At 38.9% G+C, this 72,089-nt stretch overlaps 2 protein-coding genes, 2 non-coding genes and 1 pseudogene across 4 annotated transcripts; 3 read left to right on the forward strand and 2 right to left on the reverse strand.

Annotated features, from left to right (window-relative positions):
* Positions 1-4,952: 4,952 nt before the first annotated feature.
* Positions 4,953-18,270, reverse strand: LOC108835060 (uncharacterized; annotated as a pseudogene).
* A 1,695-nt stretch (positions 18,271-19,965) lies between these two features.
* On the forward strand, positions 19,966-24,034 carry LOC130505160 (uncharacterized). The gene is made up of 2 exons (XM_056999748.1): positions 19,966-20,435; positions 21,380-24,034. Exon 2 carries the CDS (start codon positions 21,380-21,382, stop codon positions 23,801-23,803), a length of 2,424 nt encoding a protein of 807 aa, XP_056855728.1. The 5' UTR covers positions 19,966-20,435; the 3' UTR covers positions 23,804-24,034.
* A 3,666-nt stretch (positions 24,035-27,700) lies between these two features.
* On the reverse strand, positions 27,701-28,381 carry LOC130505189 (uncharacterized; the record flags this gene model as incomplete). Its single annotated transcript, XM_056999788.1, has 1 exon — positions 27,701-28,381. A coding segment is annotated over one exon (681 nt), but the record flags the coding sequence as incomplete, so codon positions are not given.
* A 22,158-nt stretch (positions 28,382-50,539) lies between these two features.
* LOC130508836 (small nucleolar RNA R71) lies at positions 50,540-50,646 on the forward strand. Its single transcript, XR_008943020.1, has one exon. It is a non-coding gene; the product is annotated as a small nucleolar RNA R71 (small nucleolar RNA).
* A 7,927-nt stretch (positions 50,647-58,573) lies between these two features.
* LOC130508810 (small nucleolar RNA R71) lies at positions 58,574-58,680 on the forward strand. The gene has a single exon (XR_008942990.1). It is a non-coding gene; the product is annotated as a small nucleolar RNA R71 (small nucleolar RNA).
* The last annotated feature ends 13,409 nt before the right edge of the window (positions 58,681-72,089 follow it).

The raw sequence follows: 72,089 nt of genomic DNA on the forward strand, positions 1-72,089 counted from the left end.
AGCTTAGACACTAGCCCGACCGAGCTCACCAGACCCGTCTCGGCGAGGGCTTCGATTTGATATCTTGATCGTTTTCTGGGTCCTCACGGTTTGAGAGAACGGCCTCTTTGAAGTTCCAAGGCAGATTCCTTAAAATCTTGTTTCAAGATAACGATTCTTTAAAACAACGATTTCTTAATCAACGATTTAAGAAATCAACAATTTCTTAAAACAACGATTTCTTAATCAACGACTTAAGAAATCAATGATTTCTTAATCAACTACTTAAGAAATCAACGACTTAAGAAATCAACGATTTCTTAATCAACGACTTAAGAAATCAACGATTTAGGAAAGTAATGATTTCTTAAATAAACGGAACAATGTTATCAAAGGTCCAAACATCCGCAAACAAACATCCTAAGAGCATCGTAGCTTCGCAATGGTTTTGGATGCTTGGACAACGGATCTCAGTCCACGGCACAAACCCGATCGCAATGGCGATCGGGTCATGAACAAGAGCTCGGTTGCTATAGCGAACGGATCACGAGACCACGCTCGGTCGCTATAGCGACCGAGCTGAGGATAGATCTCGGTCGCTATAGCGATCGAGCATTCGTACATCGACTATCCGAATAGCTATTCTTCGCAACTAACCATTTCTTGATCTCTCGATCAAATGGAATCGTCCGTTTGGTTTACGATAAAACCGCGGAAACTTAACCTTATCAGAAAAATCGTAAAAAACGTCTCGAATTAAAAAGACGGTCCAAAGGGTCTTAAACTTGATTTGAGGTCCACTTACGATTTCTTAAAAACCCATAAACCTTATGACGGTTTATGCTTGGAGGATAAGCATCAGTTTCCGCGGATAAATGGAAGCTTTCCCCAGATAATCATGAAGATCGGAAAAATGGAATATTCTCATTTTTCGACTATGACGGCTTAAGGACAAAAGGGGGAAGCGTAAAGCGACCTTGGGGGGAGTATATAAGGAGCTCTAGGCGAGAGGCATAGAGGGCATCACTTTTTTCCAGAGCAACTTAGCACTTAGAGCATTTTAGGCAACTTTCCGTTTTTGTTTTTCGAGCTGCGACTCAATTAGGTTTAGCCACCTTCGGGTATTAGAACTAGGATCTCGCCGACAGCTCTCGTAGCCGAAGCACGTTATCCTGTTGTTACGCTCATACGCAGATTCGGAATAAAATCCTTCTTGCTCTTTTTACGATTTTTATTTTATTTTCCGTTATTGTCGTGTTCTGATTGTTTGACGTGTGTTTCTCAGAAATCCGGGACCTCAGGGAAATTAGGCTTTTCCTAGTTTCCTTATTTATACGAAATATTGACGGTGCGAATTTCGGTTCCCAAAATATTTATATATATAATAGATAATTTTTAATGAAAAATTAAAAATAAAATGTTATAAAATATTAAATATAATGATGAGATATTTGGTATTTGGTTTGAAAATAAATAAAATTAAATAAATAAACTATTTATAAAAAAATCAATAAGGATAAAACACAATAAAACCTACATGATTGGCCAACTGCATTTTTCATACCACTTTTCCTTGCTTTTTCAGATCAATAAATTTATGTATAATAATAATCTGCATGCTTATATTACTGATATTAAATAATCTGTATTTAAAAATTGAATGGGTAGCAAATGCATTATGTATAGCATATTAACTGATTTGTATTCTGCATTTGTTATGCATCCCCATTCAAAATCACCACTGATGGAGTTCATTATTGCAATAAACTCCGTCTGGTAATTTTTCTTATGGTTGGAGAAGTATTCGGCAGTAAAGACACTAATAGCTTTTTGGGAAGATCCATGGATCCCACTGATCTCTACAAGACCTCTTTCATTAAGATTACTCTTGTGTTTTGTTTGAGGACAAACAAAAGAGTAAGTCTTGGGGAGTTGATATACCATGGATTTTACCTATTTTAGCCATGGTATATAAGTGTTTTTGAATCTATTTACCTTGTTTTGGAGTTTTTAGGGTATTTACAGGTTCATGTATGTTTTGGAATATTTTTGAGATAAATATAAAATAAACTCGTAGCTGACCATCGAATCAGTCAAGAAATTGACATTCAGAGTCAATCATCGATCGACAAACGACCAAGGTCGTCGATGGACAGCGAAGCACGCAAGGCCCTACTTGGTTCCCTGCCGACTTATAGCCCAAGTCTCACTCAATTACAGAAACACCCATCGCTGACTTTAACCTAATATTTAAGTGTTCTGCCATTGTATTGGGTAACACACGCTTTCATACCTTCTTATTTTTCACAGCAAACATATCTAGGGTTTTTAATAGTTAGGAGAGAAGATCCAAGACTCATTCAAAACTTTGTGTTGGAACTCCAGTTTTTCTACCTTATTTTATATATGCAGTTTATTAAGATTATTTCTATGCTTTGCTTTACTATGTCTGAGTAATTTACTTGTTAGATTTAGGTTTTAAATAGGGTTATGAAGGATTAGCCAAACTATATAACTGCTAAGGTGATAGATATCCTTCAAGGAATGGATTACAATTCATGTGTTCCAGAGTAGCTAACTAGAACCTTGATTTTAGGATTGTGGACAACTACGACAGTAGGTTCTGCACCATAATATATTCCCTTGAACTAAGATTGGTAGAAACAAGCAACAACTTATTAAGTTAAGACTATTGAACATATCGAACAACTCGCTAACTCTTGCCTAGGAGAACATCAATCGACGTTCATACAATAGCATCAATCGGCGTTCGATCCATATCAAAAAGCGACAGCTGGGATATCAGACTTAGTCAATAGGATTGATTCACAACGGAAGCTGGAATACTTTCTCATAATAATTTGAGTTCTAGGATTGATAACCTAAGTATTCTATATCACTATAATCATGATTAGCTAAAACATTAGAATTAACACTTTTCATAATTGTTTACAACCTCAAACCAATCAACTAAACAACTACCTTGTTCGCCTAATATTTACTGTTTTCATAATTCACCTAGCTTAATCACCACTGATAATGATATATTGTGTACCTTCACTCCTTATGGATTCGATCACAAAGTATTACAACTGAAACTCTTATTTAAAAGAGTAAAGTCACTCGTTAAAATAATTTGAGTGATATCAGTCACGGAGTCGTCAGAGTTATCTCTTTCCAAAAAAACATGTTTATTGAGACGGGCTTTTTCCACATAAAAAAGAATCTTTTGTTACAATAGAAAAAAAAGTGACATGGATTATTCAAGAATCGAAGTCGATTTTCTTTAGAAAAAAAAAGATATCAATGATCTTCTCTGAAATGTTTTCACAAGATTCAACCAATTGTCTAGATCGTGGGATACGATTGAAAAATAGGAATCCGTGCTCGTCAGTGACAGAGTCGCCGGGGAAGACGCTGACAGAAAGAAAAGATACTTAGTTTATCGTTAGCGGAGTAGTCGGGGAAGATACCCGGTTCGTCGAGGTTCGTCGATGACGAGGTCAGCACGACTAGTGCGTAAATCTTCATAGGTTAGTGCGTTGACGTCCGCATGTCGTCGTCCGAGAAATGATCTTCTATTTTTCTGAAGAGACTTCTCTCAAAATTTCTCTCTATTTTTTTCTGTTTCTCTCTCTTATATTCTACCAAAAGGAGAAGTGAATGGGGATCAGTTTTTTCAAAAAAGCGAGTTCATATTTATATGTAAACATGTGACACTATTGATTTTGAGTTAGGCTTCTTCTTTATGCTTAATGGGCAAATGGTTATTTGGAAAGAGGTAAAATGGAGGTTGTAAACCCACCGTCAACACAAAGTACCACTTTATGAAACGTTATTTGTGAAATAGATGAAGACATTGTTACATGATTCTCACTCACAAACCTGACTTCGAGTATTATCGACAAATGAATTTAGGCATTCAGCTATATCAAATGGTTCAATAACAGCTTTCTCTATTGGCTATGATAAATTACGTATTTTGTTTAAGTTAATAAAAACACTAGGACTCTGGTCACTTCTAGAGTAGTCAATCAAACAAAATATCATTATCTTTCTCTCTTACTTTCTTTCTACGTATCATTATCATTGTGATCATCAAATCTTTGTTCTTAAAGATGGTATTTCTCCATTTGTGATTATCTTCTGTGTTTTGATTTGTTCTTCTTAGGATTCTAGGTGAGTTGAGTTTAGGATCCTTTTCTCTGGTTTCTCTGTTTCCTATATGCCATTGGTAGATATGTCCAGTCTCTGGTCATGGTTGCAACATTTTTTCAAACATAAACACACAACTTTCCAAGTGTTTAGTGGACGGGGCAGAAATAGATGATATGATCAAGTCAGCTTGATGAGGATCACCATGAACAAAAATGTATATTAAACTTCACTTTTAGTTTCAACGAAATATAATCATGTATTGTTTTGAGAAGAGAGGAACACTAACTCAGATAAGAAGATGTTTATAGACAAAACTTTGAATGAATAGTCGGGATCATTAAATATACTGGTCATCTCAGAGAAGGAGACCAGGAAGATTCATCACTGGTGGCGGCCTTCTACAAAAATAAAAAAGCCCTTTTCCTGTTTTCTGAACAACACAATTAAGTAGCCTAAAACAATATCCTAGACATAAAACTTTCGGTTTTAATTACCCAAAGAACGTGCAATAATCACGAAACTCTTTACAATGAGTCTCAGTTTTAATAAAACATTTCAGAAGTGTTAATGAAGAAAAAGATGAAATCAAAACGAGTAAAATAATCCTTGACAGACATAGCAAAAACATCCAAATTTTGTAAGAATCTAAACGAGCAAAACAGTCGCTTTCTTTTTCCCAAAAACAAAACAAAAGGGATGAGACTTAATATTACTGTACCTTCATACCGTACCTTTCTTTCCTTCCTTTCTGCAAGGAAATCATTCCGACAACGATGTGCAACATCACCATTACAACAACGATGTACCACGGCACATCATGCAACCACAGCCACCTCATGATCGACTTTCCAGTAGTTAGTGTCGTTGTACTCCTGCTGTTTTATCTCATCAGTGCTCTCCTTGCCCGGCGAGGCTGCGGCGCTGTTTCTCTTCATTGGACCTGCCTCTTCCACTATCCCTTCCTTCAAAGCTTGATCCATTGCTCTCTTGGTTCCTTCTTGCTCCACGCCCATATACTCAACGTCTTTGCCAAATAACGAAGGTACAGGCGGTGATATCGGGCTTATCTCGCCTTCCGAGGATAAGCCCGATATCACCATTTGATATAGCCAATAGAGAAAGCTGTTATTGAACCAGTTGACACACCTTAAAATATATAAATGTAGTTTGTTAAGCTTGTACCATTGAAATTCTTTAGTTCTGGTGGTGTAATCCCTTTGGATGACACCCCTAAAACCTGGGTTCAACACCTCTATTACACTCATTTTTACTTATTTTTTAGTCTGGATCCCAAGCTCATTTATTTTCTGACCCAGGTTTAAAATAATTCTGGGTCCGCCATTGCTCTCACATCAGGCATCTTCACGTCATCCTCATGAAAAGGATCTGCCACCTGTGCAGCGGATGAAGAAGAATCTCCACGTTCAACCATTTCGGGTGACGATTCACCTGAAACCACATCTTCCTCGATCTCGATATCTCCAGGTACGGTGGCTGCAACATCTGAGGTTGAAGCTGTGGCTACCAAAGGGTTCTTGCCTTCTGTAATCAAACAGTCTTCTTCATCATCTTCATCTTCATCTCCATTACCAGAAGTTTCATTCAAGCTTAAATCTTCCATTGCTTCCTCTGAACGAATGGCCCATGTTCATGTGTTGTCACCCAACTCATCTCCTTGGAACGTGAACCAGTTCGAGATTGTGAATAAATTGCTGCATCAAGTAAGGAAAAAAAAATTCATTGGGGCTAAAAGCTACAAAACCAAAGAATTAAGAAAACCAAACCCCACCATGTTGGTTTGTATAAATCAGATTTGGAAAATTACTTTTCCTGTTCATCACCAAGCCTTAGAGATGATATAACAACTTCAGTAGATTCGTCATCAAAGTGCACATCCTATAAAATATGTTACAGCGAAGAGTCATGACTATTGTCGACAGTGTTTTCTTTAAACAGAAGATTAAATATATTAATAACGAATACCTCTTCCTCTCTGTCATTGGAACAATTCTCCTGGAACCAGTAGAATGGGATTTAGATCCAGCCAACATTTTAACAAATACTAGCAAGAGAGATTAACAATGACCTCTCCAGCACCATTGTTATCTTTCATGTTGTATCTAAACTGGTTCAAGTTATTAGCTAAACCAGCAAAGTCATAATCCCTATCGTGAACTTCATCATCGTCACTGTCCCTAGTCCTATTGTGTAATGCAGTTGGTTGTATGCATGCGAAACAAGTAAAGTGATTGTTGTCAAGAAACAAAATCTGAACTAGCACGAGTAGACACTGTACTATCTATCCTACACTGTGCTATCTATCCTTAAACCCAAAGGTGTTAAGACCAAGTTTCCAATGATATCTTAATGTTTTTACTGAGACTGCAAGCCGAAGGTTTAAGGAAGAGAGCATACCCACAAACCCAGCGATAAACATTCTCAACTGCGTTTCGGTCATGCAATGTATTAGCTTCCCACTCGCCATTCGTTATGTTCCTAGCAACGGAAAATGTATGCGTCAGAAAATTGTATTTCTACCAAATAAACTGGAACTATTCGATGGGTCTTGCAGAAACACAAGAGTTGAGGTAAGACAATACCTCAATGTTGCAAGGGAAAATATAATTATAAAATGACTACTATATTATGGACACATTTTTATGGGTCTTGCAGAAAGAACTCAAGTAATTAACACTGGTTACCTCCCACGAGTACAGAAAACAGTGTGATTAGAATGGATGCAAGCAAAAAGATGTATTCAGTCGAACGATTAGCGTTACCAATTAGCACAATAATTTTACACAACTTAAATGGGTTATATGTAGAAAAAAAAGTATACTGCTTTCAACAGAAAATTCGCAATCATTGTTGCTGGAGTAACGAACCTCCAGTAAAGTCTTTATTAGGTTACTGTTAGTCGACAGCTGAACAAGTTTGTTGGAAATTCTTGAAATATGACTAATATTTCCCATCCGTGTAGCCTGATTTCCAGCATTAGGTATTGTTGGCTGCATGAAAACAAAATAAATACAGCCTACAAATCAGTAAAATATCTACTAGAAAAGTGGATATTATCTGAAAAAGGTATAACAATAACTATGTTTTCATCAATCTATTGTTCCACATCTTGTCTCCCAGACGAGAAAAATTGTCTATATACGCTCCATTGGCAAACTTGACCGCCATATATTTAAAATACTTATCACAGTAGTGAAACAGTCCATACCTGGTTATCACCAGAAAGGATTGGCTGTTTCTCTGTTTTAAGAATTTTCCCAATCAAATCACACTGGCGGAGAAGATGGTCAATAATATCGTCATTTTTGCTCTCCAAACACGATACTATTATACTGTACACCTGTGGTGCAGTGCATTATTATATGGGACCCTAGCATACAAAACATGGCATTTGAAAAGTTTGATTTAGCCAAGAAAAACATAAAGACATGTGAAGTACCAAACAAAACAAGAGTTTGTAATCAAGCCGCGAAATAGTATTTACTCGAAGAATAGATCAAGGACTCTTCTAATAGCTCCTGAGCTGACTAGTTCTTTTCCTGTAGCTTCACTTCGTGTTTTCAACAAGATAGAGATGAATTCCACGATCTAAGACAAGTAATCAGCAACACAAAAGTAGTCAGAAGAAAATAATTTGATGTGCCCATCCCTAAAGATGACTAAAACTAAAATTACACAATGAAACTTGGCCTTCAGGCGATGACTGCCAAGAGGTGGTCTCAGCTGTCCATACATTGTAGGTAACCTTTTCATCAGAGGTCGCGTTTAAAAGTTTGACAAAATCACCTAAACCAAAGATATAAGCCTCAAAGGGAGGTTCAAAGAAGACCTCCAAGCACAAAAAATAGTAAAGGAGCCAAATTCTATCAAATACGTTCAACAAGAATGAGAGCTCGAATCAATCAGGCAAGAAAGAACAAAACATATATCCAGAAACTACTAATAAGAACATGGAATGAAAGCGAATGAACAACCAAATAATAAAACAAAAATATTTTAATTCTTCTGCAAACATGTATTGTAACCTTAAACAACATAAGTGAACATATGTTAGGATGAACCAAAAAGATGGATTGGATTATATCCGTATAAAAGTGATATTAATGTTACGACGAAACAAAAATCAGCAGAAAAAAAAACACAAGAAACAAACTTGCAACACATGTACGGAACATAATGGTCATTTGTAGTTTGTATTACACTAACCAAGTCTAGGCAGAATGGTGGCAATTGTCTCCGAATTTACAGACATTGGAGACTCAAAGATCTCTTGGCCCCTGAATGAATACATAGAGGAAGAAGAGACTAGAGATCTTCTTGGGCTTAACAATGAAATGCACACCTAGAGTGTGGTGGACAAGGCTAGATTTCGACTGGGGATCTCCGAAAGCATGGCCGAATATCCTTGCAACAAAACTGCAAAAAAAAAAAGATCACTGAAATTATCTTGAAAATAAGTATGTTTCTTCATATTTAAGAGGATAAACTTTATGCAAACCTTGAACTGGAGAGCTTCGTAGCCAGAGGTGATGGTGCATTTTGTGCAACAGTGCACAAAGTTTCAGCAGCATTTGCATGAACTTCAAGAGAATTCTGATACAAACAGAAAATCAGAGAAAATATGTCAGAAACGTCATATCAAAACTTATCAAAATTAGAAAATACTTCTTGCTGTTTGACTGAAACAGTATCTACTACAGAGTGTTCTCTTTACTACATTTATAGATTCAGAATAAGGTAACCAATCACTGAACCAAGAAGACACAACATAGATGGCAAGCACAGGAGTCCAACTATCCTCTATATATCTTGTAAGGCACATGACCTGCTTGCTATATTTAAATCATTTACAGAAAAATAAAGTGGATAGAGAGACATATACAAAACAATGCTTACAGATGGGCTAACTTATCAACGACCATTTCAAGCAGATTACTATCAGCTAACCATTGCATCACATCCATGTGGTTGGGATAAACATGATCATCCACACCAACCAACCGAATTAGAACCTAGAGAAATCACATTAACATTAGCTAAAAAGTGATTAACAGATCAAATATAAAGATAAAGAGGAGAGGGGCGGTTTACCTCCATAATGGACGTAATCCCTATCAAATCAACCAGTTGCTGGAAAACATTATGATGGGCCTGTAGATGGTTTTGTAAAACATTAGTTACTATATTTATATTGACTGTAGAACAGACAATTCACCAAGTAACAAGTTCCGAAGAAAAGGTGCATCTCATATGTCAACTATTCAAAGATTGTCCGGATTCCAGCTTACTATGCTTTTTGCCACACAATCTAGTTTTCAACAAGAACTTCGTATGATTTCAGTGCTGTTCGCAAAAAAAAAATCATAAAACATCCAAATAAAACTCACTTTTACATAGTTCATCAGCGGGACAGTCTTCCTCAACATGGGCATATGACAACCTACATCCGAAAGAGAAAGAAGAGATACATTCTTCGTAAAGTAACAAACATATGGAGGGATATGATCTTATGAACTGACATTCTCAAAATCTATTATATTAAAACAGCAACATGACCTATTGATATAGGTTTGATCCAATTATTTTAATAAAATTATAAAAATATCTTATTGATCTTTTAAAAAATATATTTTATACAAATATGATTACGAAAAACACAAACATGATTGAATTTCTAAAATCTGTAAAACAAAATCTAGTAATTACTTAAAAGGGTACATTGAAAAAAAATACCTTGCTGAAATACCCAGCTAGCATTACGCTGTGGAAACGATTTGGTTCCAAAAAGGAGAAAAGTAGGTTCATTAGCTGCATCAGGAAGAATAAACAATTAAATGAGACCAGAGGAAATAAACATTATACTCATAATTTTGCATCCATCATAATAAGGAAGAAGAAAATAAGTACTATACCTCCTCCTCCTCCACTAAAATCTTAAGAATCACATCAATCTCACAAGTCAAGACTTCAGAGGAGATGAAAGGAAACCTAGTAGAGAAACATGATTTAACATCAATAGTACATCTGAATAAAGTTCAAAATAGTTCGAGAGAACTATTCCAAACATGGTTAATCAATCTTGGTTCAAAATAGTTCGCAAGCAGATTCTAGATCAAGTCAACAATAAACTGGGTAAAGTTCATTAGCAAAAGCAACAGACGTTCTCTTTAAAAAAATGCACATACTTGAAGGCATGCTTGCTATCAGCATCTTCTGGAGATTCTTCAACAATAAAACGTAATAATTGTTCCACTTGGGCTCTTTCCCGCAAACTGCAAAAGAGCATATAAAATAAAAGCATAAAAGGCCAGCATCCCAATCCTTGCTACTACTAAGAGAAACTAAAACTCCCACTGCATACCAGAGTGGTCCTGCAAATAAAAAACTCAAGGTAGTGTGAAGTGATTCTATCTATTTTTTGTGTGCAATATATGATGGCTTGTATATTCTCTTCAATCTTTTCAGGAAGGATACGTATATATATATATATATATATATATATATATATATATAGAGAGAGAGAGAGATATGTCATAGTACAAAGGAACATAGACATATTTTTATGAAAAAATTACACCATAGGTCACTTTTCCACTTGCTAATATCACTTTAAGTCACATGTTTATACTACGACACTTTTTCAAAACTATTAGTTGAGATCTATTTTTTTTAGTTCATGCTCAACCATCACGTGACCAACTTAACAAATAAATGGGCGGGATTCATTTATAACCATAGATTTATTGCAATTTTGGACGGTCCAGATCTAATGTTATAGATCATGACAAAACTGATATATCTCCTATACAGATCTAGTGTTATCCTGATCTTATTAAGCTCATCTCTTCTCCATTGTTGTCGTTTCTTTCTTTTTTTTTCCTAATCTCTGAAAACAATAGAAATCTATCATTAATCTACTGGTTTCACAGATTGGAAAAATCTAACGGGTGAGAGAGAGCACTTGACTTACAGAGAGGAAGGAAGAAGATGAGTTGTGATCAGTTCAAGATCGAGAACGAAGAAGTGTTACCGCAGACTCTGTTTATGCTATGGCTCTCACGAACACCGCAGCTGCTCTCAGGGTTACGCTCATGGTGAGTTCAAGTCTCTTCTCACTCTTCTTCATTTGAGGACGCCGCAATCGATAACATTCTCTCAATTGCCACCATCGTGTCTTCTTCTTCTGCAGCTGCGATGATCTGAGATGCCAAGAGACAGAAGAAGAAATGATCAAAAGGAGATGGATTCTCTACTGGGGAGGGAGTTTAAGAAACAGAGTGCTAAAGCTTGCAGATTTTGGTGTTCGGTGATTGTAAAGTTTTGATCTTGGCCCAATGTTAGTTTCTCTTTCATGTAATTGAGAGACTACCAATGTTTGTCACAAATTTTGAATTTACCCTTCTTGTAAAGTTTTGATCTTGAGTCAAGAAGCCTAATGTTTTGCTCTGTGAAGAATTGAGATATTGTGTAATATAACACCAAGTACATATGTACACCTAATCATGTGTACAACAAAATCGATACAAACAAATCGAACAAATCCATGTGTACAACCAAATTGAACACATCCATGTGTACATCTGATCTCGTTACAACTATATATATTTCATCTTTTCTTAATAGTACACAAAAAAACAACTATACATATCTCGTGTAAAACTATACATATGTCACTCAACAATATACAAATGAGCATAGTACAATGAGATGTAACATATCTAAATATGTTTTTTCCTTTAAATAGAAAGTGTACATATGTAAAGTGTACATGTGTATATCAATAAACAAACACATATACATGTCAAAACATTTATCTAATTTTGTATTCACATCACACATGTCATTGTACACTTCGCATTGGGTCTCGAACAAGCACCCTGCTTCTTCCTCTTCTTTCATGCCTTACGCGCTTTGTGATTGTAAAAAAGCTCTTTTGCATCACCCCTCCCCCACACTGACTTCTTGAACTTATGTTTTTCTTCAATATGCCCAACCTTATAGTCCACTCTCCTATCATATACCTGGTACGGCCCTGGAATGGTTGTCTTTCCCTGGATCACTTGAAGGGGGCGTGGGTGGATGAAAGGTGATGGAGGTGGTCTTCTCCTTTGAAATATGAGCTGCTCTAAAGATGTTTTGTTACTCCTGAGACACAGGTTCACCCTGCTTTGTGTCTAGGATGGATCACAGAAGGTTTAACTCTTCTCTAGTGTGATATAGAACAAGTTCACCACTTGTGAACAAAGGAGACAGTGTCGTCTCAAGACTGGTTTGCACCACAAGTAATTTTATTGATAAAAGAATGGCTGAATGATACATGGACGTGGTGCAGCTGTTTAAAAGTGAAAAACATAAAACCCTAAGCCTAAACCAATGTGGTTTAGGAAAACCAAAACCAAATCATAGTGCTAATTAATTTAAAACACAAAACGACTCCTAATGGTTTATAAAGCCCAAAACCTAGTTCTAATGAGTTTACATAAATAATAAAACCAAATAAACTTCGATACCATAATGGTCGTGCTTAATCATATTGGGCAAATCCTAAACCAAGCTGGCTTGTCCTTCCACTTTTGGGCCGATAAAGGCCTTTTTCGAACAAATCTTGCTTGGACTCGATCAATCTTGTTCCAGGTCCGACCAAGTTGCTTCTTATGCTCATTTGAATGATAAAGATCCTTATCATGTTCAATTTGCAGATCTGGTTATTCATCTTCCATTTCCAACTCATTTCTCGCCCATGTCGGTTTGAACAGTCCATTTCTCGATCACACTGAATCGCCCATTCCATTTCCTGTCCAACCAGCTTCCATTCATCCATTTCCTGGTCGATCAGGTTGCATACTAAACGTCCATGTTGGTCCATAATCATTCCCATCTTTATAAAAGCCTCATCAAGGCCCATAGCCTTCTCGCGGTCCAATATTTCATGAATAAGGCCAATAAGTTCTCCAATGAGCCCATTAATCTTTCCTATGACCCATTGCCTTTTAAGGACGTGCATTAGCTTCCAGGACATGAATTTGAAGCTGCTCCAGGTCGCATCATTCCCTCCTCCTTGAAAAATATTTGTCCTCAAATCTTGTTCTTTAAGGATGAATGTACAGTCCAATCTTAGGTGCTTTGTTTCTTCTTGGACCAGGGTGTTGGTAATGCTCTTGTGCACGTTTATCTCTCCTCCAGGCTCAAACACGGAGATTTTTAAAGCCTTCACACGTTCTAGATGCTTCACTGGACAGTGCTTCTTACAAGCAACAATATAGCAAGCAATTTATGTTCCTTGTTTAGCTCAGATCTCACAGCTTCTGATTGATCTTCTCTCCACTGATACCCAGCACAAACTTTGATCTTAAACTTCTGAGAATGTGATCTCAGCTTAGAAAAACCAGAAACTATCATTGGTTCTCTCTGTTGATGCAATAACCCTTCCAAGTCAAGCTTCAAAGCTGCTGCTATTTGGATCAGATTGTTGTTGATGCTTTTATGCAAACACAAGCTTCCTCCTGATTCAATAACAATCTGTTGCAATCCTTTGGGAAACCTCAGATGGTCAACAAACCTGAACTGAAAACATACCATAGGTCTGATCAGTAAATCACAAGTTAAAGTCTTAATACTTTCTCCTTGATCAACCAAAACAAGTTCCAAATCAGGAGCTGTAGATGACTTATCAAGAACTCCCTCTTCTTTATTTGTTTGATCAAGCATTTGATCACACATAACTGATAATATCTTCTCTTGTTTCAGATGGTTGTCCAGGTTATCTGCTTGACACATAGTGGTTGGTTCTGATTCAAAATCTTGTTCTCTCTCAACCTGTTCTGCTGCGGCTTCTTCTTTCCTCTCTGCTGGTTCATTATCGTAGCAACCTAGCTCATCAGCTCTTGATGCTGGACGTGGGACTGACTTCTGTTCACAGCAGTGAGTGATTTATCTATGATCTTCATGAAGTGTTCCTTGAGGACAAATCTTTTTAAAGGAGGAGGGAATGGTGCGACATGGATCAGCTTCAAACTCATTTTCTGGAAGCCAATCTATGTACCAGAAAGGAAATGGATCATAGCAAGACCTAGTGGGCGTATTGGAGAGCTTATTGGCCAGATTCATGAAGTATTGGACCGAGAGAAGTCTATCGGCTTTGATGATGCCTTTAAAGAGAAAGGAATGACTATGGACCAGTATGGAAGACTAGTATGCAATGTGATTGACCAGGAAATGGATGGGAGGAAGCTGGCTAGACAGGAAATGGAATGGGTGATCTGATATGATCATGAAATGCTTTGTTCCTTGAACTGTGGGCTTTGCAATTCATCAAGATATGAATCATGTAGCTGCAACTTTCTTTGTTCCTCCTAACCACAGTAAAACTTTGGCTCATCTCTGGATTTCCTAGCACATCATTTAGCTTCCCTAGCTTGGAATTGCATTCTTTCCAAGTCAGTTTGCCCATACCTCTTGGCTACAAACCTCTCCTTCATGATAGCCCTCATCTCATACCAAGAAGAAATCTGTAACTCTCCACACTGTTTCCTTTTGTTAGCCAGTTGATACCACCATTCAAGTGCATACCCATATAAGCCAGTAGTTGCTATATGAACCTGCTTCTCTGTTGTGTACCTATGTCAGTGAAAAACGAAATCCACATCCTTTTCCCATTCTAGATATATGTTTAGATCAAACTCTCCATAGAAGGATGGAGCCTTGATAACTTTTTCTCTTCTATGCAACAGCTCCCTTGTTGCTGGTTGTTTACCCTTCTCTTCCTGTTTTCTAAAAGAAAACATAGTAGATTGCTGGATAGTAGATGGAAGTCGTGACCTAGGTTAAGAAAATCAAACCCTAAACCTTCAAGAGGCTCTGATACCACTTGGTACAGCCCTGGAATGGCTGTCTCTCCCTGGATCACTTGAAGGGGGCGTGGGTGGATGAAAGGTGATGGAGGTGGTCTTCTCCTTAGAACTATGAGCTGCTCTATAGATGTTTTGCTATTCCTGAGACACAGGTTTACCCTTCTTGGTGTCTAGGATGAATCACAGAAGGTTTAACTCTTCTCTAGTGTGATATAGAACAAGTTCACCACTTGTGAACAAAGGAGACAGTGTCGTCTCAAGACTGGTTTGCACCAAAAGTAATTTTATTGATAAAATAATGGCTGAATGATACATGGACGTGGTGCAGCTGTTTAAAAATGAAAAACATAAAACCCTAAGCCTAAACCAATGTGGTTTAGGAAAACCAAAACCAAATCATAGTGCTAATTGATTTAAAACACAAAACCGACTCCTAATGGGTTTATAAAGCCCAAAACCTATTCCTAATGAGTTTACATAAATAATAAAACCAAATAAACTTAAAATAGACCATAATGGTCGTGCTTAATCATATTGGGCAAATCCTAAACCAAGCTGGCTTGTCCTTACACTTTTTGGGCCGATAAAGGCCTTTTTCGAACAAATCTTGCTTGGGCTCGATCAATCTTGTTCCAGGTCCGACCAAGTTGCTTCTTATGCTCATTTGAATGATAAAGATCCTTCTCATGTTCAATTTCCAGATCTGGTTATTCATCTTCCATTTCCAACTCATTTCTCGCCCATGTCGGTTTGAACAGTCCATTTCTCGATCACACTGAATCGCCCATTCCATTTCCTGTCCAACCAGCTTCCATTCATCCATTTCCTGGTCAATCAGGTTGCATACTAAACATCCATGTTGTTCCATAATCATTCCCATCTTTATAAAAGCCTCATCAAGGCCCATAGCCTTCTCACGGTCCAATATTTCATGAATAAGGCCAATAAGTTCTCCAATGAGCCCATTAATCTTTCCTATGACCCACTGCCTTTCAAGGACGTGCATTAGCTTCCAGGACATGAATTTGAAGCTGCTCCAGGTCGCACCATTATCTCATCATCCCATTTCCCCCATCCATCTGGCTTGTATGTGTTAATCTCCATCATCGGCTGTACAATAAGCTGCACCCACTAAAAAAAATTTATTCAAATTACAACATACATACAGAATCACAAACATCATCGTACGCGTGTACAACAATAAAAAGGTTGCACACGTGTTCGTTCACAAAACTAGACACATGCGTACATGTGTACATATGCACCAACCTAAACAACCGCGTACACGCATCCAATAACAAACATAAAAAAAAACACCGAGCCTAATAAACCACTGCAATTGAGTTTACTATAACTATGAGAGAATGTCGTAACTGACCAACGCAATGCTCTTTCCCTGGTCGCCTTCCCTTTGCCGCCAAAGCTTGTTCCTCATCCGCCCTTCGAACCTCTGCAAATCAATAAAGTATCATCAGAACAATAGAAAACACCTCGACTAAACCCCACCTCTGAATCTATAGGACCCAGATCTTTCCCAAAGACACGAAACCCTAATAATCGATGGATTCCCAATTTTCCCCAAAATCTAACTCACCAACACAGTGCTCTTTGCCCGAGCGCCTCCCACTCCTCCTCGTATCGTAAACTCAATGAAAATCAGATCTCGTTGTTCGTCTTCGCCGTTTTGCTTTCTCTATCTCTGTTTTCTCGTTAAAAGAGGAGAACAAAATGTGAAAATAAAAAAAGGAATAAAAACACAATTGATTTTCAAGACCTGTTCAAACACTATTTGAATCCTAAAGACCAAAGCAAACTAAAACACACCTAATTAGCCCTTTTGAGGGTATATCTGTATTTAACCATTAAAAAGTGTCTTAGTATACTAAAGTGACTTAAAATGGTATTTAAAGTCAATAAATGACCCATTACGTAAATCTCTCTAACTACAAGGAGAAGATGCCTAAATGAATTACAAATTAATGAGACAGCTGTTCAAAGGTCTGCATTCTTGGATTATGTTTTCCTCATCCAGGAGTTATTCCAAAGTGAAGTCTTCCTTGTCTAATATGGATTCCACCTGTCAACCGCAAGCAAAAGACAACGAAGACAATAGACCAAATGGACAAGAACTCCCCACCCATCGCAACGACAGTGTTACCTACCTGTCTGATTTCTATATTTTCTTAACTACATCAGAAGAACTATGAAGATTTTAGACAGAAAAAACTTTGAAATATATCAACAAGTTAACATCAAAATCGAAGCAGGCAATGTCATATGAAAATCCAACACGATATTGGGGATAAGCAATTGAGTTCTGTATATGGATCATTGACAAGCATGCAACAAAGAAGAAAATTTGAATTCACAATGAACCAAAGAAATCTCAAACATTTCAGCATCTTCAGTTCGCGTAGATACGAAAAGAGACAGTTTATCCAGAACACGAAGAGTTCAACGCAACAGAGAAACAATCTCAAAAATAGAGAGATACTCACCGGGGAAGCATTAGAGAGAGCAGTCAACTTCCAGAACATGGTGGACGAATGAAGCACAACAGAGGACACTGCAGAGCCGGACCTGAAATTTTCGGGGCCCTATTCAAAACTAAAATTAAAACTTTGATTTTTTACCTTATAATCAAAGAACTGTTTCTCTGTTTTTTTTTTTTGAACAAAACAGTTGTTTTTAAGAAGGTGAAACCCAGAAATCGTATATTAGGCTTCTCGTAAATTGAGATATAAAACATTTTACTTATTATAATAGTTATTATCATATGGGTCCACCAAGTCTTTTATTCTGATTTTTACGCAGAAAAGTTTCTTTGGTCCAATTTTATACGGTTTTAACATTACACACAGACCAACATTACACATATAAACCATACATAAAATTAAAAAAAATAATTGAAGTGGGGGCCCCTTAGAGTGGGGGCCCATTCAAATGTTTCTTAAACCTCTGTTCAAGCCCGGCTCTGGGACAATGACGGCGAAGAATGATACATGCTAAGTTAGATCTATACTCAGACCCAAACTCAATCACTAAATCTTTAGGGCACTCGCCTGATGAAGAAGGAAAAGCCCTAATTTGATGCTGGTGAAGAAGTCGGAGAGGCACAAATCAGAAATCACATTTAATAATTTAACTAGATTTCGACCCACACAACCGTGCATATGATTATTTTCATTTTTATAAATGTAACTATTTGGTTTACATGATTAGTGATATATAACAATTTATTTATTAAATTAAAATTTCAAAATATTGTAATATTTTTAATTTTTAAAAATATTTTGTTTTTCATGTTGCATTTAAAAAGATATATACTTTATAGCCTATCATTTTATCATTTGTCAAATTTGGAATATTATAATTATGTGTTTAAAATATTTATTTTAAAATTGTATATTTAGTCAAGAGATTTAGAAAATTACATAACTATTTTTGAGATTGGAAGATTGTATGACTTTTGAATCTTTTTTGTTACTAAATTGATGTATTATTTTATAAAAACAATATTTGAAATTTCGGTAATTTTTTCATATTTTTCAAACAATATTGTTATAATAGTAAACAAAACATTATTTTTTTTTTAAATTGAGTTGTTATTAATATTTTTAATGAATATTAAAATTCAAAGTTTTCTAATAGCATAATTTTAAATAGCACATAAATTAAAGGTTGGTTATTAAATTTTATTGTGTATATAATTATCTTTTTGAAATATATTCCTGGGAGTTTCAAAAAAAAAATAATATATAATTTTTGTTAAGAATTTTCTTTTTTTAAAATATTACATGATTTAAAATTTTAAATCGTTTTAACAGCGGGTGATATTTATTTAGTTATTTAAGTAAAATAAACTTTGAAAAAGAAATTAGGTTACTTTACTAATATATATAATTCGTTATATTTTTTATATAGCATATCTAATTAATAAACTATAGAATATAATAAGTTTTATAAAATATAGCATACAATTTTATTTTAATTAAAATTAATTTAAAATAATATCACATTGCTAATCACGAAATTAGTTAATGAATTATTTATAAAAAAAACATTTAAACTTTTTGGTAAGATATTGTTAGATATTTATATATTTTTTATTTAAGTGAAAGAAACTTTGAAAAGAAATTAGGTTGCTTTACTAATATATATAATTTGCTATATTTGTTTTATATAGCATATCTAATTTAATAAACTATAGACTGTAATAATTTTTATAAAATATGGCATACAATTCTATTTTAATTAACATTAATTTATAATAATATAATTACTAATCACTAATTAGTTAATGTATTATTTTTATAAAAAATATTTATTTTTTTTTGGTAAGATCTTGTTAGATTTTCTCAACTGATTTTCTATGAATATATGGAATGTTATAGTAAATCAATAATGATAAGATTAGAAAATAAATGTAACATGACTTTTATTGATAGGTCCAACTTAAAAAATCGCACATGAATCAAGTTGTAACTTCTGTTTTAATATATAAGATTAACAAGGAAGCCCAACCATTACAACTAATAAGACCTGCACAGCTGATCTGTATATTTATTAAATGTTTTCATATTGTAAAATCTTCTGATTTCTGAATATATGTATTCTTATGGTTAAACTATAATTGATATTTTTGCATTTCTCAATATAAAATAATTAACTAACTATAAGGTACACATAGAAAAAGTATAGAAGTCGATGTCAAACAATTAAAATATGGTATTATTGATATTCCTGTAATTATAAAATAAGATAACACATGTGTCTTGCGAATACATGTGTTCTTGGGGTCAAAATATTTTTGGTATTTATTACTAAAATTTTCAAATAAATATACATTTTTTAAAGAATAATATTTAATCATAAAATCATTAGTTTCTTATATATCTATAAATTTTATAACATTGTTAGTTTTATTTTTTGATAGTTATACAATTGGGGTTATTGCAAAAGTGACTCAAAACTTGAATTCAAACAGAAAACTAACCTTTTCTTTTGACTCATTTTTTTTTTGAGTTTTTAACCCCACATCTGCATTTTATCTACGAAAATGCCATTAACCCTTTTTTTTTTTTTTTTTCGAAAATGGCTTCTTTACTGTCTCAACCTCATTTTCTTCAAGTATTTACAATATTGCCACTGCCATGAATAGTGGGAACAACCTTGTACGAACTGTTTGGAGCTTTTAATGCCCTTTAATGCACGTAAATCTCTTTACACTCTCTCTGTTTCAATTGTTATGAACTAAAAACAACATTTCTTTCACTTTCTCTCCATATTCATCCAAAAAACTGAAGCTTTTGATTCAAAATTGTTTGGAGCCATATTTCTTTCGTTTTGACTTACGGTTGCTTTCGTTTGAGGTTCTGGGTGGTTGGAGAAGACCCTGTGTGCAAACAAAGTCATCTCACCTAGTTGAAGGTACGAATTTGAATTTTTTTCAAAATCTGTTCGCGTAGAAGACTTACAAGTAAGTCATCTGTATGTAGAAGACTTACTGATGAGTCTTCTGGTCAAACGGACGACTTAAACTAAGTCGTCCAGCTTTGTTTGGTGAAAAAAAACAGTCCAGACGACTTATATATAAGTCGTCTACGAGAAACAGGCTAGTTTTGCATTTGACCGAATCGTGTCAGATCTTTGACTATTTCTGGACGACTTATAATTCAGTCGTCTCTCGGAAAGTTAAAATTTCAATATTTTATTAAACTAGACGACTTACGTGTAAGTCGTCTTAGGTTAGTTTTGTAGTTGAAAAATAAAACTTCATAATTTAATTTTTACCAGACGACATAATATAAAGTCGTCCCGTCAGAAGACTTAATTTAAAGTCGTCCGGGGAAAGCAAAGTCGTCCAGAATTTTTCCCAATTAAGTCGTCCAAACCTTGCTTATCCCGGACGACCTTAAATTAAGTCGTCTAGCTGGACGACTTTTAGTTAAGTCGTCTGGAGAAAGTTAAATTTCAAGTTTTATTTTTCAATTACAAAACTAACCTGGGACGACTTACGTGTAAGTCGTCTAGTTTGAATAAAATATTGAAATTTTTACTTTCCAGAGACGACTGATTTATAAGTCGTCCAGAAATAGTCAAAGATCTGACACGATTCGGTCAAATGCAAAACTAGCCCGTTTTTCGTAGACGACTTATATATAAGTCGTCTGAATTTTTTTTTTTAACAAACAAAGCCGGACGACTTAGAATTAAGTCGTCCCTTTTAATTTTCAATTGCAAAAGTGACCTCTTTAGACGACTTACCTTTAAGTCTTCTGGACGACTTAAATCTAAGTCGTCTGCGATAATGTTTGTTGAACTTCTTCATTTTCTCTATGTTTACTAATGTGTTTTATTTTGAATATTTGCAGATGATTTTTAAGTTACATGCAGTGTATGGAGAATGGTTGTTGAGAGATTTCCGTTGGGATTTTGTGGTTGATGATCTCAAAGGAGCAAGATTGTTTTTATTGAATGAAGATTCAACACATGCTGAACTTGTTGCAATGGCTCAAGAAGATTATAACCTGGACATGAGATCAGTGACTGTGGAGATTAGCTACTCATTACCAGCAGAAATGATGATGACTCCAAGCAGTCCTCCCATTCATGTTACAAGTGATAGACAAGTTCGAAACTTGCTCGAGATACTCAAAACGCATAGAGTATGTCTTTGTGTATCAAGCCGCAGCAAGGTGGAAACGGTTTCAGAGAAAAGAGAAGAAGCTGGTGATAATGATGAAGCTGGTGAATGGGAAGAAGATGTTGGTGATAATGATGAAGCTGGTGAATGGGAAGAAGATGTTGGTGATAATGATGAGGCTGATGAATGTTTTGAAGATGTTGGTGATAATGAGTCTGTTGAAGATGAAAATCAAGATGGGGAGGAGGAAAATGGGGAGGAGGAAAATGGGGAGGAGGATGCTGATAACACTATTGTTGGTGAAACGGATCAGAATGGTGGGGATTACAGTCTTTATGGAAAGGTTCTAGATGAGGACGAGGAAGATGATGATAATATTTGTTTTGAAGAAATTGAAAAGACATATGCTAAGACAAATGCTATTGAAGGAGGAAAATCGGATTGTACCAGCATCTATGTCAACCAGAGTTTTGTTAGCAAGGATGCACTGCTTTCAGAGCTGCGGTTGACAGCAGTGAGGGGTAGGTTTTCTTTCAGAATATACAAATCAACAAAAACTCTCCTTGTGGCAATATGTCGGGTTAGCGGTTGTGGATGGAAGATCAGAGCGAGTGTGAAACATGGGTCAAACACGTTTTGGGTAACAAAGTATGTGGAAAAACATTTATGCTCAATTGGAGACCGAATCGCTCAGCGGAGACACTGTACTCCAAAGTATGTTGGTAGTCTTTTCATTGATCGTGTTGGGATCATTGATGGGATAACTCCACAGCATATCACTGATGCAATGAAGAACATGTTTGGCATGACGCTTGATTACACCACTTCATACAGAGCACTGTTATATGCACAGAAATTGGTGAGAGGATCAGCAGAAGAAGGGTATTCGCGTCTGCCTTCATATCTCGAGCAAATCTCCATTGCAAATCCTGATTCTATCACGGCTATAGAACTTGATTCTGAGAAAAGATTTAAGTATCTATTTCTCTCTTTTGGAGCTTCTATCAAAGGTTTTAAGTATCAGAGAAGGGTCATTGTGGTGGATGGAACTCACCTAAGTGGAAAGTATGGAGGTGTTATGTTAGTTGCAGCCGCACAAGATGGCAATTTTCAGATATTCCCATTGGCTTTTGGGATCGTGGATGCTGAAGATGAACCTTCTTGGGAATGGTTTTTCACAAAATTGGCTAGTTGTATATCTCATGACAAGCCTCTGGTGATAGTCTCTGACCGGCACGCGGCCATTAAAAGTGCGTGTGAGAAGGTGTTTCCTTGGGCAACCCGAGGAATATGTTATTATCACCTTCAAGATAACATTGTCAAAAAGTTTAAAGGGAAACATCTCATGTACTTGGTGAAAGGGGCTGCTTATGCGCACACGGTTCACGATTTTAACCGGTACATGGCTGAGATACGGAGTGCAAACCCGGAACTTGCAACGTATTTGGAGAAGGCCGACGCCAAGCTATGGTCAAGGGTTTATTGTAAGGGGAACAGGTTCAACATAAAAACAAGCAACATCGCTGAATCTATTAATTCCGCACTGAAGCGAGCAAGAGGATTTCCGATTCCGTTCCTGCTGGAGTTCATAAGGCAGAAGTTAGGAAAATGGTATTGGAAAAGGAGACAAGATGCTTTGAGTCTCCCAACTGTACATAGCCGGGGTGTTGAATACTTGCTTGCTGTTCGATCAGAGATAGCGGATACGATGACGGTCGAACCAATTGATGGATGGCGTTTCTTTGTCAAAGGTGGCAAAATGGACTGTGCGGTTGATTTGGAACATGTAAAGTGTGGTTGTGGTGTCTATGGAGTGGAGAAAATACCTTGCTCTCATGCTATAGCAGCTGGAACACATGCTGGTGTGCATATCGACACACTTGTATGTCCACTTTACTCAAAGAATCATCTGTATGCAGGATACTCAGAGAATATATATCCTATCGTGTCACAACATATTGAGGAACGAGAATGCTTTCCTCCAAACGTAAAGCGTGGTCCGGGGAGACAGAAGAAATCAAGATGGCAATCTTGGTTGGAGCTATCTAGGATGAGGGGACACAAACCCAGGAAGAAACACAGGGCACGGAGATGCTCAAACTGCAAGGAAACTGGCCATACGAAACCACAATGTACACAACCAGTTGACTAGTTGTCCAGACGACCTAAATATAAGTCGTCCAGTCTTGATTACCCGTCCAGACGACTAATTTCTAAGTCGTCCAGTGTTTCGTCTACCTTCTACGAAGTCGTCCAGTGTATTAGACTACCTTCTACTATCCCTTCAAGTGTATTTTTTTAGACGACCTTTTACGAAGTCGTCCAGTGTATTTAAGTCGTCCAGTGTATTTAAGTCGTCCAGTGTTTAGACTACCTTCTACTATCCCTTCAAGTGTTTTTTTTAAGTCGTCCAGCTGGAAAACCTTCCAGACGACTTATTTGTAAGTCGTCCAGCTGGAAAACCTTCCAGACGACTTATTTGTAAGTCGTCCAGCTGGAAAACCTTCCAGACGACTTATTTGTAAGTCGTCCAGCTGGAAAACCTTCCAGACGACTTATTTGTAAGTCGTCCAGCTGGAAAACCTTCCAGACGACTTATTTGTAAGTCGTCCAGCTGGAAAACCTTCCAGACGACTTATTTGTAAGTTAGAAAATCTATACAAGTTAGAAAATCAAATAAATCATACATGCCCACAAACATACAAATAGATTTGTGTAAACAAATAGTTCAAATATACAAATAGATTTGTGTATACAAATAGTTCAAATATACAAATTGATTTGTGTATCTATACAAGTTAAAAAATCTATACAAGTTAAAAAATCTATACAAGTTAAAAAATCTATACAAATTGATTTGTGTATCTAATCATACATGCCTACAAACATACCACCATCCTCATTATCTTTCAGATGCTGATCAACAAGCTCCGTCCATATAGCCAAAGCCATAGTATCCCTCATAGTCTTCGCATTGGACCTAGCAAAGTCTTTAGGGCTAAAGGGGACCCCAAGAGCATGACATTCAATGTACTTTGCAGCGTACACGCCACAATCACCATTGTTGGCCGTGGGTACATCTTTGAGGAGTCTCTCATAAGTGTATCGCTCCAACCCATGCATCTGGTCTCCGCACTCCACAATCAGATAAGGGACCATCTCGAGAAAAGGCTCCATTATCTCATCCCATCTTTCTGGTATGGTAGTTGAAGGTATGCTGTCCCAGACGACTATGTGCCTCTTAGGGATCGATATCCAAATAGCCACCCAATGTTTGTTGTCCAAGTTCAGTGGCGCATAGATATCATCAATGTCCTCCCCCCACTTCTTGTTTGATTGGCAAAATGAAGGCATTGATCCGTCATACAAACTCGCCGCCCCACTAGGTAGCATTTTTCCTAAACCATTGTGATCAGACGACGATGTTTTGAAGACCAGATACTGTTCTCTCCAAGACTGGGTAAAGTTGTGATCCAGGAAGCACATTCGCTCGCTCCGGAAACATTGTGGGTTCTCCTTATACCTCTGCCTCAGCACATTCATCCAAGCATCTATATGCTGCATATAAAATAATACAAGTTAGAACCTTCCAGACGACTTACAAATAAGTCGTCTGGAAGGTTTTCCAGCTGGACGACTTACAAATAAGTCGTCTGGAAGGTTTTCCAGCTCGAAAACCTTCCAGACGACTTATTTGTAAGTCGTCCAGCTGGAAAACCTTCCAGACGACTTATATATTTACAAATCTATACAAAGACAAGTTACCAGACGACTTATTTGTAAGTCTTCTGGAAGGTTTTCCAGCTGGACGACTTACAAATAAGTCGTCCAGCTGGAAAACCTTCCAGACGACTTATATATTTACAAATCTATACAAAGACAAGTTACCAGACGACTTAAAGATAAGCAGAAGACTTACTACGTCTTCCAGCCATGCTTTGGATGTCCGGAGTTTTTGATACCACCAAGTTGGTGATGTACGTGGTTTGTCCTCTTCCTTAGTGAAATAATCACTGCAAACAAAAAAGCAATCAGTTTTGGTAGACTAAATCAAGCTATTATGGGTAAAGCAATCACTTACGGATCAGTTTTCAACCAATCAGCGAGCTCCTTCATCTTAGGTCTGTTTAGTGTGGGAAATGGATTATACTTTCCCACTCTAAGGAGTTTCCTTCTCTCTGCCGTATAAGGAGATATCTGCGTGGGAGCAGGTTTCTTCGTTCGTTCACTCCTTGCACGCACAGAAGCAGTGGGAGCTGTTTGGTCCAATACAACCAGGCTCGGTTCTGAAGCTGAAGCTGGATCGGTGGAAGCGAAGCTCGGTTGTTGATCGTTGGAAGCGAAGCTCGGTTGGTCAGTGGAAGTGAGAGGAACAATCTCTTTGGAGGTGACACCATCTGCTTTATCCTCCGGCAAGATCTTATATACCGAGATCGCCTCATCTGCTGTATCCTCCGGCAACAATCTCTGCAATAAAAGAGAACAAGTTAACCCTGGACGACTTAAATAAAAGTTGGGAGAGGATTTGGTTCCAGCTGGAGTTCAGACGACTTATTTGTAAGTCTTCTGGAAGGTTTTCCAGCTGGACGACTTACAAATAAGTCGTCTGGAAGGTTTTCCAGCTGGAAAACCTTCCAGACGACTTATTTGTAAGTCGTCCAGCTGGAAAACCTTCCAGACGACTTATATATTTACAAATCTATACAAAGACCAGACGACTTAAAGATTTGATATTAACCTCTTTGGGCAGAGGAGAAGGCTGTTTCTTTTGTGGAGAAGGCTTTTTCGTTTGAGGAGCAGGCTGTTTCGTCTGAGGAGCAGGCTGTTTAGTTTGAGGAGCAGGCTGTTTCGTTTGAGGAGCAGGCTGTTTAGTTTGAGGAGCAGGCTGTTTAGTTTGAGGAGCAGGCTGTTTCGTTTGAGGAGTAGGCTTTGCCTTTTGAGGAGCAGGCTGTCTGGTGGGAGGAGTAGGATGATTGGTTTGAAGTGGAGGCTGATCCTTTTGAGGAGTAGTCTGTTTGTTACTAGCCCCGGTTTCTGGGGCTTGTGGGGTAGGGTGTTTTTTACTAACCCCGGTTTCTGGGGCTTGAGGGGTAGCCTGATTGGTGACACCAACCTTCTTCTCCACAGCTTCCAATCTATCGGAGATCTTCCTAATCTCCCTGATGCACTTCTTAAACCCCTCTTTCATCATGTCACCTAAGTCCTTGAACATGTTTTCTAACTCCTCTCTGGTCACCCAACTAGCCTCTTCTCTAGCCTCTTCTGTAGCCTCTTCTGTAGCCTCTGTAGGAGCCTCTTCTCTAGCCTCTTTAGGAGCCTCTTTAGGAGCCTCTTTACGAGCTTTCTTCCGAGGTCTCTGATTGTCTTCCTCCACCTCCTCCACAACCATCTCTTTGGCTCTTTTCGATGGAGTCACAAACTTGGGTTTTGTACCAGTGACTTCCCAGCAATCCATGGTCCACTTCCACGGTCTCCGATCATACATCACTTTAATGATGTTCTCCGCGGGCACGTCATCAACCTCAGAGTCCCATTTTGGCCACATTTCACTAATGTCCTTCTCAACAAAGTTGATCACGCGGGTCTGCAGTAAATAGAAGAAGAATCGAGTTAGATATTTGAAACAAAATACTAAATAGACGACTTAATTATAAGTCGTCAACTAAGTCGTCCAGCTGGACGACCTTCCAGACGACTTATTATAAGTCGTCTACTAAGTCGTCCAGCTGGACGACCTTCCAGACGACTTATAATAAGTCGTCTACTAAGTCGTCCAGCTGGAAGACCTTCCAGACGACTTATAATAAGTCGTCTACTAAGTCGTCCAGCTGGAAGACCTTCCAGACGACTTATAATAAGTCGTCTACTAAGTCGTCCAGCTGGAAGACCTTCCAGACGACTTATAATAAGTCGTCTACTAAGTCGTCCAGCTGGAAGACCTTCCAGACGACTTATAATAAGTCGTCTACTAAGTCGTCCAGCTGGAAGACCTTCCGGACGACTTAATTAAGTGAAGATGGAAAGGTACCTGACTCAAGATAGCAGCTTTCATGAATCTGCGGCCTCTGCTGCCGTCGTAAGCCAGAATCGGTGGAGACGGACTGTTTGCTCTGGGTAGACCAATACTAGCACCCAATCCCGGAATAGCTTCGTACGCCCAGACCTGAAGAACTTGTATAAAGCCATCCACGGTGTAACAGCCAGTAATATCTTTGTTCCACAAAGAGTCCATCAGCACCTTAAACGCGACTCTCCCCCATGGATAATTCTCAAACCTTTCTAAATCCATCACTAGCCTTGCGAGAGTAGCTCGTGTAGCGCTTGAGAACTTTTTCCCTTCAATGAATCCAGTGAAGATGGAAAGGTACGCGAGTCGCTTGCGATCTTCCCTGGACCAATCCCCGCATCTCTTCAGTGCTGCTATTATCTGATCAGTACTTGGCCCAGCTTCCCGATGAACTCCCATCATCTCCCAGAAAGAAACCATCTGTGGGGTAACTTCACATTCTGGTGTCTCAAGGTCCTCGATGTAGTCGCAGTTTAGACCAGTGATGTTTTCAAACTCTAACAGTGAAAACCTCGCAGGTTCTGGACCAACGAGACACCACATCTCGTACTTCTTCTTAATGTCCAGCTTTAAACCGAGCAAGTGGTGAACCAGCCTTGAAGCCCAACCAAATCCCTGCTCCTTGAACTTGATGAAAACTCCCAATCTCGACTCCTTGAGCTCTTCAAATTCAGCATCAGTGAGAGCTTCCCTAAGAGCAGTATGCAACTTCGTGTTATCCGTATGATACGAAATGCTATTGTGGGGTTCTGGCTCTTCCCCTAATGTGTATAACCTACGGGGGAGTTCTGGAATATCCATCCTTTTTGTCTGCAAAATAATCAAAGACAACAATAGAAGTCAGAACACAAGCTAAATCAATCACGCCTTAATTGTTACTCCAGACGACTTAGTAGACGACTTAAATATAAGTCGTCTAGAAAGTCGTCCAACTGGACGACTTAGTTGACGACTTATATTTAAGTCGTCTGGAAAGTCTTCCAAATGGACGTACTAAGTCGTCCAGGTTGAAGACTTTCCAGACGACTTACTTACAAGTCTTCCAGTAGAAAAATTTCAAGCGGACCTGATTAGTCGCAGAAGGAGTTCGAGTACTCGTCATTGTGGTTATAGATCTGAAAAAATAAACGTGAAACGGTGAGAATGAGTAAATTGAAAGAGACAACGTTTTATGTTCATCTTTTCCACGAGTTTGATGACTTACCGGCGTTAGGGTTTACAGAGAAACGGCGCTACGGTTTACAGAGAAGAAGCGGCGGCGCTAGGGTTTAGAAGAAGCGGCGGCGCTAGGGTTTAGAAGAAACGGCGGTGCTAGCTAGTGTTTAGAGTAAGCGGCGGTGAGAACGTTGGTGAGCACGGTGGCGAGGGCGACGGTTTGTTCGGAAATAGTGGAAGCGGGGGCGCTAGGGTTTAGAGGAATCGGCGGCGCTAGGGTTAGAAGAAGCTGCGGCGACAACGGTGAGAATGAAGTGAGATAGATAGCCGACGTTGAGAACGATGGTTGTTCGGAAATAGTGGGAATTCGAATCGCCTTTGATATCGCCGGTGAGAGAGAACTGTTAGGGTTTCTGTTCGCGGAAAATGAAAAAAAAAAAAAAAAAATCACCTTATATATTGGGTAAATAATCCGGTTAGCTTTAAAAGTACATTGGTAAACTTTAAGGTTTGGTCCGGTTTAGACGACTTATTCTGGCTGATAATGTACATCAGACGACCTAATATTTAGTCGTCTGGGAACAGAAGACTAAATATTAAGTCGTCCAATACCCTAAAATGAACCCCTAAACTAAAATGACTAAATTAACTTACTAACCACGTTATAAAATCAAATTATACTTCAATAGTGTTTACTATACACAGAAACGAACACGCCTAGGTAATTTTAAAAATTTTCAAAAACGGTTTTAATGCTTTCCAAAATCTAACCCTAAGAACACATACAATACTACAACATATGTTGATGAAACATAAACTAAAGAATATCATGACTCACTACTTTCACTCATCTGGGCTGAAAACAATTGAAATTTGTTATATATTAATTTATATCTCTTAAGACATATGTTAATTACATAATTCCAATTTTTCACTTATCAAAATATTTTCTACAAAATTTTTAAATTATGTTTAAGAATAACTGTCCAGACGACTTAACTTAAAGTCGTCTGGACGACTTATTTTCAAGTCGTCTGTTTACAGACGACTTGCGAGGGGTAGAAACGTAAAAAAAAATCCGTTTTTTTGTTTGTTCACAAGGAGATAGTTGTAATTTCAATAGCCTTTTAAGTTACTTTTGCCTTTGACCCAAGTTGGGGTACTCTTTTGGGTTTGACTCCAAGTTTTGAGTCACAATTGGTAATTCTCCCTATACAATTTTATATCAATATTTCATTGATTGTATACCGATTGATTTAGAGGGTATATTCAACTAGGAGTTTGAAGTGATTTGTATTAAAATGACAAATCAACTGTTATTTAAACGTGAATTTTAAAAAACACTTCAAAATTCAGTGTTATTGAACTTGGCATTCATAAAACACTCTGAAATCCACTTTATTGATTAAATTTAAATTGAAGATTTTAGAATACTTTAAGTGTTTCTACAGTGTTTGAGGGGAGTTCCTTATTTATAAAAATAAAAAAATCTAAATCCCACAATTTAGATGAGATTCTAAAGTGTTTTAACAAATATCACACCAAATTCTCTAATTCTCCTGCAATCATCTACAAAATCATTAAAAATTAAATTACTTCAAATTTCAGATTCAACACATCTCTCTTAATATATTTAACAAAAATAAATATATAGAAAAATCTATATAAGATTATTATTTTAAATATATATATACATGTATATTCTTAAAAGTAATTTTAAATAAACAAATTTATTTTTACCTTAACTTTAAGTTTAATTAAATCAAATTTATATTAAAATATTGGTAAGAAAATAATAAAATCTATAATATTAATAAAATTTCATTTTAAAATATAATTTAAATTTAAAAAATTTCTTACTGCACATAGTGCATGAAAAAACCTAGTATATTTTTTTTTGATGAAATTTTAAATTTATTGATCAATTTTGAAAAGAATGATTATGTACATTTATCAGCTGAGAGAATATAAAAAAGTTCTAACTATGTCTCATATGAGCTCCAAACCAACACTGAAGTAAGCCTCTCAACTTTGGTTTCTCTGCGTATCTGGTGGAAAGAATGCGCTGCCTGATGGTTTTGTCAATTATCCTTGCTAGCTGATCCACTGTTCTAGTACGCTGAGAGTGTCTTCTTTCATTCCTTTCACGCCATAAGTAGTATACTGTAACTTGGAAAGATAACCGCACAAGTATAGAGACCAGCAAACCATGAGAGCCGGCCAGAAGTACTTGAACATTCTCCTCCCAATCCGGTGATGGTGCTGGCTGTATTAACGTCCCCAATACCTGCAGCCAGAGCGTGTAAGTATAGGGACACGCGAAAAACAAACGGTCCCTCGTTTCCTCCGGATCCCCGCAAAAAAGACACCCTTGATTTTGACCCCAAATTCGCATTTTAACTCCAGTAGAGAGCCTGTCTTTAACCGCCATCCAGGTGATGAAAGCAAACCTTGGAACTCCATGTTTAAACCAGACTAGTTTTTGCCAAGGGACAGATTGATGCCTCTCTCGAATCATGTCCCAAGTTGAGAATGTTGAGAAATGAGCGCCAAAAATCTCATCTCCCTGCCTCCATAGAGCTTTATCTTCCACATTATTCTGCAAAACAACTTTAAAGTTCTTAATCTGTCTGATCATTTCTTCAACCTGAGGGTCCCTCGTATGCCTGAAACGCCATTCAGAACCCACCAAAACCTCCGATATAGTAGCAGATCTGGCTATACCTAGCTTCAGACGTCCCCGATCTCCAACAATCTCAATCAAACGACCAAGTAAGTGCCAAATATCAGACCAAAACCGGACCGAGTTGCCATTTTTAATATCCATTCGAATGAAACGCTTTGCCAGAGGTCTGAGACGAAGGAGCTGCTTCCACAACCAAGAGCCTGAAGTTCCTTCCGTGACCTCCCAAAAAGACTGCCCATTGAGAAGAGTGTGTTTTACCCAAGCCACCCATAGGGAACCAGTATCATGAAACAACCGCCATATTAGCTTAAGAGCAGAGACTGTCGATACATCTTTAATTATTCGAACTCCCAGCCCTCCCTCTTCTTTCCTGTAACAGACCTCTTCCCAAGAGACTTTAGCTTTAGTGGTAATATTCGGCGATCCACTCCATAAGAAGGCAGAACATATACTCTCAATCTCATCAATGCATCCTTGCGGTAAACAAAAAGCGAAGCACCAAAAGTTGGTCATACTTGCTATAACTGAGTTTATTAATTGAAGTCTCCCTGCAAAAGCTAAAGCTTTGCTAGTCCAGCTGAGAAAACGGCTACAGATCTTCACTATTAAAGGCTCATAGTCACTGCGTGACATTGTTTTAGTGGTCAGAGGCAGGCCGAGATATTTTATCGGCAGAGCTGACGTAGACATTCCAGACCTCCCCGCAGCTTCTTCTAGGTCATGCTTACCCCTTCCTGCTGCAAAGACCGTCGATTTCGCTACGTTTATACGCAGACCAGACATACTAGCAAAGTCCTGAAACACGGTCAACGTACCATCTAGCGATCTGGTAGTACCATCCGTGAACACAACTATGTCGTCGGCGAAGATCAAATGAGTGAGATTAATTCCACTACACATTGGATGGAAACCAATATGCCGTTCCATCGCTGCTCTATTCAGGAGCTTAGAGAGTACATTGCTCACAATGACATAGAGGCAAGGAGACAACGAGCAACCCTGACGAAGACCTCTGCTGCTTGGAAAAAACCCTGCCAGTTCACCGTTGACGGAGACCGAAAAAGTAGCTGTTTCCACACATCTCATTATCCAAGTAACAAATAGCTCAGGAAAATTCATAGCTCGAAGAGTGGCTTCTATAAAGGACCACTTCACCGTGTCAAAAGCTTTTGCGATATCTAGCTTTATCGCTGAACGAGAAGATATTGATGGCTTATGATAATCCTTCACTAGCTCTGTAGCCAAGAGCACATTTTCAAGCAGAAGTCTCCCCTCAACAAACGCACACTGATTATACCCGACGGCCTGAGGAAGAATTGATTTGAGACGACGCGCCATGATTTTAGAGATGACCTTGTAAACCACATTGCAACAAGCTATGGGACGAAATTCACTCATCTTCTCCGCTCCTGCCGTTTTCAGCACCTACGAGAGGAGAGTAGCATTAAGACTACGAGGCAACAACCCGAATAAGAAGAAGGACTGAACAGCAATAATAAATTCCTTTTTCCCACCACTGACCAGGCTGTTTTGTAGAACTCCATGGGGAAACCATCAGGTCCAGGAGCCTTGTTTGCAGACATAGAAAAAAGAGCATCCTTAATTTCATCTGCTGTCACTGGAGCTACTAAAAAAGCTGCGTCTGCATTAGAGCAACGGTAGTCTAATACATCCTCCAGGTAGGCCCGCGTTACATCTCCATCATCCGCACTCTGCCCCTGAAGAAAGGTCTCATAGTACGTAACTGCTTCCTCCTTGATGTCCTTCATTTCAGTGAGAATCCGCCCATCACTGGTGATAAGTCTCCTAATTGCATTCCTTGCATTCCTGCTTTGGCACCCGTGATTTTTGATAAAAGAACTGCTCTTCGATCCCAGAGATATGATGCCAATGCTCCCATGCATTAGAAGCTTCCTCAAATGTTGTTGTATGCGGATTTAACATGGCATTTGTCTGTTTTGTACAAAGAACCTCATAAGCTTCCTTTACACTTGATGACAAGTCCCCAAATGATTCCCTGTTCAATCTCCTTAAATCTGATTTTAACAACTTCAGCTTCTCATGGAACCGTTTCAGAGCAGAGCGGGAATGTGTAATAGGGTCAGTAGAAAGCCAAATTCCACGAACCACTTCCAGAAACTGAGGGTGGCTTGCTACATGATTGAAAAATTTAAAAGGCTTTGGGTTTCCTGGTGCAGCAGGATGCAATTGGGACACCATTCTTAAGTGATCAGAAACTCCGCCTGCCTCAAACAGAGCATGAGACTGTGGAAAAACAGTGAACCAGCGACTATTTCCCATCACTCGATCCAGTTTTTTACTAATCGGGTTACCATCTTGACTGTTCATCCAAGTTAGCTGGGGACCAGACTGAGAGATATCAGATAAGTCACATAAAGCCACTATATCTTGGAATTCTCGTATTGCCGCTGACTCCCCTACTCCATCCGAAAATCTAGAATGCTCCATTGCTGAAAGAGTGACATTAAAATCACCTTGAATAATCCAAGGATTGATGCCACTAGCAACCTGTCTCGAAATAATTTCCATATCCCTCCACAATTCTCTTCTTTCAATCTGGCAGTTTGAAGCATAGACGAAAGAGCTAAGTACAATTTCCCCCGTTCCTTTGAACCGCACCCAGCAAGTTACCATCTGTGAGCTTACCAATACTGGCTGGACTTCGACTTCATCATCGGACCAACAAACCCAAATTCGCCCCAATCTGTGGTGACTGTAGTTGTGCAGACACTTCCAAGAAGGTGGGAAAGTAGCTGTGAAAATTTCCTCAAACTTCTCTTCCTGAACTCTAGTTTCAACCAAACAACCTAATGACAATTTCGCAGAACGAACCCAATACTTTACAGTGTTGTGTTTGCGCGGTTCATTGAAACCCCGCATATTCCATGCAAAGATTGACGTCATTGTTTCCTACGAGAGGAAGATTTTTTGGTTTGGTTTGTCACCGCTGCCTGCATCAATCCTTTTTGAGTTTACAATAACTGGCTTTGTTTTCCCCCTACCACTATGCCCAGTAACCTGACCTTGCCTTTGAGATTCTGTTTTATCCCCAATACCCACATTTTCCTCCTTATGCAAGTCTGTTCCAACCAATGAATCCACTGGAAGATGCTCCTCCTCGTCCTCCACAATTTCTCCTTCCTCTTGAACATCCTGTAGTAACTGAAATCCATTTGGAGAGACCACTGTTTCCATTACCTGCTTCTGTTTTTGAGGCGAGGCTTTGGGGCTCTGTCCTCCAATCGTAGTCCAGCTTTCAAATTCTTTTACTTAGATTGTTTATAAACAACCTCATATCCTTTGAAGTAACAACTGGAACAGCATCAGATAAGCTTGAGGTAACTGGAGATTTTTCTAACTCATTAAGAAGCTCAGTTACTACTTCCTTCCCCGAGCGCTGGTTCAAATCTGTTTCCATACTACCCACTGGAACGTCCTCCTGCGTTTTCTTCAGAATCACTATTGGACGCTCCATACGGAATCCTTCGCAGTGTGACCCCATTTGGAACATACATCACAACATGGGGGAAGCCAAGGATAGTGAACCACCACTGTTACGTCTTCACCTTCCCGTCCCTTGAAACAAATCTTCTTAGGCAGAGGCTTCTCGAGATCAACTTCGACCAAAACTCTAGCAACATCTAGCCGGACACATCGCTCCGTGTTTGGATGCAGTTTTACAAACTTCCCTGCTGTCCTGGAGAGAAAGCTCAATCCTTTCTTTGAATACAAGTACCCCGGGACGTTTGTTAAATCCACCCACAGGGGCATGGCTGAAAGATCAGGAGGAGCTTTTTCAGACTCTGGATTCCACTCGTTGAGAACAAGGGGAACCTCACCGATGTGCCAAAACTTCCGCTGGACAATCCTTCTTCGCGTCTGCTCATCTTCCACACGAAATAGAACTGTTTTCTTTCCAATAAACTGGACAACAATCTTCGAGACCCTCCCTGGCGAAGACCAGATTCTGTTCACTGTTGAATGGATTGTGCCAATGTGTGGCGCATCATTCATAAAGTGGGACAAAACACTTCCATAGAGGATCAACATCTACAATCAGGTCCTCTGGAACTGAGACATCCGCTACTCCATCTTTCACTACGAACTCTGGGATATAACGATCATCTCCCGGTAGAACCTCTCGAACCACTTCCGCATAAGAACCCAAACCTCCATTCACAGACTGCGTTGCTCCCGAACCATCTGCCTTATCCGCCGAAACCCCATCACCCTCCATAACCACCAACTGCGCAGACCCAGTCGAAACCCCAAGAACCTTGCCGCCGAGATCGGTTTCATTCTGAAACAGAGACGAAGCCCCATCGCTCGAAGAGAGAGCCTTGATTCCATCTGAGACATCCGAAATAGTCACCTGATCATCCCCCGCCTGGAACGGCGGTGGATCCATTCGGAGAGAAGCTTGTTGACACTGGAAACCTTTTGAACCCTAATCGCCGCCGGAGAGAGACTTCTCGGTTCTCACGTGTTTTTGTTTAACCTAGTATATTATTAATTACTACTAGAGATCATTATTGATGTTTTCCTAGGATTTGAAAAACAATTAGGTAGGTGTCAAAGCTATTTCTTAATCTTCAATATAAATTTCATAATTAAAATTCTAAAGAATTGTGTTATAGGGAAAAATATTTGATATATAAGTTCGTTTGGTAAAAACAAAAAAAAAACTTAATTTATGTATGACTCTTTATATAAATTAATGTAGGCGAGGAATGTGTGAGAACCAAGTAATATTCTTCTTTTTTTTCTTTTATTAACAGAACAATTTTGAATAGTTGTGTCTCTTTGCTATTTTTTTTATCAAAGTGTCTCTTTGCTATTAATAAAAAAACAAAACTTAAAAAGTTATTACTTTCCGATTTATAGCAAAACCATGCAATATTATGGCCATAATATATAGCCAACTTTGATTTAAATTGATGTCCAAGTAATACACACTAAGAGTATATCTTACATTTAAAAAATATATTATATGTTAGATCACAATATAAATCAACCTTGGATCATTTAAAGAAAGTCATATTTAATGAGATCTCTTAGTATTAATTTAAGAAAAATTCTTGGGTTCACCCTAGAGGGAACTTTTACGTTCACCCTAGAGTGAACCTTTAGGTTCACCCAACCAATAGGATTTCGTTATTTCATATTCAGTATTTTTTAAAAAGAAAATAAAATATTGTGAAGTTATATTATTTTTTTAAACTAAAAAATAAAACAAATAAAAATAATATTAATTTCAAACAAAAACACATTTAAAAAAAATTAATGCCGTCAGCCAAACACTAAACCGTAACTCTAAATCCTAAACCCTAAATCCTAGAGTTTAAGATTTACCCAAGGGTTTAGGGTTTACCCATGGGTTTAGGGTTTAGTATTTAGGGTTTAGGGTTAAGTGTTGCTAACTGTGTTAAAAATATTTTTTTAAAAACTCCAAAGATTTAAGATTTATCCAAGGGTTTACCAAGGATTTAGTGTTTATGACTTAAGGTTTAGGGTTTAGTGTTTTGTTGATGGTATTTTAAATATAAATTTTTTTTTGCGATTAATATTATATTCTATTTATTTTTATTTTAAAAACATAATAAAACTTGACAATATTTTGTTTTCTTTTTTAAAAGATACTGAATATGAAATAATGAAATCTTATTGGTCGGGTGAACCTAAAGATTCACTCTTTGGGTGAACCCAAGTATTTCTCTTAATTTAATGAGATCGCTAGTATTAAGTTTATCATATCATATGTTAAGCTAGATGGGCTTCACACTTAAAACCAAATTGGTGATAAGAGGAGTGGCCCATCTATCTTATATATTGTTAAAGATCCTTTCCAATACCCGATGCGAGACATTTGTCCCTAATACGCCCCCTCGAGATGATGCCTATTTGAGCGTCAATCTCGAAATGTTTGGGCAAGGATCGATGGGCCGACTTTGGGCTGGATCGATAATAGATCGGGTTGGACTGCGCAGATTGGGCTCTTATACTATGTTAAGCTTGATGGACTTCACACTTAAAACTAATTGATGATAAAAGGAGTGGCTCATTTATCTTATATATTGCTAAAGATCCCTTCTAATACCCGATGTGGAACCTTTGTCCCTAATATCATATACATTTATGTATGCTTGGGCATTCGGGTACCCTTTCGGATATGGATACTATCCATTCGGGTATCGGATTTTTTGGATTTTGAAAAATGGTCCCATTCGGATATTACAAAAAACCGTGTCGGGTTTGAGTCGGATCCTCCCGGATCAGGGTGGGTTCGGGTATATCCGAAGTAACCAAATTATCCGATTCGACTCAGATATTTTATATCTAAACTACTTAAATTTATCTAAAACAACTTAAAAACCCGAAAATACACAATTTGTATAGTTCGAATAGGTTATTTTAATCCGAAAAATAACCATATATATAATTTTATTTGAGCATTTTTATCTAAAACATCTATTTTATCTATAAATACCTAATATGTTTGATTCAAAATTTTTAGTTTTAGGTATTAATATTATTATTAAATATAATTTAAAATGATATTTTATATATAGCTATATATTTGGATATGTTCGGATACTCATTCGGTTCTCGGTACGGGTCAGACTCGGTTTTGGTTTTTTGGATTTTTGGAAAATGGTCCCATTCGGATATTTAGGCAGGATCCGACCGGGTCGGGTACCCTATTCTTTGGGTCGGTTTGGGCAAATACTTCGGGTATGGATATTATGCCCAGCCCTACATTTATGTTTGAATAAATATAATTTTTTCTAACAATTAGATTTGGACTTACTAATTTTTCAATTGAATCTTATGGTGCCACGTAAACCAAATTGACTTCCTAATTAAGTGACACTTAAGCAAGACTTTTTTTTTAATTAATACAAACTTAAGATTACAATTTTTTAAATATCTTTCTATTAATATATAGGGGATTAAGAGCTGTGAAAAATGTGATTGCATTTCTAAGGAAAACTCAACCGTATATAGCAGACATATTAATGTTTTCGAGTTTTTTGGAAAAATTAAAATATTTTGCATTAATTATGAAGGAACCATATTTGATTGTAATACATTGAACCAATACTTATGTAAATTTTCAATAACTACCACAAACATATTTGGCAATTTTTTTCCAATGGTCGAAATTATTGATTTGGTGACATAGTATATTATTATCTTAAATTAAACTTAATACAATAGATATTCTTCAAAATTTTGTGTCAAGCATTAAAATTCGGTGGAAGGATTAACTTGGTGGAAACGTTTCTTATTTATTTAAACAACACGAGATCTTGATCCGCGCACCCGCGCGGATACTTATTATTATTTTTTATCAGAATAAGACGATAACTCATACATTACATTTAATGTTGATATTTATTTTTGGTAAACCTTTTAAATATAGTAATAACTGATACATCATCATTAAATTAAATATATTCAAATATGACATTAAAAATTTTATTATGTTTCTATAATAATATACATGTATACATGTACATGTTGAATCCTGGGAGGAGACATTGGGATGCTGTGAAATGGATCCTAAGATACTTGCGAGGTACAAGTGACTATGGGCTTATGTTTGGTGGAGAAGTGCAGGATTCAGTAATTGGGTTCGTGGATTCAGATTATGGTGGAGACCTTGATAATAGCAGGTCAACTACGGGGTATGTATTTACTCTTACAGGAGCACCTATATGCTGGAGATCAGTACAACAAGGTATTGTAGCAATGTCAACCACTGAGGCTGAATACATGGCACTTGGAGAAGCAGCTAAGGAAGCAGTATGGGTACAAGGACTTGTATCCGAGTTGGGTGTTGATCAAGAAGCTGTTCAGCTACACTATGATAGTCAAAGCGCATTATGCTTGGCTAAGAATCAAGTGTATCATGGAATGACGAAGCACATACGTATAAGGTTTCATAAAATAAGGGAGTTAGCAGCTTCTGGAGAAGTCTTATTGGAGAAGGTGCATACGTCGGAGAATCCAGCTGACATGTTGACCAAGCCTGTTACAACGGAGAAGTTCAAGCATTGCTTGGATCTGCTCCGTGTTTGCCAATGCTAAGAAGCAATGGAGGTTCCCCCCAGAAGATAGACGGGATAAAGAGTTTTGAAGAGATTTTCCGTCAAGGTGGTGTATGTTGCATCTGTATGTCTTAAATCTCTGATGTACTAGTAAAATGTCCAACACTCGTGGGTCGGACACAGTGTTGCATTTGTGTGTCTTAATTTTCGGTTTAGGAAAATTACTATTTCTATTGGGAAAAGGAAATCGGGTTTTTTTTAGGCTGTATAAATATGGGTCTAAGGGTTTGTAAATTATTATCACATCATTAATAAGAAACCCTAAACGGGTATTTGCCTCAATACATTTTCTTCTCTATTCTTCTTCTAACCTAACGACGGCTGTTCACAACAGTCAGCAAGAGCCACAAGAAGAGCACATCCACATGTGCACCAGTAGCTGAGCCATCCTTGTTCATCAACAAGAAACCCAAAGGTAAATCTGAAACCCATGTTGAGGAGTTTAAAGATTTTTCAGATTGTTTACCTACCTTTGATGAATATGATGAAGAGCCAATTGAAAGCTTGATGATTTGTGAAAAAGATTGTGATCTTTCTCCTCTTGAAACTGAGTTTATGAATGATAATGAACAGACTATTGCTGAACTAACCTTTTTGCAACCGGAGCATCCGAGTAGTCTTGTTTTGTCTCCAAAGGTTTTTGAGGAAGAGCCACTGGACTATCCACATCAAGGGCCACGTCTTGACTCTACTGAACCCTTGGATGAACATCTAGGTCCTATCTTTGATGAGGAGGACGAACCTGGTCCAGTATTTGATGAGGAAGCTACAAGCATCACATGCATCGCTATGGAGAGTCATCTATGCTTTGATCCCGGCACATCTCCTCCCCCTTTGTCTCCTGATTTTCAAAAGCACTGTGAAAACTCTGATTTGATTAATTCTCTGCCTGACATGTTTGTCAAGATTAGTTCTCATGATGTGGCTCGTTTTGGTCTTGACAAGATGAAAGAATTTTGTGTTTCAAAATCTGTTTTTGAAAATGATACACTAAAAATGAATCCTTGCTACTGCCAAGTTAACAGTTGCAATTGTAGTACTTAAGATTCAAATCCAGAGGACCAGTCTACACTCTAGTTCTATAAGTTTCAGAATCAAGCTAAGAAGAAGATATGATTTGGTTGAAATAGGCGATAGTAAACAAGCAAAATAAACACGAGATTGATTCAATTAAACAAGAGCTAGCCTAGGGTATTTCATTGGGTGTTGAATTGGAGCCAAACAATTATTCAAGCGCGATGAAGTGCTTTCTAGAACTCGGATCACTCAGCTGGAACACTCCACTGTCGTGGTAGTGATCGCTTTGCAGATCGATCTCACCACCTAACTGTCGTTGGGATGAGGATCGATTGCAAGCTTTAGAGAACAGGTCCGATCAGTTCACTTACCACCCTAATATCTACTTTCGCTGATTAGGGATACTAAGCTCATTCAATACATGTCAAGTTATCATCCTAAGCGGTTAACTAGGTGATGAACTAGTGATCTGACATCAAGTGATCAGTTTAATGAAAGCAGTAAGAACAGTATGAATGAAGAACAGTTATGGATCGCTTATCTATGTTTAGCTCATGTCTCAACACCCTAAAAACCCTAGGCGAGCAAGGTCACTACTCGATCATGATGCACATAAACAAAGACATAAATCCTGAATAAAATTGCATAAGAACAGAGTATGAAACAATAGGGTTCAGATGATCTTCTCTATGAGAGGATGGATTCTTCTCCCTTACAAGTTGCAGATCGCAATACTCAGTGTTCTCTTGTAAAAAACTAGCGTAAGAAAAAATAGAAAATAGATAGGTGGCGTTTTATATGGAGGCGCCAATCAGAAGAAAAGAGATTAGGGCAACAAGGCTTTAATTCCCGAAATAGGAGTTTCCATATTCGTCTGGAACAATCTCCGGATCACTCCGTCTGCTTGTTCCGCTTGAGAGAGAACAGTCTCGGGACTGTTCTCTTGAGTGTTCTCCGCAGGAATGCTCCAAAAGGACTTCTTTTCATCAGGCACCTTCTCTTCTTTCTTCTGCTAACTCCAGACCTGTAAAAGGTCAAAAAGGACTAGACTGACACGAATTAGCGACTGGAAACAAATAAAAACATATATACAATGATGTGAAAAACACCATATATCAATTCCCCCAGACTTAGATCCTTGTTTGTCCTCGAACAAGGCAAGTACCAAGAACAGGGAGAAAGGTTTGAAAGCGTGGGAACTCGCTTATTCTCAGCAACCATACTCTTACCACAAATCTCTGAACCATACAAGCTGTAGATTAGGACCACACACACTTACTGAGAACCCCTTGATCGCTGTTCGAAGATCGGCTCCTTACTCTACATCTTAACCTGAAAAGGTAACACTTTCGAGACAAAACTCCTTATGTTCAATTAAGATCAGTGTGAGCTTCTTGTCACAGGCTCTACTCAGAGAGAACGGGCTAGGTATAGAACAGGCTAACTTTTATGGTGGAGTTCAAGAGTGTTTAGGGTTTACCAAGAGCGGGTGCAGGATATCGCACAAAATGGTCGTGAGAGGACGGCTCCATTGAGGTCCACAGTCCTTACTCATCTCTGCTAATCGGACTGCTCTCCGATAGATCGATCATAAGGCTGCTCTGCGCGATTCAACTTCCCCTTCAGAACACTTCACTGAAACCACCATTACTTTCTCAACCTCCCCAGTGGCATGCATCATAGATTCTTCCCCTTCTCGTCACCAGTAAATCAAAGCAAAAACATAAATTTTTTTTTTTTTTTTTTTTTTTATATATGTACTGAATTACAAAATGCTGGGGTGACGAGCAAGGAGGTAACAAGTGATGTACATGATGCCACTGGTGATTCATTCTGGACTGTTCTATCCACCTACTTCTCGTTGTTCTCCATGGTATCGGAACAGGCACCTCGGTTGTTCCCTTTCGTGTTGGAACAAGCACTCCGATTGTTCTGCCTGCTTCCACTGTGTGAGCATTGATGAGTAAGAACTGCGTCGATCCTTTCCTCTCCGACCTTTTTGCACATATCTACACATAAAGTACTAGAAAAGCAAATGCATGAGGGTGGAATTAAAGGTCAGGGTTAAAGAGCATCACAAACAAGGTCCTGATTCCCACAATAGTTTTGACTGACTCGATCCTAAAAACTGACTCGATAAAAACATAAAAATGACACAAGGACTGACTCAAAAAGCACACAAGCGAATATAGTACAATCGCTCCCCCAGACTTAGTTCACACCATCCCTGGTTGTGAAAATAAATCAGAGGAAGCTGAAACAAACCAAACAGAAGCAAATAACATGAAAAATAAATAGTTCAGATGGATAAGACAAGGGATAGAAATAGTCCTTTCGGACTCAGTTTGAATCGCCGCTACCGGAGTGACCAGCTGTCCTCCTGTTCCTCGGCAGTCTCACTCCTCCAGTCGATGTTCCTGCTTGTTCCTTGCATGGGCGCCTTGTTCTCTGCGGTGTACGCTCCTCCTGTGCTCCAATGCAGCCGCCTGTGATCGCTCTGAGTATCCTCTTCATGAGGCTGTTGTTCTTCTTCTGGGAATTAACCATCCAGCGTCTGTAGGCGTGATCATCAGTCACATCGGTGAAGTCCTCCAAGTCATACTCACCATCAGCCGGTGGAGTCACATGCTCCACATCATCCATGTCTTCATCATCGTGCTGAACCTGTGCCTTCGGATCATCGCAGAGGTGCTCTTCATCGAGTGAGAACACAATGTTCTCCAAGGATAAGATGTCTGTGAACCCAGGCATAGGGAGCTTGCAGTACAGAGGGTTCCCTTCTTTATCCTGGAACTTGTAGGTGGTCTCGTCGCGCAGGATGTGGCATGCGATCAGGTAAGGAGTATCGATGTACTCCATCTCAGAGACGACCGTGTACGAGCTGAGGTTGATGTTGAAGCGCTGGAACAATGGTGTGAGCAGACTGCCGCAACGATCCTTCTTATCATCAGTCCGAACAAGTGTGTCCTTGCGGTCAGCGAACATGGAGATGAGATGAAACCCCGGGTTGGTCTTGACTTCCTGGATCGGGGTGATGTTCTCTCTGCGCATCTCGTCCTCATGTCCCGTGTAGAGGACCTGGAGCTCTCCATTTGTGATCTTGGACGTGTACTCCTTCGCGAACAGCACATTGGACACAATCTTGGCGATGATCCGGATAGCACGGTTCCGGATCTGCGACTGATAGGCCTTGCGAGAAGTGAACTTGCCGGCTGCAATGAGATCCCAAAAGGTGTCTGCCGGTTTGAACTTCCTTTCCACTGAAACCCCCTTTGGCGTGTCTGCAATCTCGAATAGCGAGTTCAGGTCGTCGAGAGAGATGGTGCAGAACTTGCCATCAGCCATGAAGGAGAAGAAGCAGTTCTCATACGTAGGCGCATTGGGGTTCTGGTAAGTGATCTTGCATGTCGCGAGCACTTGCCTGACCAAGTCGGGGTAGAGAACCTGAGCCTGGTAGCAGAGAGGCATGATTCCCATAGCCTGCATCGTGTCGAACACCTCAGTGTCAAGGCCTAGATCGCCTAGTGTTTGCTGGTTCACGAACCGTGTGGGCAAGATCTCTGCTAGGAGGAGCTTGTTGTATATCGCTGCCGACTCCTTGTCCCATCCCTCGACGTTGAAGTCAAGGAGCATCGGATCATTAAGGTCTATGGGCGCTCCCTCAATCTTGTTCGGCCACGGGTACCCAGGTGGAGCACTCGCGGCTGGAGAAGCTGTGCTCTTGGTGGCTCTTGCGTTCCGCATCTTTGGAGGCATCTGCAAGACAAAAACGAAATCCCAATATCAGCACAGTTCGTTGGTTGTTCTAGAAACGATGGAACAATCCAATCTTCTTGTTCTACTCAAGTCCATCGATTACTAGACAACCTATACAAGCCTCAATCTCAACAGTAGAAATCGCAAAGGCAACAAATCGGTTCCTCTTCCATTGAAGATCAATCATGAATTCAATCCTAGTAGCAAGTATACTATCAAGAGCTACAACCTAGGATGAAATTGCAAAGCATAAAGGAAAGAGAGAACCCAAGAAATCACTCCCAAATCGCGATTTGCATGCGCAAAAAGGGGGGAGTTCTTGTCCGATTACCTTGATTGGAGAGATGATTCCTGCAAAACAACCCAATCTCAAGAGAATCCCAAGAGTTTAGAACCAAAATCGATGAGATAGAGAGAGAGGTGAGTTTGCGATTTTTAGGGTTCTAAGGGGGGAGATGAGCGGCGAGAGAGATGAAGTGGGGAAGTGGAATGTTTGGTTTTTTAATAGCCAATCAAAACCGCTTCCCCTTCGCTTTTTTTTTTTTTTTTATTTTTTATTATTATTATTTTTTTTGGTTCGAGAACTTACCTGGGAACAATCGGCGGAACAACCGCTGGAGTGCTCTCCTGGAGTGATCTCGAATTTTCTTGATTTTTCAACCTGCAAGTTAGTTCCTAGGAAGATAAAGACAAAGGGTCTAACCGGTGACCAAGGAATGAAGAGGAATAATGCATTCCTTAATGTTCCTAACAAATTTTACCATTCATTAGGAATAGTCATTCCTTTTCATTCCTTCTCATTCCTTTTATTGTAGAGAATTAAAGAACAAATTTATTCCTCACCAAATTTGATATGGAATAACCGTTCCTCATCATTCCCATAATTTTATTCCCATCAATTCTTTTCCTTTTTGTTCCTACTATTCCCGAGGTGGTCACCAGTTAGACCCAAAAAGAAAACAATATTTACACTCACCAGTGGGTTGCCTCCCACCAAGCGCTTGTTTTCTGTCACTAGCTTGACTTCAGTGAGCCGATTAGGCTTGAGGGGGATCGCTTAAGGGTATCTCTACACCTTCAGCGATTGTTGTGTCAGCAAGATATGGCTTGAGACGCTGACCATTGACAACAAATTCTCCTCCTCTTGTGTCCAGCAACACAACAGCTCCATAGGGGCGAACCTCCTTAATGGTGAAAGGTCCAGACCATCTAGATTTAAGCTTTCCAGGGAACAGCTTAACCCGTGAATTGAAGAGTAAAACCTGATCGTTCGGAGCAAAGCTTCTGCTGATGATCCGCTTGTCGTGGAACGCCTTGGTCTTTTCCTTGTAGATCTTAGAACTCTCATAGGCCAGATGCCTGATCTCCTCCAACTCGTGGATCTGAATGGTTCGCCTCTCCTTGGCAGGTTTGAGATCGAAGTTGAGTAGTTTGACAGCCCAAGCCGCCTTGTACTCTAGCTCAACAGGTAGGTGGCACGCCTTGCCATAGACCAGATGATATGGGGTGGTCCCTAAAGGGGTCTTGTAGGCTGTTCTGTATGCCCAGAGAGCATCGTCAAGCTTAAGGGACCAATCCTTGCGGGTGGTGTTGACAGTCTTCTGCAGGATGTTCTTGATCTCCCTATTTGAAACTTCCACTTGACCACTTGTTTGAGGATGGTAGGCGGTTGCAACCTTGTGTTTCACACCATTCTTGCTCAGCAACCCTTGGAACAACTTGTTGATAAAGTGAGTTCCACCATCGCTTATAACCACTCTAGGCACTCCAAATCTTGGGAAGATGATGGAGGTGAACATCTTGGTTACAACTCGCGCATCATTGGTTGGACTAGCAATCGCTTCTACCCACTTTGAGACATAGTCCACAGCAACTAGGATGTACTCATTCTTGTGAGAGACTGGGAAAGGTCCCATGAAATCGATCCCCCAGCAATCGAACACTTCAACTTCCAAGATGTAGTTCTGAGGCATCTCGTTTCTCTTGCTTATACTCCCCATCCTTTGGCAGGAATTACATCGGGATATGAAGGCGTGAGCATCTCTGAACATAGTGGGCCACCAAAAACCCGCTTGGAGGATCTTGGAAACAGTCTTGAAGGTGGCAAAGTGACCTGCATAAGAGGAACCATGGCAGTGGTGAAGGATCCCTGGAATATCAGCCTCTGGAACACATCTCCTGAAGATCCCATCCTTGCCTTGCCGATAGAGATACGGCTCATCCCAGAAGTAGTGCCTCGCCTCCCTTAGAAATTTCCTCTTCTCATTCCTAGTGAACCTCAAAGGCTCTTTCTCAGCTGCCAAGAAGTTGGCAATCTCAGCAAACCATGGAAGGTTCGGGTACTCCTTCTGGATCACTGCAACGAATGCTCCTTCTACGCGAGAACAGTCCTTAATGGCAGGTGACAACTGCTCCATGTTGCGCAGATCAATCGCATTGACGTACTCCATCGGTTGTTCCACATCAAGAACTGTCTCATCTGACACTTTCATCCTGGAGAGATGATCTGCCACTCCATTATCAACCCCCTTCTTGTCTCTTATCTCTAGATCAAACTCTTGGAGCAAGAGAATCCATCTTAGGAGCCGCGGTTTAGCATCCTTCTTCGTGAGCAGGTACTTGAGAGCCGCGTGGTCTGTGTGCACAATCACCTTTGATCCAACCAGATAGGATCTGAACTTCTCAAAAGCGAACACGATGGCAAGGAGCTCCTTCTCTGTGGTTGCGTATCGGCATTGAGCTTCATCTAAAGTTCTGCTTGCATAGTAGATCACGTGAAGCTTCTTGTCTTTACGCTGTCCAAGGACTGCTCCTACTGCAAAATCACTTGCATCTGTCATGATCTCAAAAGGGAGATCCCAGTCTGGAGGTTGGACAACTGGTGCACTGACTAGAGCTCCCTTGATCGTGTGGAATGCGGCTAAGCAGTCACTGTCAAAGGCAAACTGAGCTTCCTTGCAGAGCAACCGAGTGAGTGGTCTCGCGATCTTAGAGAAGTCTTGGATGAACCTCCTGTAGAAACCAGCGTGTCCCAAGAAACTCCTGATTCCCTTCACTGAAGTTGGTGGTTGCAGACTCATCATGACCTCGATCTTTGCCTTGTCCACCTCAATGCCTTTCTCGGATATCTTGTGTCCCAGAACAATCCCGTCTCTCACCATGAAGTGGCATTTCTCCCAGTTCAGCACTAAATGCTTCTCCTCGCATCGCTTCAGTACCCTGCACAAATTTGACAAACAGACATGAAAGGAGCTTCCATAGACGCTGAAATCGTCCATGAAAACCTCCATTATGTCTTCGATCAGATCAGTAAAAATCGACATCATGCATCGCTGGAAGGTCGCTGGAGCATTGCACAAGCCGAAGGGCATCCTCCTGTATGCATAAGTTCCATAAGGGCATGTGAACGTCGTCTTCTCCTGATCATCTGGGTGGATGGGGATCTGAAAGAAACCTGAATAACCATCTAAAAAGCAATAGTAGGGGTGGTTAGCCAATCTCTCAAGCATTTGATCAATAAAAGGAAGTGGGAAGTGATCCTTACGAGTCGCAGCATTCAATTTACGAAAATCAATGCACATGCGATGACCAGTAACTGTTCTAGTGGGGATCAATTCATTCTTTTCATTTGTTATAACAGTGATCCCACCTTTCTTAGGTACTACATGCACAGGACTAACCCACTTACTATCAGAGATCGCATAGATCACACCTGCTTCTAGAAGTTTCATTATCTCTTTCTTTACAACATCTTTTAGATTCGGGTTTAACCTCCTCTGATGTTCTACAGAAGTCATCGATTCATCTTCCAGGTGTATTCTATGCATGCACAGATCAGGTGAAATGCCAGGTATGTCAGCTAGAGAATAACCTAAAGCCTTACGATATTTTCTCAGCTCACACAAAAGCAGAGCAGTCTCTGCATTGTTCAGGTCAGCATTCACAATGACAGGATAAGTGGAGTTGGGTCCAAGAAATGCATACCTGAGTCCCTTGGGAAGGGATTTGAGCTCTACCTTCGGAGCTTTCAGCTCGCTCCATGAGTCATCGGTCTGAGCTGCCGGAACAGACGGGTTCTGGGGCGCGGTTGTTCCAGTCGCTGTGCTGGACTCACTGTTCTCCCCCAGACTTAGATTCGCCACCATTCTCTCAATACTCCTGGCTGAATCCAGGAATTTGGCATAGGCATCAGCATCAACACTCTCTAAGCTCTGCTCGGCTTCAGCTCTGACTAAGGCGAGCTCAAGTGGATCCTCGGTGAGAATCTCCTCGATCATTCCTTCATGCGGCTCTAGGGGATCACCATCTTCCTGGACAGTGAAGGTTTGTCCATCCAGCATCGGCTTCTTGAGCATCTGATCCATCTCAAACTTCATCACAATATCTCCAAGGTGGAGATCGATCTTCCCTTGTCGGACATCAATGATAGCTCCAACAGTGCAGAGGAATGGTCTGCCTAGGATCAGGGGATCATTGGAGTCTTCCTCGACTTCCAGAACAACGAAATCGGCAGGAACAATTGTATTCCCAACCAGAACTTGAAGATCTTCGAGGATTCCAACTGGAGACTTCACAGATCGATCAGCAAACACTAGTGACATCCTGGTAGGCTTGAAGTCCGTGTATCCAAGGCGCTTAGCCACAGTATATGGCATGAGATTTATGCTCGACCCTAGATCGACGAGTGAGCATGAGAAGAGTGTTCTGCCAATCTGAACCGAGAGAACAAATTTTCCCGGATCACCCAACTTCTTAATCCTTCTGTTCTGGAGCACCGCACTGCACTCCTTAGAGACAATCATGAACTCGCTGTCATCAGATATCTTCCCAGAGATCAATCCCTTGACGAAGCTACGCATGGATGGTATCATCTGGATCGCACTCATCAGAGGGAGCTTGACAGTTAGGTCTTCCAGCATCTTCCTGCACTTCATCTCTTCCTTATCCTTGCGCGTAGCCTTAGCTGGAACAGGGTAGGGCACTTTCGGTACATACTGACGAGCAGGAGAAGGTGCTGCAGTCGGTGGAACAACCCCAGCGGGTCGCTCTGCTTCAGGTGGAACAGTCTCAGTACGTTGTTCTGCGTCTTCCTCATCTGTGGGTACAGCCTTAGAAGGCTGATCCGACTCCTTCTGCTTCCCTTTCTCAGCCGATGTGAATCTCCTGGGGTCTAGATCAGGCAGTTGCTTTCCACTCCTCAAACCTACTGCATTGCACTCCTTGGGGTTCTTGTCTGTTTTCCCAGGGAGAGTTCCTTGCTGTCTCTTCACGTTCTCAGCAGTCTGAGCAATCTGAATATCCATCTGCCTCATATGGCTTGAGACATTGTCATACTTCACACTCAGGTCATTGAACATATGATTCATCCTGGTGTTGATGTCGTTTGTGACCTGGTTCAGTGCTTTCCCTTGGATCTGCTGTCCTTGGAGCAGCTGGCTCATCATATTGGCGAGGCTCTTCATGTCATCATGCGGAGCAGTCTGAGTCGGTTGTGGAGCTTGCTGATTAACCGGTTGTTTCTGGCTGTGGAACTGAGCATTCTGAGCTGGGTTAAGGACAAAGGTTCTTCCCTGATTTCCATAAGGCCTTTGGTATCCACTGTTCTGACCCTGGTTCCCTTGAGCTTTATCGTCTGGTTTAGGGGCATTGAACAGGTGGGGATTGTTCCTCACGTTAGGGTTCGGGTGATAGTTCTTGAACTGCCATCCTTGCCCATTCACATAACTCACTTCATGCTGATTCTCAGCCGACTGATCCACCTCTGATGTGCCTTCCGCGGTAGCTTTATCCTGTGGGGATTCTTCCATGATGAAGACCTGGTTCTGGTTACTCTTAATCAGCTGATCGACCTTGGCAGAGAGCTCATCAATCTTGCTGTTGTCGATGCTCTTCACCTTCTGAGTGCGATCAGTTTCGCGGTTATTGTCAGCTGAGCTTGAGGCCATGTTCTCAATCAACTCGAATGCACCTCGAGTGGACTGAGTCATGAAGTCTCCCTTACTGGCTGAGTTCAAAGCGTTCCTGTACTCCCAGCCTACTCCATCGTAGAACACTCCCAGCAGATAGTCTTCCTCAAAACCGTGATGTGGGCACTCTCTGCGGTAGACATTGAATCGCTCCCAAGCATCACAGAACGGCTCGTCCACCAATTGTTTGAAGGTCACGATCTTCTGTCTCAGAGCTGCTGTCTTCGATTTCGTGTAGAAGTGACTTAAGAAAGCCTCTCGGACTTGTTACCAAGTGGTGAGTGATCCGGTGGGTAGTGAATCAAGCCAGCGAGCAGCTTTCCCATCGAGAGAGAAAGGGAACAGAGTACACTTGATGTAATCGGGTGGTACTCCATTCGCTTTAGTGAAACCACACATCTTCTCAAAGTGCTCGATGTGGTCCATCGGTATCTCAGCAGGAAGCCCATTGAAGATCTTCCTTTGCACTAGACTTATCAAGGCTGGCTTGATCTCGAAGTCCTGTCTAGTGCACGGTGGAGGGGTTATGGCAGATCGCGTAGCAGGCAGATTACGCAGTAAGTTTCTCTGGCCGATCTGGACCACTTCCTCCTGTTGGTTCTGCTGGTTCGCAGCATTCAGAGCAGCTTGCTCGGCAGCAACTTGCTGCGCTTGGATCGTTTGCTGCATCTGCTGCATCTGCTGTTGCATGAGTGCAAACGCAGCAGTGAGATCATCTGGATGATCACCCATGTTGGTGTTCGTTGATCTCGGCTGTTGACGGTTCTGTCGTTCCAATCTCGCTAGTTCCTCGTTGGTAAGCTGATGCAATGGTCCTTGTGCGTTGCTCCGAGTATGTCTACTGGTCATGCACCTGGATCATCAGCTGAAACAAAGAAAATAACACGAGTTAGATATCTTAGACTAGATATGAAACCGAAAATTAGAGGTAAAAAATCTGGTCCCCAGCAACGGCGCCAAAACTTGATACACTAAAAATGAATCCTTGCTACTGCCAAGTTAACAGTTGCAATTGTAGTACTTGAGATTCAAATCCAGAGGACCAGTCTACACTCTAGTTCTATAAGTTTCAGAATCAAGCTAAGAAGAAGATATGATTTGGTTGAAATAGGCGATAGTAAACAAGCAAAATAAACACGAGATTGATTCAATTAAACAAGAGCTAGCCTAGGGTATTTCATTGGGTGTTGAATTGGAGCCAAACAATTATTCAAGCGCGATGAAGTGCTTTCTAGAACTCGGATCACTCAGCTGGAACACTCCACTGTCGTGGTAGTGATCGCTTTGCAGATCGATCTCACCACCTAACTGTCGTTGGGATGAGGATCGATTGCAAGCTTTAGAGAACAGGTCCGATCAGTTCACTTACCACCCTAATATCTACTTTCGCTGATTAGGGATACTAAGCTCATTCAATACATGTCAAGTTATCATCCTAAGCGGTTAACTAGGTGATGAACTAGTGATCTGACATCAAGTGATCAGTTTAATGAAAGCAGTAAGAACAGTATGAATGAAGAACAGTTATGGATCGCTTATCTATGTTTAGCTCATGTCTCAACACCCTAAAAACCCTAGGCGAGCAAGGTCACTACTCGATCATGATGCACATAAACAAAGACATAAATCCTGAATAAAATTGCATAAGAACAGAGTATGAAACAATAGGATACAAGTTGCAGATCGCAATACTCAGTGTTCTCTTGTAAAAAACTAGCGTAAGAAAAAATAGAAAATAGATAGGTGGCGTTTTATATGGAGGCGCCAATCAGAAGAAAAGAGATTAGGGCAACAAGGATTTAATTCCCGAAATAGGAGTTTCCATATTCGTCTGGAACAATCTCCGGATCACTCCGTCTGCTTGTTCCGCTTGAGAGAGAACAGTCTCGGGACTGTTCTCTTGAGTGTTCTCCGCAGGAATGCTCCAAAAGGACTTCTTTTCATCAGGCACCTTCTCTTCTTTCTTCTGCTAACTCCAGACCTGTAAAAGGTCAAAAAGGACTAGACTGACACGAATTAGCGACTGGAAACAAATAAAAACATATATACAATGATGTGAAAAACACCATATATCAGAAAACATAATTAATTCTTTTAAAATTTTTAAACCTGATGAACTTCTTGATCAACAATGTTTTCAATATGTCAATGGCATCAATTCTAGAATTATTTTGAGCTTTGATCAGTTCTTGGAACATAACAAAGGTTTTCATTCTCTTGAAAAGTCATTTGATCTTAGTTTGCAACAAACCGATTTATGTGCTAGAAACTCTTTTGATTCGTTTGTTTTCAAAGGAAATGACTTTGATCTGAGTTCTTCTAATCATGCACTGATCATTGATAATTTATCTGCATCCTCTTGTGCCTTGGACGAAATTTTGGTTAAGAAGTTGCTGGAACATGAATCACTTAAAACTGAAAATGATTTTTGTGGTCTTCATTCTTGTGATTATGTTTTGCAGCCTGATCTTGTGTGTTTTGAAACTGATAAAACTTGGCATCTTTTGAGTTCATCTCGTGATCAATGTGTTGTTTTGAGCCTTGATGATATTTTGGTTTACAACACATTCTTTGATAAGTCTCTTAAGTCTTTGATAAATGTTTCTCAATCTGAACTTAAGCTTGTGTGTTCAGATGTTGAGCAGGATATGCACGTTTTGAAAATGTCTAATATTGTTGCATGTCTTGAGAAAATTTTAGTCTGTAATATCTACTTTGATGAGCACCTTGAAAGGCTTAGATATGTGCTACTTGTTCTTGGAAAATATATTTTGATGTTTGATTTGAACAAGTATCTCTCTTGCACATTTGATCCTGGTCTTTTAGTGTTTGTTTTGAGTATCCAGGAAAGACAGGTTCAGCCTCTGAATAAAAGCATTGTTCGTGCCCAACAGCCTGAGTTTTGGAGAAGCATTGTTGTCCAAACCGGCTGCCTTGGAGATGCCAGCGACAGAGGTTCAGTCCACGAAGGGTATCTCGACTTTCAGAAGGTATTTTGTCATGAAACCAATTTTTCTGGAAGGCCAACTCACCAAGGATTCACTGAGGCTTGGAATCACATGAAAAGCTTTGCGGATGAAGAAGTTATGAATTTTTCAAACCGGAGGTTCTCCAGTCCAGACCAAAGGCAGCAAAGTGTTCACCACTTGAGAAACCGTTGGAGCTGCTGATTCTCAAAGAACCAAAGGTGTTTCCTCAGTCAAACCCACGTCATAACCAAAAGTACTTTGTTTTGAATGAACAGGATAAGTGATGTTAGGAGTTTTGAGGCTCCTAAGTCAAATGATAGTATAGTGTAAGTTGTTGTCGAACCAGTTCTGAGGGATTTAAAATCAGAGAGAATGCAAGTATTTTCCTAATCTAAGTGCAACCAGTGATTTGATGAATTCTAAACTAATGATTAAAGCTAATGCAAAACAGTAAAATGATATTCTTAAGCTATTGGAAAGGAGAACTCATGGGTATAGGGATTTAGACCTTGGGTGATCAGGTTTCGATCTAAGGAATGCAAATGATAAATCAAACTATTTAAGCCTAGACACAATTCTAAGCAAGCTCTATGTCTAGATGAATGCTCATTTGCTAACATATCTCAAATATCAAATGTCTTTGGTTGAATAACATGCAAGCAATCATTACTAACAAGTCTATTAGCTATCTTAGCATCTTTAACAACAAATGTCTTTGGCAAAGTACACTAAAAGCCTAGGAGAGTTGACTCAGGCATTTCATCAAACACCTGTCGGGTGAGAAATGCCTAGAGATCACCCTTTGAGTGGCCTACTCAAATGATGCATTAAGATCACTCTACTAGCAAGGAACAAGTATGATCTATACCTAAAACATCCTAGAACTAGCCTAATCACCCTTAATCACCCTAACCCATGAATCCAAAAAGTGATTACTCACTAATCTCCATGATTCCTCTTAAACCCATGATGGATTTCAGATTAATCATGTAGAGAAATAGATGAGAGATCACAAGAACAATAACAAATCAAGCCAAAAAGAGATGTTTTTCTTGAGAGAGTTTGTGTTCTTCAATAGATAAAATATATGTTTCTTCTCTTTTTATTACAAAAGTATCAATATGATCTTCAGAAAACCTAATGGTTCCATTTTGAAATGTCTAAAATGCCCTTTTAAAACATCATAATTCGGATAAGTAAATGACGTGACCCGGGTAGGAGTCGATGTCGACAACCCGAGTCAGCCAACCCGAGTCGCCTCGCCGTCCAGCTTCTTCTCCGTGCGCGCGGGTAAGGGAACCCGAGTCAGCCAACCCGAGTCGCCTCGCCGTCCAGCTTCTGCTCCATGCGCCTGGGTAAGGTATCCCGAGCACTCCAACCCGAGTCGACCAAAGGTGAGGCCTGCGCCCGTGTAAGCTATCCCGGGTCCGACTCATCCAACTTCATGTGTGGCTTGACTAAACTCCATTCTTCACCTCAATTTGGATCACAAAGTTCCCAAACATCTCCAGTCAATCCATAAGACACTCCAGCACCTGATAAAGACATATGAATGCACTATGGATCCTAAAGATGCCTAGTACCTAATCTACATGATCATTATGAACAAGAAATGATGGTTAAAACCATGAAAATATGCAAGATATCAACTCCCCCAAACTTGTCCTTTACTTGTCCTCAAGTGAACTTTCTAGGACTCATAGGGGAAGAGGTTTGAAAGTGGAGCTCATAGCCAAGAGAAACACACAAGCACTCGCTTCAACATAAGAATTCAGCACGAGCACACTCTCTCTTATTATCCTCTAGCTTCTCTAGGCCTATCTCAATTAAACATTATTCATTCACACATTCAATTCAGCCAACTCTCACATTCATTAAGCAATACAACAAGTGAGCTCTATGCAAATGGTCAATTGGTCCAAGTCATTTGGGTAAGGAAAGGCTTTTTTCATTCTAGTGATCAAGGGGTTCACAACTCATTATCTTCAAGGTTTCACTCTCAAAACAAGTAGCCTTGACATTGCACATAATATATCTAAGAAAGGGATCAACTAATGCATACAATGCTCAATCTTCATTGTTCTACCCTTTTTCAAACATACAAGCGACACAATTATTCCCCAAGTTACACCCATCTCACATCTCTCACCCAAAAATCTCAAGAACACATCCACAAACTCTTAAATCAAAGGAAAGACTTAAACTTTTAAAACACAACCTCTAAACTCATTCTCACTTGCTAGCCCCCTTTTCTTTATCTCTTTTTCGGTTTTTTTTTTTATTTGGAGGCCAAGACTTTCATAACTTTGAGCTAGAGGTTTTTACAATTCCCAATAAGACAATTAAGCACAAGAGTTCATTCATTCCCATTCAACTTTCAAGTTCCCAAGTCAAACTTTACAACACTCACCCCCACCTATGGCTAGACAATATGGTATCCAATCTAGCAAGAATGAAGACTGAGCATTGTCGTTCCCAATACTCTCAAGATTATGCACATGTAAGACTTTCCGAAAAAGGCCTCACTCAACAATCAATTAAGGCTTAAAAGGAGGAGAGGGTTTTAGGGAGTGGAGTGCCACTAGAGATTGTCAAAAAGATCGGCATAAAAGGCGCGACAATTCTAGTGTGTATATCCAAGACTTAGCACGCAAGGGACCATGAGCAAGAAATTAGGTTCATTCAGTTCATTCAAGGTTGTAGTTGGCTTAAGCTATTGAGTTTCAGGGAGAGCTTTCAAGGCACGAAGCTTACAAGGTTTGCAAGAGAGGTGCATGAACTATACAAGGCTAGACAGTGCTCTCTACAAGGCATTTTAAATCATTGCTCCCAATGCAAATGAATGCAACCTATATGCTCTAGACTGTCCTAGAAGTGCAAATGATGCAAACTAAATGATTCTTTTTGTGTTTTTGAAAATTTTAATTTTTTTTTGGTTTTTCTATGCAAATAAGAATGTAATATGGAATGCATGAGACTCAAAATCATCATAACAAACATGATCAAATGCTTGGCACCTCCCCCACACTTAAATCACACAGTCTCTGTGTGAGTGAGATACCCAATGAAATTCTAAAATGCAAAGAAAAACTGGGAGAAGGGAAGTTTCCAGTTACCTGAGACGGGAGCGAGGTGGAGGGGTCGCTGTGGGCAAGTTGCTCCCAGCTGGAGCGACTTCTCTCCCTCGCTCCATGACCTCGCTCTGATGTTTGATTTTCTGATCCACACCTGCACACAACTTCATTTTCCCATTGTTTTATGCAGTAAGATGAAAATGTAAATACTAATGCAATATATACAAGGATACTCATGGGACTTCCTCCCAAGTGAGCTTGTTTTAAGTCTCTAGCTTGACTTTGCCTCCTTTGGATCAGGCTGGAGTAGGTGCAGAAAGTGGAGTTAACACCCCATCTTCCTCAGGTGGTAGCTCACCAAGGTGATCATCAGATGGAGGGCCCATTTCTTCAATGATGAAGGCTTGTCCAAACACAGTTGGGTTCCTCATTTTCTCCTTGATGTCAAAGTGGAGGATGTTCTCCTTACCCAAATGGAGGTCAATCTTGCCTTCTTTCACATTCACAATAGCTCCTGCTGTAGCTAAGAATGGCCTTCCAAGAATCAATGGGTCTTGAGCCTCCTCACCCATTTCAAGCACCACAAAATCTGTAGATATCTCATACCCTCCAATCTTTACAGGGAGGTTCTCTAGGATGCCCACAGGGTACTTCACGATCAGCCAACACCAGAGAGAGTCTACACTTCTTGTATTGAGTGAAGCCAAGCTTCTTTGCCACAGACAAATGCATCAAGCTGACACTAGCTCCCAAATCGCCGAGACATTTCTCAAATACCATAGGTCCAAGAGCACAAGGTAGTGTGAAGCATCCTGGATCCTCTAGCTTCTCTGGAGCATCAAGCCTCTGAATGATGGCATTGCACTCATGACTCAGAACCATCATGCTCTCCATCTCTTTCTTCTTAGCAGCTACAGCATCTTTCAAGAACTTGCTTTATTGAGGAATCAGCATGAAAGCATCAATGATGGGCATTGTAACCTGAGCTTCACTCATCTGCTTCTCAAACAAAGCCTTGTACTTCTGTAGCAGCTGCTTCTTGAATCTACCAGGGAAAGGAAGCTTGGGTTCATAGGGAGGAGGGACAGAAGAGCTCTCACCTGCTTGAGCAGCAGATTCACCATCTTTTGTTGTCTTCTTCTCTTCTCCAACCTTTCCTTTACCCTTATCTTTCTCAATCTTCTCCAAGATCTCATCATCTGTCTTCTCATCAACAATGACCACTTCATCATCTAGATTGATGGCTACCTCCTCACCTTGTTTCTCAGCATCTTTGGTGAGGGTTCTAGGAGGTAACTGCTTACCACTCCTGAGTGTGACAGCTTTTGCTTCCTTGGGGTTTTGATCAGATTTTCCAGGTAGAGATCTTGGCTGGCGATTCTGGTGGGTGCTCATGGAAGCAAAACGATTCTCCAAGTTCTTGACAGAAGAAGCAAGGTGGGAGAATTTGTTGTTGAGCTCATTGTAGCTCCCATCAATCTTGGAGTGAAGGTTCTTCAGCTCATAGCCCACATGTTTCTCACTTCTAGTCTGAGACTCTTAAGATCTGTTTCAGTAAGGCATCAGTGCTGCTCTCTTGAGGGGCAGAGGAGCTAGGAGAGGGGTTTTGCTGAGGCTGATAGTTGCTCTGCTGGTTGTTTCTAGGCTGATAATCATTCTGCTGGTTGTTTGAATAGGGCTTCTGTTGGTAGTTGTTGTACTGAAAGTTGGGTTCCTTCTTGTACCAGCTACCATTGCTGTTGATGAACACACAATTCTTCTTGCCCTTCCAAACCCTCAACCTCATTGACAGTAGGAGGTATCTCCTGTTGTGGGTTACCAACAAAGTTCACCTGCGCTTGTGTGGCTTTATCAGCAATGAGTGTGTCAATCTTCTCCTGAAGAGCCTTTATCTCATTCCTTGTGTGCTTGTCATCACCTCTACTGCTTCTATCATGGTCTCCACTGTAGACTGCATCACTCTTAACCATGTTGTCAACCAGAGCCTCTGCTTCTTCCTCAGTTCTCCCCAAAAAGAACCCATTGCTAGCTGTATCCAGTCTGGCTATGTACTTAGGAAGAGCACCTCTGTAGAATGTGCTCAGCAAGCTCTCCTTTGAAAAACCATGGTGTGGGCACTGAGCTTGGTAACCATTGAATCTCTCCCAAGCTTCACTGAATCCTTCCAAGTTCTTCTGTTGGAAGCTGAAGATCTCGTTCCTCAACTTAGCAGTTCTTGAGGTAGAGAAGAACTTCTCCAAGAATGCCTTTTTGCAGTCTTCCCAAGTAGTGATGGAGTCACTTGGTAGAGACTTCTCCCACTGACGTGCCTTATCCCCCAAAGAGAAGGGGAATAGCTTGAGCTTTAAAGCATCCTCTGACACACCATTAGTCTTTGACATACCACAGTAGCTGTCAAACTTATCCAAGTGATCAAATGGGTCCTCCACAGCCAGACCATGATACTTGTTGTTCTCTATGCAGTTGAGCAGCCCTGACTTGATCTCAAAGTTGTTAGCAGCCACAGCCGGTGCTCGGATTCCCAGTCTAGGGCCGTGGATGTTGGGGCGGTCATAAGTGCCAATGGGGCGAGCTGGTCGCTGTTGAGGCCCTTGTGGTGGAACATTGTTGACTCCATTGGGGTTCTGAGGATTTTGTTGTTCTTCCATTGCAGCTTCCAGTGCCTGCAGTTGAGCCTGTTGCTCTTCTTGTCTTCTCTTTCTAGCACACTCTCTCTCTCTAAAGCTCTGATGTCTGCGGCTCTTGGAACAAGGTTTGATGTACCCTTGCTCCTCAAGTTCATACACCTGAAAATCACAAAGAGTGAAGAAGAGAATCAGTAACTTACAAAAATAAAAACGACTTAGTCTCAAGCAAATTACTAAATCTCAATGTTCAAATCAAACTCAGAATTTGGCAACGGCGCCAATTTGATGTTAGGAGTTTTGAGGCTCCTAAGTCAAATGATAGTATAGTGGAAGTTGTTGTCGAACCAGTTCTGAGGGATTTAAAATCAGAGAGAATGCAAGTATTTGCCTAATCTAAGTGCAACTAGTGATTTGATGAATTCTAAACTAATGATTAAAGCTAATGCAAAACAGTAAAATGATATTCTTAAGCTATTGGAAAGGAGAACTCATGGGTATAGGGATTTAGACCTTGGGTGATCAGGTTTCGATCTAAGGAATGCAAATGATAAATCAAACTATCAACCTTAAGCCTAGACACAATTCTAAGCAAGCTCTATGTCTAGATGAATGCTCATTTGCTAACATATCTCAAACATCAAATGTCTTTGGTTGAATAACATGCAAGCAATCATTACTAACAAGTCTATTAGCTATCTTAGCATCTTTAACAACAAATGTCTTTGGCAAAGTACACTAAAAGCCTAGGAGAGTTGACTCATGCATTTCATCAAACACCTGTCGGGTGAGAAATTCCTAGAGATCACCCTTTGAGTGGCCTACTCAAATGATGCATTAAGATCACTCTACTAGCAAGGAACAAGTATGATCTATACCTAAAACATCCTAGAACTAGCCTAATCATCCTTAATCACCCTAACCCATGAATCCAAAAAGTGATTACTCACTAATCTCCATGATTCCTCTTAAACCCATGATGGATTTCAGATTAATCATGTAGAAAAATAAATGAGAGATCACAAGAACAATAACAAATCAAGCCAAAAAGAGATGTTTTTCTTGAGAGAGTTTGTGTTCATCAATAGATAAAAGATATGTTTCTTCTCCTTTTATTACAAAAGTATCAATATGATCTTCAGAAAACCTAATGGTTCCCTTTTGAAATGTCTAAAATCCCTTTTAAAACATCAAAATTCGGAGAAGTAAATGATGTGACCCGGGTAGGAGTCGATGTCGACAACCCGAGTCAGCCAACCCGAGTCACCTCGCCGTCCAGCTTTTTCTCCGTGCGCGCGGGTAAGGGAACCCGAGTCATCCAACCCAAGTCGCCTCGCCGTCCAGCTTCTGCTCCATGCGCCCGGGTAAGGTATCCCGAGCACTCCAACCCGAGTCGACCAATGGTGAGGCCTGCGCCCGGGTAAGCTATCCCGGGTCATTCTACCCGGCTCCGACTCATCCAACTTCATGTGTGGCTTGACTAAACTCCATTCTTCACCTCAATTTGGATCACAAAGTTCCCAAACATCTCCAGTCAATCCATAAGACACTCCAGCACCTGATAAAGACATATGAATGCATTATGGATCCTAAAGATGCCTAGTACCTAATCTACATGATCATTATGAACAAGAAATGATGGTTAAAACCATGAAAATATGCAAGATATCAATAAGCATGATCGTTTCCCAAGGAGAGCAAGCACTGATGGACGCCAAAGGACTTGGAATTACTTGTGGGAAACGAGTTTAAACCACCAAGGAAGTTTCTGTCCAAACTTTTCATTCACTGATTTTTCCGTGAATTTTAATTCCTCTGAATCTGATTTATTTTCTTTTGATACAGGTACAATCGATTTGAAGACAAATCCTTTTGAAGAGGGAGGGAATGATAGACCCGGCCCAAGGATCAGTACATGGAACCAGCTCAGCATGGAGTTCAGGACGTCCAGATCAGTTCAGTTGAGGTTCATCCATCCTGCCGTACCAGACAGACAGACCGAGCCGTATACCGGATCGACCCGCGTACACCTGGGAAGGACCTTAGGCCGGATCCACGACCAGATGATGGAATTGATCGACCCACATCACTTCTTTCACGACCCATTAATCATTCTAGGACTAACAGTCGAGCCAGAATCCATGATCATCGTGATCAACACCCGGATCATTGTGATCATCGTGATCAACACCCGGATCATCGTGATCATCGTGATCAACACCCGGATCATCGTGATCATCACCCCGATCATCGTGAGCATCACCCAGATCATGCTGATCACGACCTTTCCGACCACTTTGATGATTTCATGATGATCGATGCTTCCAACTTCTCCAAAGGAATGTTTCTTAAGCTCTCTGAAGATTTGGGTCAAGAAAAGTTGCCATCCGTTCATGAAGGTTCACTGAACAGCCCGCGGACAGCCCTTCGTGCGTCCTGGTCCATACAGTGATGAACTTGATCAACACATCAAGGTTCATTGAACCTGGACAGAATAATTTGAAGGGTTCAACTGCAGTCAACCTGAGATTTCGTGCCTTGACCAGATCTGGTCAATATTTATATTTTCTATGGAATATTTTCTTTTTCTATGATTACATTTCCCATATTCATTTATGTCTTTCTTTGACTTGTAATCCTATAAATAAGGCCTATGAGCCACGAAATAAAGCAGACATTTTTCCCCTTTTTATGAGTTTTAACTCTTTGTTCTTGGTTGAACATTTCTTAGTTTCTTGGTGAGGTTATCTCCAAGTCTCGATCCTTCTTTTGTTGGACCGGTGCATCACATCCGGCAACGATCGAAGTCTGGTAGTATCATTGGGCCTTTCCGCATCCCATTGTGTCACCATTCATCCCACCAGTTCTCTATCCTTCCGGATCAGAGTCCATATCAACCTTACCGAAAGAGTCAATCCCGATTTTGGTTCTATCAGGTAGGATGGATCGGCTGGTGATGGTGACGCGGATGATCATTGTAACGACCTTCCACTCTCTCTCCACTCGGAGAACCGCGGCGACTGATCGAAGTTGGCTCTCTCTCCACTCGTCGAAGGATTCGTTGGATTGGTATTCACCTCAGTAATCAAATCGCTTCGAAAATATCTGCAATCTTTGTTTCGACGAACACCTTCTGCTCCGAAATCGCTCCTTCCAATGCTTGAATCCTATCGCCAATTTTTTCGTCGCCGTCGCGAATAGCGACATCCTTCTCCCTCTGTAACGTTTGAGATCTCATTTCAGCCATCGATTCCGAGGTTCGAATGACGTCTGATACCTTTGATACAGTAAAACCAAGTTTATCGATATGAATGTGAATCAATGTATAGTACAAAGAATCATTCTTATCAGCCAAGAGTTTACACGAAGAAACAACTCAAAAGCTCAATAAGATGAACACACACAAAGAGAGTTTTCAAGAGAATTACAATACACTTTTTTCCGAATGAATCTCCAAATTATCTTCTTCTTTCTTTTAAAGCTCTGTTTCTTCTGCTACGTAATAACTTCTGCAACTGAGTCATCTCCAACTGACACATGCTTAGCTTTATTCCCACGACCTCTTTACGAGATAACATGTGTCCTTACTCATTTCCTATAGCAGAAGATGGTGGAGTAGGATGTGCCTCGATAATCGTTTCTGAGAGGAGCGGCTAGGGTTCTCTTTAACTATTGTGTACCACACAAACTATCTATTTCAGTATCCACTCTCTAGTTTATCTTTTTATGATAGGTCAAATTAAAATAATGCTCCTCCGTCCATACGGATGTGAATATCATTTTATTTTATTCAAAGGATCTGACTTTCGATAATATATATTTTAAATATTTTGTAATTAAAGGATCCAAAGAAGTAGGTCTGGGCATCCGGGTCTTCGAGTCGGGTTCGGATCGGGTCCTCTTGGTTTCGGGTCTTTCGGGTCCTGGAAATTTGGACCCATATAGGTACCTATAATTTTTTCGGTCGGTTCTGAGTCAGGTTTTATCGGTTCCGGTCGATTCGGATCTTTAATTCTAATACATGTAAAATACCCACAAATATTTAGGGTTCGGATCGGATTCGGGTATTTATGATCTGAAAATATATGACATATTATATTTAGTTAATATTTGTCATATATATTCCATCTAAAATTTTACAAAATAACTTAAATTAAATTATTAATAATTAAAATAAAACATTTTTAAACTATAAATTTTAAAACTTCATGTTACTTAAAAATGATACAAAATAATAATGAATGTTGTTAACAAAATATATTTCAACTAAATCATAAAATAATATATATACAAAATAGAACAAAAAATCATAGTTTTGGATATACATGTTTTTAAGTTGGTAGAAATCGGTTCTTATCGGGTCGGGTCTATTCGTATCGGTTCTTTTTGGGTATGGGTCTATTCGGTCAGTTCTTTTTGGTTGCAGCTCTTTCGGATAAAAAGTTTTAAGACCCAAAAGGTACTTGTAAATTTTCGGTTTGGTTTTGGTTCGGATATTTTCGGGTCAGTTCTGAACCGAGTCCTCGGGTCCGGGTAAAATGCCCAGGCCTATATATATATTGTTAATATTTTTATCTGTATTTTGTAGTTATCCATGATATTATGATATTGTACTTGTACCCCCTCGAGCTTTTTTTTAACGCTGATTATCCATGACATTATGATATTGTAATATAATAATCTCTTTAGGTGACGATCCTAAACGGAAAAGATGGCATTTAACTAGATTTTGATCCGCGCTTTGAAAGCGCAAATATTATTTTTCACTTTTATGAAATATATTATTTTTTGTAATTATTGAATATTATTTTTCATTTAAAATTTTGTTCAATAACAGTAGATTTCAGAGTGTTTAATAAAATGACAAGTTCAATAACACTAGATTTTAAAATGATTTTTAAAATCCACGTTTGAATAACAGTGGATTTATTATTTTAATACAAATCACTTGAAACTCCTAGTTGAATAAACCCTCCTAAACATAGAATGTTTCTGGTAAACTATATGTTTCTCTGATTTGTTTTATTCCCTCTCCAATCAATATATTATTTTATTCACAAAAACATATCTTTGAACTATGTTTTTGGGTACGTAGTTTTCCACCGATTGAAACTAAAATATTTTAGTAAAATAAACTAAATCAAACGTTTAATCAAATGTAAAACCTAATTATTTAACATTTTTGATTTTATATTGACACAAAGTTAATATTGATTAACTAATATATAAATAAAAATATGCACTATTATTATTATGGTAGTATAATTAATGATGTAAATTATTATTTAGCTAATATAATTAATTAAATTGTTAAATTAAGTGAAATATGGAAACACAATTAATATATACTACTATTCATATATCCAAACAAATTTCATTAAGACTACTATTTAAGTTTACAAACACTTCAAATTTTTTTAATCCTCCTCCTATTCAGTCTCCAAATACTCTGATTTTGTACTTGAGTTTTAATAAGATAGATAGATAGATTCTCGGATTTTAACCCAAGAGAAATAAAAAGGTTATCGAACAAAGGATTATGTTGGACAGTTTTATAACGAGTGATCTGATGACGAGAGGGACGTCGTTGATCTTACTGGAGGACGCAACTACCTAACGGAACGCTGGCGCCATTACAGCGGGCTAACGGAATCTGAATCCCTCTGACCCCGCCACGACCTCGATCACGGCGCTACCGGAGTCAGTTTCCAATGGCGTAGTGGCGGAGGACGGGACAGGGTCAAACTCGTACACGAAACGGCCGGAACAAAATGAAGTGAAGAACAAAGTTACAAAAAGAAGTGGGAGTGGTTGGAAGATCATTTTGAAAGAAGACATATATCTGAGTTGAAGGGTTAGCCTTGTCAAACTACTTCTGTTGGAATTTGAAGGATGGTAATTATTATGATGCACGGCTCATGTATATAGTGTATGCGTTTTTTTTTTTTGACATCAATATAGTGTATGCGTTCATGGATTAGGAAGGGAGATTTGTTAATGCATGTAGATGATGGACGAATAATGTTTTGTTATGATATTCGAAGTTGATGAGATATTTTGGCGACAACGGGGAGTGGGTCAGACTGTATATTATACACAATTATGACATATATGTATGAGTAAACTAATATAACATGTAGCTAATTTTTATTTAATTTGTTTGACTAATGGTTCGTTAATTTTTTATACCAGGATTTTTAGGGTTCAAACTTCAGAAAACACGAATTATGCAGATTACAGAGAAAAAAGAGATCTTTAGAATCGTGCATGGCGTATCATTAGACATGAATCTCATAGGGTGGCTCGGAGTGATGCAATCAGATATATATTTTTATATGGTGGTAGAATTGTCGGATGTAAAAATTGTCTATGTAATATTTTTAGAATTGTAATAGCATAACTAGATTTTGATCCGCGCTTAAAGTGTGCGGGTTTTTTTCAATTATTGACCCAAAATTGATTTACAACCATTATTTTTGTTTCAAATCACAACAGTTGGGTTTTTATGTTTTTTTCAAAATAAAAAGAAATAGAACAAATATCTTTTCAATAGTGATTTGGATGAATTTATAAGTTTTTATTAGAGAACATAAAATTTCAAAGTTTTTTTTAAATAATGTTTGAGTTATAAAATATGTTTTCATATCCGACTCAGATCCGTAGTTGAACCAGTAGATATGTACCTTATATATAATCCGGTTCGTATTCAATGAAAAATTCGTTAATTAAAATTCCAAAGAAACCAGTAAAACCCAAAAACTCGTTATTAACATGTGATTCGATACCAATGATCCGTCAAAAAAAAACAAAATATCCGATAATATTTGAAGATTTGTTTATTAATTTTATCATATACTTTTTAATATTACATAAACTTGTGATTTAAAACTTTGATATTTTTATTGTGTCATCCAAATAAAAATAAAAATATAAATATAAAAAACTTATTGATATGACAATATTAGTTTATTTTTTCTAAAAACCTATTATAATTTTTTTTATTTTAGATTTGAAATTTAATTTTATGATACATATATTTAAGAAAATAATATTATGATATCATTATGTTTGTTAATTAATTTAGTTTCATAATATATAGGTCTAATAATTAAACTTAAAATATTTATATTAAATAAAAGAAATATATCTTATAAGTATGTGTAATCCCATTATTTATTGATCTATTTAAAATAAAATCTGCAGGTCCAAAACCAAAAGACTCAAACGCCATTAATGAAATTTATTAATCTTTTGCAAAAATAAGAATACTTTTAGAAAAATTATAATTTTCATTAAGGGCATAAAATATGAATAATCCCCTTTTAATATATTGATTAATCAGACGTTAAAAAATGATAACTTGTACGTGTCATAAAAAAATCTTATTACTAAATGACAGAGATTTTTCATTCCAAGTATAGAAGTAAATCATTTCCGATCAACTGGTTGAAAATCTCTTACTTTTATTAGGATGACTTATAATTTGGTGCTTTGCAAATATGGCTCAAAATTCAAAGTTAAACACAAAGCTAACCTATAATTTTTGGAAATTTTATTTGCTTTATTCGTTCTAAAAGTTTGGATTATTCACGAAAAATGTTATTGATTTTTTTCCAAAAATGAGTATTTTACTCTATCATCCTCATATTTATCAAATATTTACAATATTGTCATTGCCATCAAAACACCAACCACCAAGAACAACTGATCTTACTCAAATTATCCTAATGAGTGAATTACCCTAAGGAGTGAATTACTCTCTCAAATAAGAGGATCAGTTATAGTACTTAGTGATCAAATCCACAGAGAGCTGGGGCTCACAATAAATCCTAGACAATAGTGATTAAGCTAGGTTGAATATGATTAATTTAAATAGCAGTGGTGAACAAGTAATTACTTAGTTGATTTGATTGGGGTTTAGACAATATTACAATAATGATGAAGTGTTAAGCCTAGGGTTTCTATTAAAAAAATCAGGATTATAGAGATATGTATACTAAGCATGCATGCAAGATATATGAGAACTCAACAAAGGCAATAGTCGATCAACTTCCGTTTGTTTAGAATATATGTTGTCTAGATCTTCAGACCTCAACTTCCGTTTGTTGATCTGAAGAAATGGTCGATCGATACACCTTTCGTGCCGTCTATCGATTAATCTATATGACTATAGATCGATGGTCTTTTAGCAAGCTTTAAGATCGGGTTGAATAATGTCCACTAGACTTCCTAGATTAACTTTCGTTTGTTTCTAGCAATCCTAGCTCAGAGAATCTATTATAGTAGAAGACCAAGCTGTCGTTTGCGCCTACCTATCTTATTATCAAGGTTCTAGTTAACTACTCTAAAACACAAGCATTAAACATAATTCTTCAATGAATGCTGATGCTAATGTAGACATCTTGTTCATCTTGTTGACTTGTCTACTTTTGTACCTATATTTATGCAAAGTGTAGTGAATAATTGGATAATAGAAGACACTCATATCCCTCGTTTCCACAGTCTGTGATCATTCTTTTTAGACTTAGAATAATGGGGTCATAGGAGACACTCCTACCCCTCTGCCTCATCCAGGAAATTATTTCAATTCTTTATATCTAAAGATGCAGAGAGAGAGAGAGGGAGAGAGAGAGAGAGAGAGAGAGAGAGAGAGAGAGAGAGAGAGAGAGAGAGAGAGAGAGAGAGAGAGAGAGAGAGAGAGAGAGAGAGAGAGAGAGAGGGAGAGGAGAGAGAGGGAGAGAGGGAGAGAGAGAGAGAGGGAGAGAGAGAGGGAGAGAGAGAGGGAGAGGGAGAGGGAGAGGGAGAGGGAGAGAGAGAGAGGGAGAGAGAGAGAGGGAGAGAGAGAGGGAGAGAGAGAGGGAGAGAGAGGGAGAGAGAGACAGACAAACTTGTACCTTCCAGACTTGCACGAGGATTCCTTTCCATTATATATCAAAATGCAAGACAAGCAATTAAGTCAAATTAGGTTGGAAGTCAGCTTGGGTTCCTTCAAACAATCTCAGCAAGTGTGAACATTGTTAACATGTTGATCCACTTTAGTATCTTTAGTACCCTCTACAATCTCAGCAAGTGTGAACATAGTTGACATGTTGAAAACATTTTAATAAAACTCATGAACAAACTCGATATTAGTAAACCTCCCCCAGACTTAAATTACACTGTCCCCAGTGTAAATCTAGTCGGAGTTATAGTGAGCAACAAATCATGAGTATTAAGTTGATTAAGTAAGAATGATATACCTGACCAGAATGGATGTCGATCAATGAGTGGATGTGTCCGCCGATAATGGTCGATTGTGAAATGTCAATTGATGTCGACCTGGTTGCGTCGGTCGATGCGCTGGTAATCGTCTTGTCGTTTTTTTATCTGCAATAAAATTAAAACGAAAATAAATACTAGTATGAATAAGTTCATGGCCGCTTGCAGCGACACTAGATTGAGATGTTGGACCTCCTCTTGCAAGGGGTGTTTCAGCCCGCGTATAAACTTCTGCAACCAATACTTATCTGGTAGTGATTTCGAGTTGTGCACCTTGTTTTCAAAGCGTATTTGGTACTCCTCCACAGATCCTTCTTGGTAGATTTAAGAGTATCGATGTGCTGCTGTCTCTTGTCTGCTTATATACTCTCTGTTTCCTGACCATTCTACGCTTCTTTAGCCTCATGGGACTTCACATTTGTCAATCCTTGAGTTAGAACACGGCATCTTCCCTGCTGTTAACATGTTCTTGAAACAACATCTTCTTAAGCTCTTCCCAACGTCTAGGAGCCTGCACTTCTCAAGCTCTTTGATTCGATGTCGTATGGGTCCTTGTAAACTGTCAAAAGAAACCTGCATCAGCTCCTTCTCTGAAATATAGTTCTCTTCGCAATGTCTCTTGAAACGTAGTAGCCAATCCTTTAGTTTCATCCTTGCGATACTCTTGGTGTCCAAATTGTGTACCATAGTTTCAGTGCTTGATTCAGCAGCTTGTGTTACCCACCCATTTCGAGCATTCCAAAATGAAATGGTTCCTTTCCACCAACAATCCAATACTCTACTCGAACTTCCATGGTGTGGAGATACTTGAAGCTTATGCCGCTATTGTGTGTTAGCTAACCCATCGATTGTCATTTGAACATCATCAGAAAAAGCAACCAACTTGATATGCTTTTATCTGCTCTGAACTGAATTTACCGGAGGACTATGTTTCTGCTTGACTCGAACTGTAACTCATCGTCCCCACTGTAGAATGGTTCTTGAGATGCTCCGAAACAGTCAGATGTCTTCACTGGTCTCTTGCCAATCCTCATGCTCCTCTTAAAGATCTTCTTTAAACCACCCAGCTTTAGGTCTCCTCTTTTCGCTTCGAGGTTCCTTCCCTTATAGATGGTTCTGCTACGAGCTGGTGGAGGTCTGAGAGTCTCAATGTTAATCCCTTCTTGATTGGACACATAGCGAACACTCGGAAGTAAACAAGGTGTCATCCCCTTATCCCACACAGCCGCAACTTGAGTCGGTAACTGGTACACCATATGTTCGTTCAAATGCTTCCATGCTCCGATATGTGATCTCTTTCCATTCACAGGTTCAGATCCTTCGAGATCCATTCTGAGTGAGTAAGATCCTTTTCTAACCCCCTGCCTGTTGTGAGTTTCTCCCGGCCCTGTTTTCTTCAACGTCATGACTTCGGTCTTCACTCCTTCCGACTGAGAATCTTCTGCGTAGAAACTCGCTAGATGCAGATCCCCAATGCATCACAAAGTCGCTCCAGCCTTTCACACAGTCTACATAGCTGAGATTTAAACGTTAGTTAGGTGGTTCTAAGCTTCACACCCATGGTCTAGAAAAACCATGGCTCTAATACCAAAATGATAAGCTCAGCTAATCAAGAATGAGATTAGGATTCGTAATCTGGAAATCGAGGGTTGAAGAAGACATGAGCTAATCAGATTTCTCATATTGTGGTTTTTAATATTATTTTTATATCCTTTTTCCACACTAATGTTTCGATCCTTAAAGGAAATACTGAAACCGTAAAATGGCAACATTTTAAATAAATACTGAGCTTTCTTAATAAGCAAAACCACTCTCTCAGCTAGACTTTCCACTAATTCTTCTTCACATCACTTTAGCCATTTTGATCCTTCGATGCCTCCTTTGCTCCTAGATCTGGATCCTCTCCCATGAGCATAGCAGACTTATCAAAAATCTAGGTTCAAAATATCTCTGGCCGGACCCGTTTCAAATATTTACGGGCTTACCGGGTTTCGACTAGGCCAGGCCAGTCCGGATTTATATCCCTACGTGTAAGTAGACATATCAATTAGGGTAATGACCCGCAGTCCGAACCCGCTCAACCCTAAAAATTACCTGGTATTGGGTTTAGTATTTATAAGCCCAAAAGAATTGGGTCTTTCTGGGTAAACCCATTTGAGCTTTGGGTACATTGAGACTCATTTGGGTTAGGGTTTGTCCTTTATATTTTAGTTTAAACTAGAATTTGATCCGTGCAGCTGCACATGTATTTATATATATTTTGTTATTGTATCGTGTAATATATATTTTTATTAGATGTGTGTTGAAACAGTTATGTAACTATACAAGAAGATTGGGTCTATATATATATATATATATATATATATATATATATTAATATATTATCTTGGATCAAATTTATATTGACTTTTTCATATTTAAATGTATGATTTTAATGTATTATTAGTATATTATGCATTTGGGTCAAATTAAAATTGAGTGGCAAATATTCTTAAAACAGTAAACTCAATTGGATGGGATATAATTTGACCCGTTTATTTTAACAATAATCATGGGAATAAAAAAGAGAAAAGTACAAAATAGCACTAAATCAAGTTTTTGTTACAAAAATAACATTAGAAGGAAGAAAATGACCAAAGAAGTTTTATTGAAGGGTAAATATGTATTTATAACCCTTGGATTAATTAATCTAAGCTTTAGGGTTTAGAGTTAAGGGGTGGGGTTTTAGGAATGTATTCAAATTTTTAAAAATAAAAATAAAAATGAAAATTTTCAAAACAAAAAGGTGCTATTTTGGTCATTTTATTTTTTGAGTGCTATTTAAAAACTTAAAAGTGCTATTTTAGAGATTTGCCCAATAAAAAAGTTAATTTTATATATGAAGCTGATATTGCTGGAATATTCCCTCTTTATAAAAACAATTGATGATAAATTTTCAAAAAGTTCATAATAAGGAAGGTTAAAACACGAGTGAATCACGTCTAATATATACTAGATTTTGACCCGCTCGGTCAATTTTATTTTTAATCTTTGTTTGTATTAAATGTTATACATGATTTGCAATGTGTAAACTAATATAACATTTTGAGAAATAACAATGTTTTTAATTACAGCGGATATTTTTTTGCATTCTACTGTAAATTATATGACCGGTGTTTATTGGACATCATATAAAAAAATCCAATAGTTGTATAGTTAGATTTATGTATAAAATATGTATAAAATATTTTTTTCTGAACCAAAAGTAGGAAAAACAGACAAATATGAGTTAGTAAGGTATTAAAATTGATACATTAGTTATAACATTTGTAAGAAAATAAAAATATTGTAGAGAATTTATTCCATAGAATATTCGATTTGTATAGTTGTATCCATAGTTTTCGAAATACAGAAGTTGTATGTATTGTGAAAATATTTTATAAATCACGTTAGGAAAGATCATAACTGTCTTGGCCGATTGTACATGTTAAAATTAATTGATTTATGACTATAATATTTAATTTTAATAGCTTCTTAGTTAACTTTCTAAATACTATTATTATAATAATATGAAGATACTAAATATATGAATTTAAACTTAGTTAGCAAGATTTAAAAAAAATACATATTTAAAAACAAAATTAGCTAAAATAGCTAGGAATGTGATCTAAATTTGTAATAATTATGTATTTGTATAAGTGATAGTATATATATTTTAAAATTTACCCGATTAAATAAGTTTTTAATATGACATT

This window comes from Raphanus sativus, chromosome 2, assembly GCF_000801105.2.
Source record: "Raphanus sativus cultivar WK10039 chromosome 2, ASM80110v3, whole genome shotgun sequence".
In the NCBI taxonomy this organism is placed as follows: domain Eukaryota; kingdom Viridiplantae; phylum Streptophyta; class Magnoliopsida; order Brassicales; family Brassicaceae; genus Raphanus; species Raphanus sativus.

Excerpts from the sequence above, each read along its gene's own strand:
- LOC130505160 (XM_056999748.1), top strand. The coding sequence starts at position 21,380 with ATGATTTTTAAGTTACATGCAGTGTATGGAGAATGGTTGTTGAGAGAT.